The sequence below is a fragment of the Mytilus trossulus genome, chromosome 9, assembly GCF_036588685.1.
Source record: "Mytilus trossulus isolate FHL-02 chromosome 9, PNRI_Mtr1.1.1.hap1, whole genome shotgun sequence".
NCBI classification, from domain to species: Eukaryota; Metazoa; Mollusca; class Bivalvia; order Mytilida; family Mytilidae; genus Mytilus; species Mytilus trossulus.
The window spans coordinates 65,852,138-65,924,226 of record NC_086381.1 but is presented as its reverse complement, the minus strand read 5'-3'; the positions used below and the strand labels follow the sequence as shown (position 1 = coordinate 65,924,226).

Below are 72,089 nucleotides of genomic sequence, written 5' to 3'. Positions count from 1 at the left end.
GCGCAGCAACATAAGAACCAGTTGTCGGATTCATCTAAAAATTCCAGGGCAGATTTGCTCTAAATGTTTTGGTTTCAAGGTTATAAGCCAAAATCTACATTTTACCCCTATGCTCTATTTTAATCCATGGCGACCATCTTGGTTGGTTGGCAGGGTAACCGGACACATTTTTAAAACAAGTTACATCAATGATGAGTGTGGCCAAAATTGGTTAAATTTGCCCAATTAGTTTCAGAGGAGAAGATTTTTATTAAAGTTAACGAAGGTCGACGGACGACGAACGCCAAGTGATGAGAAAAGCTCACTTGGCCCTTTTGACTTCAATCTAATGATGTTCTTCGTGTCCACTCCACAATGCTGTTTTATCTAATTAACATGCCTTGTTCACTTATTAATAAACGAGTTGGGTTTTATTATTATGTCACAGTTGTATGCATAAAAAACATTGATTTGTTTTCCTTCTGATTGTCTAAACATTCATGAATGATTGAAAGTATGAAGATGTGACAATTTTGTATTAAAAAGAAAGGAGAACATTAAAAAAATGTTTTATCTGTTTGGCTATATATACGATGCATAAATAGGTATCAAATATCTGATTCAAAAGGGGACGTTTAATCCACAGTCCTTTGAAAAGTAAGTGCCGAGCTCTATGCATGTTTGGTATCCCTTGCAACAATTCGTTGAATAGAATGTTGGTGACCTGTTCTTAGGCAAAATATGTCCTCATCCAACATACGCTAATTTTATAGTGTCATTGATGATGATACAAAAAAAATGTCAAAATCCCATTGCTCCCGTAATAGTGGTCAACTCGGGTCAACTATACAGAATGGCAACAATACTACCAAGTATTAGATTTTTAAGTCCAACAGTCTAAGATGATTTATTCGCACAGTGTGTTATGCCACAATTCTCCCACAATGGTTACAGTTCTACAACTACCGCAAAAATAGTCGACCCAAAAGCGACAACGTATGGTCAACTAATTATGATGGCAGATAACCCTATCAATATGAAAACTTTCTCTAATTTTGGACTATATTGTTTGTCCATTTTCAAATCCGGAAAACCGATTCAAGAATCGAAGAAAACAAAAAATCCGAAAAGAAATAGAGCAGCATTTGTGTAACAAAAAAACTCCTGTGAAAAAGTCGGAAGATTGTAAACATGCAAGAGCGTAATTTTTTAACTGATATAAGTAAAGGTAATATGATAAAGCTCCAGGTATGTTACTGCTGATAATTGTTGATACAATGTTGAACCTAAATCCTTTATCGAGAGTATCGTATTAGACCTAAAACATAAATGAAAATAATAGCTTTCAATATGTCGGATTGTTGTATTTAACCGTATGGCAAACCATAAACCTTCGTTTTCCCTCAATGGGAACATTTAAAATATTACAAAATCATGTCCGTATTTATGTTGTTGAGTATATTGAAAATGAAACCGGTACCATGATCATTGATGATATCAGACGATAAAAAATACTAGTGAGTCTTACGGCAGGAAAAATCTGCAGAATCATTTCTACCTTTTCCCTTCCTTCCTTTAACACACTAATGGAAATTAGATCATTTCTCCCAGTGCTTTTTTAGAGTAAGTTGCAGACAATCAGCCAGGAAGAGACCATAGCAAGATAGATAGGAAGTACTGTAGTCTCAACATACGTTGCTTCATTAGGGAATTATTAAATATTACTCCATACAAAGAGGTACACATTCAATTGTCTGCCATAATAGAAAGGGGGATACACACTTACGAACAAAACGATATTAAAAAAAACAAAACTGAAGCATTGCAGCATTTCAATATGGCAATGATTTTGCAAGGGGGAGCGAGACAAACAAACAAATTCATTGCAATAGCCTGATGATGGAAAATAACCCAAAATACTCAGACTTGCAATGCTGTCATTGGACAATTGATTACAAAAGCAAACTGAAATCTTTGGTTTGATTGTAAAAAGGTGATTGTAGCTAAAAAATGGTCAAACATTTTTGTACAACGCCTGAATATGATTGCATAATTTGAAGCAAACTAAATTAACATTGACCCTCTTTCCATCCAATGCATCAACTTCGTGAAATGTTTTTCTTCTTTTTTTTCAAAATACTAGTAAAAATTCATTCATCAGTTGTAATCGGTATACCTTGCAGTTTCATACCTGATTCGAAATGCTTTCATTCTGATGTAATCAGAGACGATTAAAAGAATTATTTCCAAATGATGACGTTATCATATGTCATTGTATTTTTTATAAAGTTGAGTGAAGGTCGAAAAGAACATTCTAGAAATGTCGAATGTTCACTAGATAATGCTTTTTTAATCGTATTCATAATACCATTTACCTCTATTTGTAGATCACGCAGGTATATTACAACACGTTGCGTAATATTAAATCAATGTATAAATAGTAAGATCACACACGAGGTAAAACAAATTTAGAATAAGGAGAGTTTGCATAATCATCCGTTTGTTGTTGAATTATCAATACAATTTCGATAGTTTTTGTTGTTGTTTTTTGTATGGGTAGGGGGGTGTTAGTATAAGCACTGACACTGACAGATCAAAATGAATAAAACATGTATTGTATTCTTCTTTGATAGAAAAAAATGCATATTTATAAATATTGTATGAGATGAAGAAATACAAAATAAAGAATTATAATTTTTTTTACAATAAATCCATCATGACGTTAAACAAATATGATCGGAAACAACCAACGCTAACTAATGGGGTTTCATTTTTTCTCGACTGGGTATACGATTATACAAAATGTAGTTCCATTTTAGCTGGTGGTGAATGAATACCTCCATTTGTAGCAGTAGGTGTAAACTAGTGCGATGGAATGTATTTTTATATATAACGCTCTGATAATCGTTACCACCAAACTACTTACGGTTATCAAATATATAGAATTATATAGAAGTGTACATCATTCGTATTATTCATTTTGTAAACATCATCAAACATTCTGTTCAATGACATCAGCACTCATTAGTTATTGTGTTTGCCTCAAATTAGAGAGTAACTTGATTTGATCAGCGGATGGGTCAAACCGAACTTGATTCAGGCTCATTTGTTAACTGCTGTTTGTCATTAATTTGGTCGGTTTTCGTTTGGGATTTTTTTTTGCCATGGAATTTTTGTAAAATATTGATAGGAACATGATATAAGTATATCGGGGAAAACTTCCATTTATTATGATACGATAAAAGAATTTGCAATCCTAGTGAGCCATACAGGTAAAATTTACAGAGCCTCGGGTTGGTGTATACTATCAAAAATCGATTTCTTTAACCTGTCTAGCCATTTGTTATTTTTCGGGATAACAGAAATAGGGCGTCATATTTCCTTCAAATGACGAAATGTTGAACTTGATAAATTGGATGACATTTACTATGTTCTGTTGTTATGGAATTTTTGTAAAATATTGATAGGAACATGATATAAGTATATCGGGGAAAACTTCCATTTATTATGATACGATAAAAGAATTTGCAATCCTAGTGAGCCATACAGGTAAAATTTACAGAGCCTCGGGTTGGTGTATACTATCAAAAATCGATTTCTTTAACCTGTCTAGCCATTTATTATTTTTCGCGATAACAGAAATAGGGCGTCATATTTCCTTCAAATGAAGAAATGTTGAACTTGATAAATTGGATGACATTTACTATGTTCTGTTGTTATGTTTGACTTCATTTAAGGTATGTATAAATGATCACTGAGTAAAGTATTCAATAAAATGTACAGGGTATACTGGTATACAACATATCAAAATACACGAATCGTTGAACAGTTAGTTCATATTCGTCAGAACTATATAACGTATACTAATGGTTAGGTTTAAATTCACCTAAGAATATACTTGATGCATGTGTGTTTCTGAAAAGTGTGTAGGTCTGTTCACACATATATAATTTAGTAATACATATTTTCTGTTATTTTTTTATTTTATTTAAAGATTCATTTTAGCTCACTAGATCCAAACGGTCAGTCAGCTTTTCAAATCATTTGCCGTTCGTGGTCGTTGTCCGTTAACAGAATCAGCGTTGGGATATCTAGTTTATAAAGTAGACTCTCTAAGAAATGTATGGCTCTTTACTGATAAAATTAACAACGTCAATCGCCTTATTATCTCGATAAATATAATATAAAAAAATATTGCAAAATATTAAGTATGATTTTAAAACTTTATTAAAAAAAATGTATGTATTATAGTTTGACAACATAGCCTTTTTATCCTTAAAGTTTGGTTAATGAATGATAATAATATGTTGGTAAAAGACTAACGTTTACTTTGAAGTTATTGTGTATGTCCCTTTGTCGTTTATTTTGGTTTGAACATAATTTGACATTGTTTTCAACACACTCCCAATGAACAGCAATACCAAATATGTTTAACATTTATTATAAATGTTATAGTTGATTTCAAAAGAGGGACGAAAGATACCAAAGGAACAGTCAATCTAATAAATCTAAAACAAACTGACAACGCCATCATGGCTAAAAATGAAAAAGACAAACAGAAAAACAATAGTACACATGACACAACATCGAAAACTAAAGAATAAACAACACGAACCCAACCAAAAACTAGGGGTGATCTCAGGTGCTCCGGAAGGGTAAGCAGATCCTGCTTCACATGTGGCACCCGTCGTGTTGCTTATGTGATTACAAATCCGGTAAATATTCTCATTCGGTAGGTCACATTCATGAAAGGGGATTGTAGTTACGACGTAAGCAACATATCCGATATCATTTGTGAAACGGTTCTTCCATAACGGTCAACAAACTCGTGATGGCGTCCGTAAACTTTACGAAGGGATGATTTCAACTTCCCCATTTGAAACTCTTGGTCTAATAGCTTCCTTGTGAGCAGCAACCCTCTATCAAGAAAATCATGATAGGAAATGCAAGCACGGGTATATCGTATCATTTGGGAGATATATACCCCGTATGCAGGTGCTGCTGGAATGTTGCTTCTTAGAAATGGAATGTTCACAATTGGAAAGCTGAAATCATCTCTTCTGTCGTAAAGTTTTGTTTTCAACCGACCCTCATGTGTATCATTAAATGATGAATAGAGTTTATCTGTATTTTCCACCCACCAACTCGATTTGCATGAGGTATCATGTTCCATAGAATGGCAATAAATATAAAAGTGAATGTCACAGCAGCCGTAATACGAAAAAGACTAAAGGGTTTTATTCTAGTAATAGTTGATATCCTACATTGAACATGGGTAACAGCCGGCGAATATAGATCAGGTGTTTTTTTTTAAAGTTAAATGTATCAAAGATCAATGTGCGTCACTCTTTGATGAAAGATGTTCGTTGTTGTTCTGTGGTTTTATGTTGTGTAGACTATTATATTATTTCTTTGTACGATTCTCTGTGATGAGTGTTTTTGCGTGTGTCTGTGATGCAATTTTGTCACGTAGTGTTGTCATTTAAGTTATAAAACTAGATTCAATCAACCATTTGTTCTTTAAATGCACTATACCAATTCAAGAATATGGCAGTTGTTTATATCAAATAGTTCGTTTCTATGTATGTTGGCTTTTATTTTTGTCGCACTTCAGTGGTCCTGTTGTTCTTTTGTTTTCCTCTTAAAGTTGTTGTGTTTCTCTCAGTTTTAGTTTACAACACGAATTTGTTATCTCTGAATCGATAAATTACTTTTAAACCGTAGTATACTACTGTTACTTTTCATTATCGTAGCAAAGCAGCTGTTAACTACATCATTTGTGTGTGTATTTTTTAATATTTAGTTTTCGGATTATATCTTTTGATCATCCATTATTCAAGATGTAAAGCTTAAAGTGAAACGAATCATTGTTGATAGAATTCTGTGTCATAGTATATATGAGCTATTAATATTTAAAAAAAAGTGTGGTGTTGCATTGTATTCTTTGTCTTATGGTTTATATTTAGCCCTTTCTTGCTGTGAATAATGAATATAATATCAGGACATGTCTTATTGCACCAGATCCGTTTTCTGACAGTTGAAGTTCGATTTCGAAATATATGATACAACAAAAAACAAACGTAATACAAATGCAAACGTTAAAGAGCTGGTCAAACTATCTGGACAAAAGTAATACAAATTAGCGTTCAGAGCTCTGCAAGAGAAAAACGTATTCCGATCTTTACAAGGAATTTTTCAAAAATATATGTTGTGTGTAATGTCATTCAAGTCGTCAAGATGATTAAGGTTAAATAAAAAAATATTTGCATTGGTAAAAACAAATCTAACAGTACACGCTTTCACAAAATGAGTTATGAAAGTTTATATTTTTATTATAAAATGAAACGCTTTCGTCGAGGAAACGTGTCCTATCTATTTATTTTCTTTGATTTTTGAGCTGATATTTAAAACGTATATATATATATATATATATGAATTTGACTTTAATCGGTTGAGTACTTAATGTAGTTCTAACTATAGATAAATCTATTTTAATATAAAATGAAATTCAAAACAGTGTGGTTGTGACTATTGATTGACAAATTAAATTCATCCATTGACTGGGACAATTTACGTGAACGTTTGTCTGTAACGACCACATTTCACGACGTTTACCTACGATAGATATTTAAACTGTGGGGTCACCAAAGGTTTTTAAACGCCTTTAATTATAAAATAATTCGAAAAATTAATCAGGAATAATCTTTATGTTTTGATTTTATATAAATGATATAAATCAAAACATCTTGTTTGTTTTTTTATTAATTTTTCGAATTACTTTATTTAGGTGTTGAGAACTTTTGGTGACCCCATAGTTTAAAAGTCTTTTAAAAGTGCATAGTGAGCAGTTGTCGTTACATACAAACGTTCACCTAAATTGTCCTAGTCAATGGATGAATTTAATGTGTCAATCAATGGCCACATCCACACTGTTTTGAATTTCATTCTAATGTTTTTTTCAGGGCATGACGACTTCTTTTGAAAATTGTGGCATTTGTACATTACGACACATATCTAAGCTGTCCGTGGTTTGGTGCTCAGACTGTGATGAAGGTTTATGCCAAGATTGCAGAGAACACCATAGTCTCCTTAAGGCAACACGAAACCACAACATTATTTCAATTGTTGACTACCAAAAATTACCATCCTTTATTGCAAACATCAAATTGCACTGTAGCGAACACGATGAGAAATATTTGTTGTTTTGCAAAAAGCATAACCAACTTTTATGCGGAAAATGTGTCATTTCACTAATCCACAAGGAATGCAAAGAGATATTTTCCGTTGAAGATGTGGTTCAAAATGCGAAGACATCTGTTGCCTTTACAGAGATCGAATCTTTACTCCAGGAACTGCAAGAGAACGTCGGTCTTATTCTCCAAGACAGACAAAAGAATTTATCTTCAATATCAACATCAAAAGAGAAAATCGAATCCGAAATATTAGCACTTCGAAAGCATATAGATTATCACCTTGATAAAATGCAAGACCATGTTTTAGCCGAACTAAACACAACTGTGGAAAATTCAACCAAACAAACGCATAGCTTCATTGAGACTCTGAATAAAAACCAAAATAAAATTAACGAGTGCATAAATGACGTAGAAACTATAAAGAAACACGCAACGGGTATTCAAACATTTTTAGGAATTTCTCATTTAGAAAAAATAATTAGTAAAACAGAAAACGAACTACAAACTTTGATTAAAGGTGATAGTTGTGTTCACACCGTAGTTTCTTGTCAATTAAACACTTCATTACAAACTATCAGTAAAGAAATAAATGCGTTCGGAAAAATTATAGTAGAGATTCGACCATGTGAACTGCCATTACAAAAAAAGAAAGAGGGACAAGCGCAATCAATGAAAATAAACGTCGAGCCTGAAATTCATGTTGAGAATACATCACTGGAATTGATAACGAAAATAAATACAACAGCTTTTAATGTGTCAGGCTGTTGCTTATTTCCTAGTGGGAATTTCGTAGTATCAAACTTTGATCCTTCTTACTTGTTATTTTTAACACCCAAAGGAAACATTGATAAAAAAATCACCAATATTATGCCAAATATATATGATGTTGCATGCATTGACGATGAAAGTGTTGCCATCATATCATATACTGAGAGGAACATTAAATTACTTAGTGTAAAATCGGGGAAGGTATTCAGAAGCATTGAAACTAGTTTTTCGTCGCGTAGCTTAACTTATTCAGGAGGCAAATTTATAGTTTGTCCTGATAAAGGCCAAATACAGGAAGTCAGTTTAGTGGATGATAGGATAAATATAATTGGCAATAATCTGGTCTCAACTTGTGTGGCTTCATCAGGCAATAATCTATTCTCTAAAAAGAGAGCTACGAATACGATAGTCTGCCATAATAAAATTGGAGATATTTTATGGACCTTTTTAAACGAAACCGTTCTGACGGGACCTAGTGGCATAACTGCAGATGAACATGGGAATATTTTTGTCGTCGGGGGCAAATCAAAGAACGTAGTTGCGATAACTTCGGATGGTTTAACGCACAAAATACTTCTGTCAGAAAAAGACTTGTGTAATTCACCAAGGGCAGTCTGCTATAACAGTATATTAAAATATTTGCTTGTTGCTAACGAAACTGACGGCCATGCATTTTTGTATAGGGTAAATTACGAATAACTATATTTTATGTTTTTATATAATGTAAAGCAAAACTAATTAAAACGATACGAATAATATAATATTTTCGTGGTTATAAATTTGCACAAATTCGTTCTTTATTTTTATTTTGACAATGGAATGCAGTGTATTTTGAGATACACATATGTTTATAAACTGCAGCTGCAAACATGTGCAAATGAACCAAAGAAAATGTGTGGTTCCTTTTCTATGTCACTAATTGTACATGTCTTTTTACATCTTAGAACCATAGTAAGCGATTGCTAAACAATGACGATTAACTGCTATATAGTGTGTTTAATTATTATGTATTTACTTCTATATTTACATCATATGTTTTTTTTTTAACTGAACCACTCGATTAAGTTAGGTCAAAACTAATCTCACTATCTTGGTAGTTAGAAATATACATTTGAAGCACACACAAATGATAAAAAGAATAAACAGTTAGTCTAAGATATTACTATATATTCAAAAGGTAAAAATTATCTCGAGCTTATAACACAACATGACGCTCCACTTCGCGTTAAAGTATAAAATAAAACAAGAATGTGTCCATATAACACGGATATCCCACTCGCTGTTGTGGTAAAAATTCTGATTTTAACGATCATATCAAATGGAACATGTGTACTAAGTTTCAAGTTTATTGGACTTCAACTTCATAAAACAACTACCTTGACCAAATACTTTAACCTAAAGCTGGACAGACGGATTGACGAACGGACGCACAACCAGAAAACGTAATGCACATAAATGAGGCATAACAAATTTGTTCAATTTAGTGGTCATCCTGTTTGATGTTGGCCTCAAGGTCGTGTTTTATATATGCTTTTATTTATTTTTGAGACATATGACCTTTTTATGAAGGGTTGGTTGTGAAGAGGTCGAAGTAGTGTAACAATTTATAATAACAAGCCAGTCAACACTTCGAATCCCGCACGTGGCATGTGTGTCGACTCAACTTATAAAAACTGACCTCCAAAAAATAGGTTATACTTCTGAAAGTAGCACAAAACACTACTCAATAAAATGAGTTGATTTTTTGCTGTTGCAGTGTTCCATTGTGTGTAATATATTTGGTAATTTCTTTATATCCTTTGTATAGTTTGCCGATGTTACAATCCTTTATATTTCTGAAGATATTTATATTTGACCGTGACGCAACTTGTGGCTCTGGTTCAACATGTTCGAATTTTACAGAGATGTGTTTTAAATTGCTGGTAATTCCATCAAACAATATTGTGGTTTTATCTCGGAAGAGTTTTTAAGCTTTTTTTTCTATAATCATTATACGTCCTTTGTTGTTACATACGAATTGATTTAGTTCAATATCCTTTCTTTGTCAGGTTGACTTATTTGTAAATTTTGTTTGGGTGATATTTTTTTTAAATGTTCTATCTATTTATTATAGTTTAAGAAATAAATTCTTTAGACACTTAGTTCATCTTGGAGGGCAGGCGGGGTCATCGGACACATTTTTAAAAAATCTAAATACCTAAATTATGTGGCCAAAGTAGTTTCATAGAAGATTCGTAAAAGTTAACAGAGGACGACGGACACAAAGTGATGAGAACGGACCCACTTGGCCTTTCGGTCTGGTGAGCTTAAATACACATAGCGAAGAATACCCACGTACTAATACTGAATAATGGCACACATTGTCAGAGCAAGAGATAATGGAGAGTATACTGAAGAACACATTTCAATTATATTCGCCTGCACGAAAAAGGGACATTTTAAAAACCGTTTAGAAGTAGTTATCATAGGTACCAGGCTTATAATTTGATACACTATATAATACTCATCAGTGACGCAGTAGACAGACAAACAAGCATAAAGTTGAACAAAATTGGGTACCGTTAATTCCCAAAATTAGTGCCAAATAATACGGCCAAAGTAATCTATGCTGTTGACAATGCGCATATTGCGGGGGAGGGGGACAACCACAAAACACAGAGGGATGTGTCCATAGTACACGGAAACCCCACTCTCACTATCATTTTATAATTTTAGTGAACCATTAAATTGGAATCGAAATCAAATTTGGCATTCATTTTAGAAGATTATATCATAGGGAACATGCAAACTAATTTTTAAATTGATTGGACTTCAACTTCATCACAAGTACACAAGTATTCCACATGCCAAACTAAAAGACAAATTGACAGAGTTGGTATTACTTTGCTTCATAAAAAAGAATGGCAAACGTAGATACAAGTATCTTGTCTTATGGAGGGATATCATACTTTGTAAAGAATCACTCTGATTCAAACAAAAAATTCTCTGAAACCGATATTATCAAGAAGCTTGATTTCTTGATTGACAAACATATTTGTTACGTTCGGCGGACGTATTTTTCAACAGACTGTCGGCATCCCAATGGGAACAAACTGTGCCCCTTTACTTGCCGACTTCTTTCTTTATTATTATGAGGCTGACTTCATGCAGGAACTTCTTAGGAAGAAAGATAAGAAGTTAGCAATATCCTTAAACTCTTCTTTCCGCTATATAGATGACGTTCTTTCACTAAACAATTCAACATTTGGCGACTATGTGGAACGCATCTATCCCATCGAATTGGAGATGAAGGATACTACAGATACAGTTAAGTCGGCTTCATATCTTGACTTACATCTAGAAATTGACAATGAGGGTCGGTTGAAAACAAAACTTTACGACAAAAGAGATGATTTCAGCTTTCCAATTGTGAACTTACATTCTCATTAGCAACATTCCAGCAGCACCTGCATACGGGGTATATATCTCTCAATTGTTACGATATTCCCGTGCTTGCATTTCCTATCATGATTTTCTTGATACAGGGTTACTGCTCACAAGGAAGCTATTAAACCAAGAGTTCCAAATGGTGAAGTTGAAATCATCCCTTCGTGAATTTTACGGACGCCATCAAGAGTTGGTTGACCGTTTCACAATTGATATTGGATATGTTCCTTACGTCGTAACTACAATCCCCTTCCCTTTCATGAATGTGACCTACCGAATTAGACTATTTACCGGATTTGTAATCACACAAGAAACACGACGGGTGCCACATGTGGAGCAGGATCTGCTTACCCTTCAGGAGCACCTGAGATCACCCCTAGTTTTTGGTGGGGTTCGTGTTGTTTATTCTTTAGTTTTCTATGTTGTATCATGTGTACTATTGTTTTTCTGTTTGTCTTTTTCATTTTTAGCCATGGCGTTGTCAGTTTGTTTTAGATTTATGAGTTTGACTGTCCCTTTGGTATCTTTCGTCTATCTTTCATCAAACTTCCAGTACCAAAAACTTAAAACCTGAACCAGTACAATCGGACGCACGGACCAGGAAACATTATGCCCCTTCTACTATTTACTATGTGGAGCATAAAAAGTACTGTAGATGCAATGTCAGATATCATAACGTGTAACAGAGAACGTTAATTTGGAACGGCGATCCAATTATTAGGCAGCATAATTACGAGATATTTTGATGATGAGTTTCCAAATTGAATTTGGTTAAATTTATAACAATAAGATGTGGCATGAATGCTACTGAGACATCTTGCCACAAGAGAACAAATGACATAAAAGTATCACCAAACGGCCTTTAACCATGAGTAAAACCATAACGAAATAGTCAGCAATAAAAGTCCCCCAAATAATGAATGGAAAACAATTCAAACAGGAAAATCAACAGTTTCATTTATGTACAAAATAATGAACGAAAAACAATTCTGATATATATCACAAACCACAAACCACTGAATTATAGTCTGCTGACTAAGGACAGCACGTATTCACTATTGGCTAGTAAAATACTTATACTGTGAATTCATTATTATTCGTTGGATACCAATTTTCGTGGGTACAGGTGAACGACGAATTTTAATGTTCAACAAATTACAAATTTATAATAGGCTTTGTTTTCAGAAGTTGACAAACCACGAAATCAAATATCCACGAATATACAAGTTTTCCTCAATCCACGAAAATAAATGAATCCACAGTACTCCAGTAGTTTCACAGCTTGTGTTGGTTTTTTCTTTTTCTTTCAAGTGTTAGCAGACTACAGAGGGCAAGTGATGAGAAACGTTTACTTTGTCCTTTCAGTTAATATTATAGTAATTACTGTAGCTATGGGTGGCAACACAAGTAGCAATCCTGTCTCTACGCTCGACTAAAGGATCACCGGTCCAACTTGTAAAAATGCCATTGGTCTATAAAATTCATCTCTACAAGCCGATAGAATCAAATAAAATTTGTAAAATTTTCGTCAAATACAGCTTCAGGCACTTAGATTTAAAAGTAAACTTATTCACTTCAGTTCAAAGTCCCACAACGCAACTGTCTTTTCAGGTCTGTCATATGTTTCATTGCCTCTAACAAATCAGTCATTACTTTTTCGTGTGCTTTCTTAAATATTTCTTGTCATTTATGGAAACACTTTATTTAGTCTCTTTTCAGGACGTTTCGTCCCCGAGGGTATCACCAGCCCAGTAGTCAGCACTTCGGTGTTGACATGAATATCAATTATATGGTCATTTTTATAAATTTTCTGTTTACAAAACTTTGATTTTTTCGAAAAACTAAGGATTTTCTTACCCCAGGAGTAAATTACCTTAGCCGTATTTGGCACAACTTTTTGGAATTTTGGGTCCTCAATGCTCTTCAACTGTATTTGTTTGGCTTTTTAACTATTTTGATCTGAGCGTCACTGATGAGTCTTATGTAGACGAAACGCGCGTCTGGCGTATAAAATTATAATCCTGGTACTTTTGATAACTATTTACACCACTGGGTCGATGTCACTGCTGTTGGACGTTTCGTCCCCGAGGGTATCACCAGCCCAGTAGTCAGCACTTCGGTGTTGACATGAATATCAATTATATGGTCATTTTTATAAATTTTCTGTTTACAAAACTTTGAATTTTTCGAAAAACTAAGGATTTTCTTACCCCAGGAGTAGATTACCTTAGCCGTATTTGGCACAACTTTTTGGAATTTTGGGTCCTCAATGCTCTTCAACTTTGTATTTGTTTGGCTTTTCAACTATTTTGATCTGAGCGTCACTGATGAGTCTTATGTAGACGAAACGCGCGTCTGGCGTATAAAATTATAATCCTGGTACTTTTGATAACTATTTACACCACTGGGTCGATGTCACTGCTGTTGGACGTTTCGTCCCCGAGGGTATCACCAGCCCAGTAGTCAGCACTTCGGTGTTGACATGAATATCAATTATATGGTCATTTTTATAAATTTTCTGTTTACAAAACTTTGAATTTTTCGAAAAACTAAGGATTTTCTTACCCCAGGAGTAGATTACCTTAGCCGTATTTGGCACAACTTTTTGAAATTTTGGGTCCTCAATGCTCTTCAACTTTGTATTTGTTTGGCTTTTTAACTATTTTGATCTGAGCGTCACTAATGAGTCTTATGTAGACGAAACGCGCGTCTGGCGTATAAAATTATAATCCTGGTACTTTTGATAACTATTTATACCACTGGGTCGATGTCACTGCTGTTGGACGTTTCGTCCCCGAGGGTATCACCAGCCCAGTAGTCAGCACTTCGGTGTTGACATGAATATCAATTATATGGTCATTTTTATAAATTTTCTGTTTACAAAACTTTGAATTTTTCGAAAAACTAAGGATTTTCTTACCCCAGGAGTAGATTACCTTAGCCGTATTTGGCACAACTTTTTGGAATTTTGGGTCCTCAATGCTCTTTAACTTTGTATTTGTTTGGCTTTTTAACTATTTTGATCTGAGCGTCACTAATGAGTCTTATGTAGACGAAACGCGCGTCTGGCGTATAAAATTATAATCCTGGTACTTTTGATAACTATTTACACCACTGGGTCGATGCCACTGCTGGTGGACGTTTCGTCCCCGAGGGTATCACCAGCCCAGTAGTCAGCACTTCGGTGTTGACATGAATATCAATTATATGGTCATTTTTATAAATTTTCTGTTTACAAAACTTTGAATTTTTCGAAAAACTAAGGATTTTCTTACCCCAGGAGTAGATTACCTTAGCCGTATTTGGCACAACTTTTTGGAATTTTGGGTCCTCAATGCTCTTCAACTTTGTATTTGTTTGGCTTTTTAACAATTTTGATCTGAGCGTCACTGATGAGTCTTATGTAGACGAAACGCGCGTCTGGCGTATAAAATTATAATCCTGGTACTTTTGATAACTATTCACTTTATTATAGTTTGTTTCTGTGTCCTTTCATTTTTGTGTTGTTCTTTTTCTCTTATATTCGATGTGTTTCCCTCAGTTTTAGTTTGTAACCCAGATTTGTTTTTTTCTCAATCGATTTATGAATTTTGAACAGCAGTATACTTGTCTTGCCTTTATTTAGACCCTAATCAACATATAGCTCGACTTTTATTTTATAGACATCTATGATGTTGAAAACAATATAACCTCTAAATGTCTTGATTGTGTGGTTTGGGTTGTCGTGTGTTTGTCATTATTAAGACTTATATTGTAATAGAATATGAATGGTCAATAAATCTGGTGGAACATACATTTTGTACAGTTGACGGTCTTGCTACATTTTTGGCTGTATATTTTATTCTAATAGCTTCATCTTTTGTGAAAATGTATGTTTTTTAATGGAAACCCAAAACATTCATGAACTACTTAGTGAGAACTGATTCATCTTGGTTTAATTCATTTATGTACAAAATTATAGTGATATTCAATGGAATAATTAGACAGACACGTGAACAGGACACACATAATGTCTATCCACATATTGTGAGACAACAATTAAACAAGTGATGCAAGGCAACAAATGAAAACAAAAGAGAATTGAGGCATGACCTTCACTTTAAATGACAGACAAGCATTCAAACAAACCATAAAATAGGTCAAGCTGTAAGACGTTCATCTTAAAACAGTTATGGCACCCATGTTTAGAAGAGTAATGTTCATACATGCAATTGAACTACAATCTGAATCATAACTTCATCCCAGATCTGAAGCCTCAGCAGATGGTAAAGACCTAAGCCAAGAAGATATCATACCCTTTATACCTTTTCCATAAAAAATAAGTCGTTGTTTTACTACATTTATTTCTGATGGATGTTAAAAAAAATAAAATATCTTTCCTTGATGGGGTAAAATGCTGAAAAGAAAATTTGTTTTAAATATTCTTCAGAATTCATAATCAATGTAGCAATTCATTTTATATCCAATCGTTTAATTAAAATCCACTTCTTTTCCTGTGTAAAACTTATCCAGAATAAAGTTGTAACTCCTAACAGAATATCTTCTTCTTTTCCATTTGTAGATTTTCATCTGTTCTGTTTTCCACTGTGTCTTTGAATAGATGATCTATGATGAGTTGATGAGTTGATTCACATGATGCGATGAAGTGATGTATTCTATGATGTCTTTTAGTTCAAATGTCACATGTCTAAACAATTAGCTATATACATCAATGAAAACATCTAGAGGTCTGAGAATTTTTTTTATAAACACTTTCACGAAGCAGAATAAATTACCATACATAATCTGATAATTAAGGATGAACCTTGTACATGTCTTTTTACCTACAAATAGAGTACAGGAGCCATTTTTAAAATCCATAAATATATATACTGTAATAAATTATACTTTACCTTCCTTCTGAAAAAAATCATTTTAGCTAAAACACATTTATGTACAATATAATATTCTATATGTTAACAAAGAATAGTAATATACAACACAAACTAAACTTATAGTTATAAACATCATTATTTAATCTGGCTGCAGTTGATCACATATTATTTTGTTGGGAATTTCTTTAACTCATTTCCCTTAATCTTAGTATCAATGATAGTACATCTGGCCTTGTGCTCATTTTTGGAGTACAAATAGTGTACTAAGACTGGGAACTTAACCAATTAGAATGCTGGATTTGGTGCTCCATTACAAAATTTGTACTATGAGAACGAAGTTAACTTTGATGATCATAGGCAAGTCAAGTGGAAAAATGTCATTTACAGTTGCATTTTTTTTATTTGTATTTTAATTAAAAGGGTTGTGGGTGTAATTTCTGACAAGGACACTAAATTTAGACAAATTTACAACAGAAAAAACATCAAAACTCTGACAGTAGTGTTTAGTGTCAATAATAATTACTTACATGATTTTATAATTGTTATCATTGTATAACAACATTTAAAAAAAAGAGGGAGATAACAGCGAAAAGGGGACAATAAAAACCCTTTATAACAGACAACACCATGACCAACAAGAAAATCAATGAAAAGAAAATTACCAATACACTGAAACTTAATATTGAAAACCACAAACCTCACTAAAATAGGATGACATAATGATTGAATCATAATGCAGCCTGTTTAAATAATGATGTAATACAATCAAATATAACATTAAGACATATAAACATATGATAAAACTAAGAGATTTCCAAAAACAATGGCATGGTTATATATTCCGGGGATTTTTTTCTTTTTCTTCTTTGACTATATAAAATTGGTTAAAGTCAAATAAATTATTAAAAAATAAATGGAATTTGTCAACATGCCAATATTTCTGAAAGATTATTCATCCTTAAAATATCAGGCTAGTTTAGTATAATCATTTATAACTTGCACAACTATATTTATACATAGTACAAGGATGGTTTCTTATTTAATAAAAGACTTACTCTTTTTGACAATTTCTGATTGAATAGTCAATTTACCAATAGAAATACTTTTAAACATACTGTAAACCAAATTATTTTCATGGATACTTTATTTCACGTTTTACCCTTTCTTGACCACTTCGAGGCTATTTAATTTCGCAATTCTCTGATATACTTGATGAAGTTTATTAAGCAAAGATATAAGATTGACATATTCGCGATGATTAATATTCACGTTATTTTTTTACTCACGAAAGTCGTGAAAATAAATCGCTCGCGAAAATAAGTTGGTTTACAGTAATGAGCATTTCATTGAATCCTTTTTCACACTTTAGTAAATAGTTAATTCATTATTACATTTTTAGGGTGTAAATAAGGCAAAGTATATCCAGATAAACCAAATTGCCATAATAAATAAATTGTCTTCTATGTTGTTCAGATTAAGTTAACATTTAGTTGGTTTTTTTTTTATTTTAAACAATGCAACACTGATCTGCTAGGTGGTGAATACTTTAAACCACAATTAATTCTAAACACATAGCTAAACAGAAACATAACTTCAGTAAATTAATTATATAGTCAAACGGTTTAATCATAAATGTCACAAGAAAACATTGCAATAACGATATCCCAATTATATAGCACCAAGCAACTATTGATAAATCACACTATGTTATGGACATAAATACTCAATATCATTCATCAGGGTTTTTTCAGAATTATATTAAGATTTTCTAACCTTAAGAATGTATGATTGAAAACACTACATATATCAAAGACATCCATTTAAACAAAGAAGCCATTAATTGATCTCTTATTATTGAACACACTTTTTGGGAAATTGAATTCTTCAAGCATTTAAGCTGGAAATGGTAATTAAAGGTAACATTAGTAAACAAAATCATAAACATAACCATTTTTTCTGCACCAAATACACATTAAGACAACCCATGTCTCTTCTGTGATGTCCAAGGCCAAAAATTTGGAAATCCCTAACAATTTTAAGGGTAACCCCTAAATATCCTTTACATAAAGGAAAAGCCTGTAATGCCAAGGCTTACACAAAGAGCCATTATATAATGATTATTATAATAATGTTTTATAAATTATGTCTTACTATCTATTTACATGGTAGGAAATGCATGCAGAGCAGGAGACATTTACCTTGGGGAGGCACCAAATGCACAATTTTTGAGATTTTAACATCTTTAAACTACTGTTGCCTATTTTAACTACAACAATAAAGTTAAATATTTCTAGTCAACTTTTTCTTTTTTAAAATAGAACATTTTCTTTTTTGTCTGGTGGTAAAGATTTACATTCTTCCTAGGTTACGAGTGTAATTTCCTCACATGTCAGCATGATTTTCAAATACTTTAAACAATAAAATACACGATAAATAACATAAACTAACAAAGTAAGGAATATTAGATTCAAATAAGCATCTCTGAGATCAAATTATTGATAAGAACGGCACAAAAATAAAACAGTACAATAATTTGTAGATCTTTCAGGAATTAACAAAAGAAATAAAGAATATAAATTCTTGCACATTGTGGACAAATTCATCCACCATTTGTATCCATAAGGTATTTCAAGCGATAACATAGAAAAACAAGTTAAATTGTCAATTAAGGCGCCTAGAATTCAACAGCATAAAAACAAAAGAAAAAAATCTCAACAAGTAAAGATTACAAGGAACCTAAGCATACCAGAATTCTTAATATATAAATATCAGCCTGTACTGACAGTCTTTCATTTGATTACACAACACTTTTGTAATAAGATTATATGTGTCTTTATTAATTAAACTCAAATAAACTCTTGATTTTCAATGTTGATGCTGTATTTACAATTTCAAAAAATAAATTTGGTTTTGTGAGATTTTTACATATCGAGGGGCTGGGCTGTGGATTGAGAATTTTATTTACTTTAATTAACTATCATAATTGTTATAAAAAAAAACACCACATAAAATCAAAAAGCTTACCAATTACCTATGTAGTGTTTTTCTTCTTGATATATCACACAATCTCTATAGATACCCATCCCAAACATTATTTTTATGTTACCAGCTTATCTTATCAACTAAAATTCACACAACATGCATAGATACACACAAATCAATTACACTGGAATCTTTCACATTTATCTCAGATCATACATAAAACATTTCTTAGTTGTACAACTATCAAACATTCTAACAGTGAAAAAATATTTCAACAAATACTGCAATAAAAACACTTAAAACTCTTACAAGAATGATTCCCTTCAAAACACTAGACATTCTTAAGTATAATTTATAATGCAGCAAGGATTATTATTTTTACAAACATCAATTTATACAGTTATGGCTCGTAAGTCTCACACAAGTTCTTCTATAATAAACCAGATTTAATCAGGGACTTCACAAAATTTGAACACTTTAGCAAATAAACTGGAATGTATTCAAATGCAAATGAGGTTTTTTGACATGAATTTATTCTTTTTTGGGGAAAGATATGAAGATTAAAATCACATATCAGATATGTCATTCAGTAATTTTACTATGTGTACACTTTTTCAATATAGGAAGTTATGTTTTCCTCAGTTTTAGTTTTTTTACCCTAATTTGTATCTTCATTGAGGAGATTTGAACACTCGTAACCTACTATTGAAAAATTTTACTGTAGAGGGATTCAAACTATATTCTGAAAATCATCATTTGTACAAAGGCTATTCTTTTTAATTAAATTTTACTATACAGTACCTTTTACGCGTCTGGCGTATATACTAAATTTAGTCCTGGTATCTATGATGAGTTTATTTACCTTTAACATAGGTTTGATCTTAAATGGCAATTTATTTCTCATAGAGTTTTATCTACACATAAGCTGCAATGTTTAATGCAAAATAAATATAAATGCTTTCACTTTCTGTCCAATGCTCACTGAATAAGTTTACTTTCTCATCCCACTTATAAAGAAACAGATGCATGATCTTTCTTTCTTCTCTACTCTCATTTCACATATCATAAAGATGAAATTAAGTCCTCAATGAACACCATTATAAGATAAATGTACACTCCATATGACGATAATATTATTAAATGGTTAACTATGGGTTATTCATAATATAAACACATATTCCAGTAATGCATACAAAGCTTTATCAAATTTACATCATGGGGGAGTTTAATATGAGATGGCTAAAATTGTTTTTGTTTAAATACAAATATACAAATAACAAGTTGTGTTCTGGGGAAAATGAAAAATTCAAAGAAAAATAAAGCATGCATAATATATAAGAGGCTAAATCTACCAGATGTTTTCTATGAAATACAAGCTCTCTACTATTAGCAATCACTTTTTCTCAATATAGAATCACACTTTTCGGCAATCAATCCTCTACATGCTCTATGAATAAATGTATATATTTTTATTCTACACTTGGTATTTCAAAATGTCAAATCAGGTTAAAGTTAAGTGCCATCAAATGCAATGCCAAATTAAATTTATTGTTCTGTCCTGAATATTTAATATCAATAATAATGTTTTCTCTAACTCTTTCTAAAAATACCATTCATTCTCTCTCCTATAATAACCTGTACTCACACATTTTTCCCCATAAATATTTTGCACACTTTACTATGACAATCAACATAAAGATTTCAGTGGCATCTAAATTTTAGATTGCCCATGAAAATGAATAATATAAAAATATTTAAGACTATGGTTTTCAGAAATAAATCTTGAAATCAAATTCGGGAAATATTTTACAAAGGAAAAGCTTTGCAATAGAACTACTGTTCTAGGACAATGCAATCTTCATCAACATTCCTGATAATATTCTAATACTGTTGATACTGTTTAATGATATGATGAAACCTTTTAAATGGGCATGAATATCTTATTCTTTAAATATCATGGGGTTTTTTAAAGACTAGATTCTTAAATATTGCATGTTCACTTATGATTACTTTCTACAATTAATAATATAAACTAAACAAAATAAAAAATAAATAATTCAAATCATAGGTTGCAGAATACTGTGGGCAGCTGATATGAGTGAAATCATGGATGACATCATATCAGTATTGAAAAGAGATTCACATTAACTTTGAAAATGTGTTCCTCTGATTATATGAATTGTATAAGTCTGTGTGATTTTATATGAAATAAGTCCCAATCAACATAGTTTTACCAACATGTCAAACATTTTTAACAACCTTGATGAAATAACAGAATTGTTCACAACCTAGAGGTTACTAATTTACCATGTAGCTTATTTTTTTAATTTTTCAAACAAGCAGTAACACAAAAAATGTCTAATTGAACTAAAAACAACACCACATTGGAAACTTTTACAGAAGTAACTGTAAATCTTGCATGTGTAAGAATTTCATATTATAGGCATATCAATAAGTTATTTCCATGTATTTCTTACAAGTTCTTCATGCATCATACATTGAACTATTCTGCTAAAACTAATGTTTCAGGATCACAGTATTCCCTTACAATTTTATTGCCCTCAAAACATGAATATCTAAAACATGCATTCCGTTTCTGACCCTGAAACACATTTTACAAGATGTTACTTTAGAAACTACACGTATGGAGTATTTCAACTTTTATGTTATACAACATTTCAATATATCAATTGTTACATAAACATGTCTTTTTAAGGAACATCATGGATTCTCTATTATGATTAAACAATCATAGTGAAGGTATAGCATTTTTCAAAGTACTAGTATAAATAAATCAGTTTTGGTACTACTTACCGTCATAAACAAACAATTTTTTAACAAGTGATGTCAATAGTATTTGACTGTCACCTTGTACTGAGAAGCTATCACACTTTTAAGATTTTAAAGACTTCACATAATTATGAAATGTGCCCATTAATTAAAGCACAAGCATGCATATATTTCAACAATATGGGAATTATCTTATAATTATGTTATTTTTTAATACACAAACTAAAGGTCTTGTTAATACAATTATACCAATACAATTATAGGTATGCATTTCAAATTTAGAATCGGTAATATCTTTTATTCTAGCATAACATTTTCTTTGAATATGAAATATGTCATGAAGTCCAACATTTTCATAAGACACATATTGCAAACTTACAAGTTATTGTTGAACTTTTAGAAAACACTGTATTGACTAAATTCTACATGTACTGTTCTTCAAAACAATATAAATAAATTTAGTAAGAGAGTTTGTAATTTTTCAGAAACTCACATAAAATGCATGCATGCATTTAGTTCTGAATTTACAATAATAAGCAACCATATTATACAGAACTCTTTTTTTTCTCATTTTTCAGAAAATTCTGTTCTTTGACGGTTTTGAACAGCAGTATACTACTGTTGCCTTTATTTGTACTGAATTATGCAATTTAGAAATTAATCAAACACCTATACAGATATTAAGAATAGGTACGCCAAAATTATAATCTGGGTTTACATCTTAATACATCAGTTCATTCTGAATGTAATTTTGATGTAATACCCAAGTTTACAAATATTTCTGTAACAGAATGGTACTTAACAGTACATCGAACGATAATAAAGAATGTTGAAAAATTAGCAGCCTGTCCTTTCCCCATGCATAATCATAAATTTTCAATGGTAAACATGAAAGCTCTAGTTGAAGTAGGTTTTAAGCCATATAAATGCAAGTGACATAAAAGTGGCACATTCTAAATGAAGTAATCATATGGTGTGATTCTTGCTTAAAACGTACCACATCACTTGCTTCATAATTGCATAAGTTCAATTCTTATATTCCAAATGAAGTATTAATTGAACACCTGTCATTCAATTATAGTTATACAAAATACAGACATATTTAGGACTGTTCCAAAACTGACTGCAGTAGGGGGATGGAAGGCTCTAAAATTAAGAAATTTTTTTATTCAAATTTTGTAAGAACTATAAGTATGTTGGGGTCTTTCTTCCATGCCCCATGTGTATTTATTCCAGAACAGTCCTTAACTAACTGTAATAAAATATGGTCAAATGTAAGCCACACTATCTTTTGCGTTTTCAATGCAAAGACACAACTATAAATGATAACAAGTAAAGTTTCTCTACTGATACAATTCCAAGAGCTATTCCAGAATAAGGGTTATCTAATGTTATCTTCAGCAAGGAAGAGGTTGAAGGGTTAGTAAGAGATTACCACTGTTAGTGGTGTATTTCACATTTAAAATAGGACTAAAACAATAAGGATGTTTCTGGAATAGTCTTTTCCAACATACTTAAAATAATTATTGAATAAAATTATTCAAGGACATATACCAATAAGTTTCTCACATTAAATTTTGGTTTTTGTACTGTTCCATAAAGAAACCCTTTAGTGATTAGGCATATTAATGTGTTTACAACACTTTATTTTTATCATGAAAATCAGTAAACAAAATTATGTAAAGAGAAAAATTCAACATGATTCTAGGCTCATCATTAAAGGATTTTATGGAACAGCCATATAACATTATTCTTATGAGACACCACAGCTCGTATGGATTTTGTAACTTCACCCAGTCCATCGCAGGCAAACAAATCAATTTAGTACTTAATTTTGTAAAAATATTGAATGCTAAGTTGATGATTTTTTTCCATTGTATTTGAAGGCGTGTCTTGCACTGGAAGAAAAATGGTATATCCACTCTGAACAGTGGCAGTCAACTTCCTATCAAGTTTGCCTACTATATGCCCATATCAACTGTGGATGGGTGGAAGTAACATAAACCACAAGAGCTGTGATGCAGTAACAACATAAATCAGCAACATCATTTTCTCCTTAATTTTCATCATTTCTTTTTAAACCAATAAATTATAATTTTTAGTAAATTTGAATTAACACTTTTTTGTTTTTCAACCAAACATATCATTGAAGGAAATGACATTTCAACAGTACAATCAATTCCAAATTATTCACACACTCTGGAAGAAATTGTATTACAGCTGAACTACGTAATATTGTATTTATGCTTATAATTTAATTTTTTGTGTCTGTCAGGTGAACAATGAATTCTTTATTAGCTATTGTAAATATCAAATGGTTATCTTTTTGCTACCTAATATAATGTCCCAAAATATAATTTGATCTTACAATCAACACCATTCTTTAAATTTACTAAATGTTCCATAAAATATGTGATCCTTTTTTAAGACTTGGAAACTTCTGCAACCCATATATACATTGATATAAGAGATTTGAACATCTGTATTATAAAACTACTGCCATCCCTTTATGAGATTTAAACATCTGTATTATAAAACTACTGCCATCCCTATATGAGATTTAAACATCTGTATTATAAAACTACTGCCATCCCTATATGAGATTTAAACATCTGTATTATAAAACTACTGCTATCCCTATATGAGATTTAAACATCTGTATTATAAAACTACTGCCATCCCTATATGAGATTTGAACATCTGTATTATAAAACTACTGCTATCCCTTTATGAGATTTAAACATCTGTATTATAAAACTACTGCCATCCCTATATGAGATTTAAACATCTGTATTATAAAACTACTGCCATCCCTATGTGAGATTTAAACATCTGTATTATAAAACTACTGCCATCCCTATGTGAGATTTAAACATCTGTATTATAAAACTACTGCCATCCCTATGTGAGATTTGAACATCTGTATTATAAAACTACTGCCATCCCTTTATGAGATTTAAACATCTGTATTATAAAACTACTGCCATCCCTATGTGAGATTTAAACATCTGTATTATAAAACTACTGCCATCCCTATGTGAGATTTGAACATCTGTATTATAAAACTACTGCCATCCCTTTATGAGATTTAAACATCTGTATTATAAAACTACTGCCATCCCTATATGAGATTTAAACATCTGTATTATAAAACTACTGCCATCCCTTTAAGAGATTTGAACATCTGTATTATAAAACTACTGCCATCCCTATGTGAGATTTAAACATCTGTATTATAAAACTACTGCCATCCCTATGTGAGATTTGAACATCTGTATTATAAAACTACTGCTATCCCTATATGAGATTTAAACATCTGTATTATAAAACTACTGCCATCCCTATATGAGATTTAAACATCTGTATTATAAAACTACTGCTATCCCTATATGAGATTTAAACATCTGTATTATAAAACTACTGCCATCCCTTTATGAGATTTGAACATCTGTATTATAAAACTACTGCTATCCCTATATGAGATTTAAACATCTGTATTATAAAACTACTGCCATCCCTTTAAGAGATTTGAACATCTGTATTATAAAACTACTGCCATCCCTATGTGAGATTTAAACATCTGTATTATAAAACTACTGCCATCCCTATATGAGATTTGAACATCTGTATTATAAAACTACTGCCATCCCTATGTGAGATTTAAACATCTGTATTATAAAACTACTGCCATCCCTATGTGAGATTTAAACATCTGTATTATAAAACTACTGCCATCCCTATGTGAGATTTGAACATCTGTATTATAAAACTACTGCCATCCCTATGTGAGATTTAAACATCTGTATTATAAAACTACTGCCATCCCTATGTGAGATTTAAACATCAGAAAACTACTGTTGACTAAATTCATCACTTGATCAGCCAATATCATCAATTGTTTTTCTTCCAATAGGAAATACATAAAGCTAATATTGAAGCCATGGTTCATCTGACAGATAACACACATAATTATAGAAATTTCCAGTAACAATAGGCATGATCTTCACTTACCAATCAGCATCAATCATTTTTTAATACCTGAATAGAATAGGATCTTTGACTTACTTATTGCAAATCAATAAAGGTTCCAAAAATAAGTCCCCAACATTCTAACAAATTGCATTTATATGACTTGTGTGGAAAATTAGCAGTGTCTATGATTAGCTCAGAGAATCTCATAATAATTGGGATGAAAAGTATGGGAGGTTCACAGTAGCAATTAATGGTTGTTTTGTTTATTTATGATGGTTGTTTAGAAAAAGAACATACAAATGTGCATGTAGTAACACGAATAACAAATCCCAAAATCATTCATGATAAGAAATAAAATGAATGTGCTAAAATACATCTGACATGTGAATCTCTGTGAAGTTTCACAATATTTCTCAAGCTCTTCAAGAGCAATTAGGAAAATAATAAACATATCAAATATACCAGAACAGTGGGACAGAAGGAAGGACTGACACACCCATAACTAACTAACCCAAACTACAAAATAGTAATATTCTGATAGAACATGGAATTCTACTACCACATATTGAACCTGAACATAATTTTTAGATTTCTATTTCGAAAACATGTTCACATAATTTATCTTTGATTTATAGACTTTCAAATTCAATATGTTACATATTATAAATCGAAACTGAAAACCATTCCAAAAAAATTAATTGTGATCATGAAGGTGGATTTATTTTTGTTTCCTAAAATTGAGTTACTTGAGAAACATTTTGATTTGCCTTCTATATCATCAATTTTTTCCTGGAATGGCATTATATTTTAATGTGAGAAACTCATTATTTTCCTTATCTTAATATATCTACAGCTCTTTCATAATATTTTATAAAAGCTGTACTTTTATGTTTCTGATATCTTGCTATGAAATAGAAAAAATCGAAGTACATGTAATACAGGAAAAAATATGGAATGAACTTTCTTTTGTTTTACACCCTTTTCATTTTATAATCTTTTCAGAAAAAGCTGTAGATACTTCTTAAATAACCTGGAAAAAATATGAATATTAAAGACAATTTAACAAGTACAACAAATAAACAGTTTCAAAAACTTAAACAAATGTAAATATTTCTAAAAAAAATATGTAAATATTAAAAAAATATGTTATAAAAAATACTTTATGTAAAAGACTTGTAAAATTTGTCCAAAAAAATAAATATTGCACCAATTACAAAAGAGGCTGAAAGACTCTGGCAAAATTACACATGTTTGTGAAAAGGGCAACTGCTTAATGGAATATGGAATAAACAAAATAAAATTGAGAAAGGAAATGGTGAATATGTCAAAGCGACAACCACCCGACCATAGAGTAAACAACAGCCGAAGGCAACCAATGGGTCTTCAATGTAGCGAGAATTCCCGCACCCGTAGGTTTTTTTTTAACAAAAACATAGAAAAATATATTCTCTACTAATTTTTCACTTTAAAAAAGATACCATTTATTTTTCAGAGATCTTAGTAAATTTCTATCTTAATCATTGATTTTTTTTATTATCTTTGTAGCTGATATGACTAGTAATTATTCAAAATATTCTGTGACTAAAAAATTTATGAAAATTCAATTTCAAGTTTTAATTTGCAGTTGCCCAATAAAAATTCCTTCAAAATATTTTTAGAAAGACAATTCGTTACAATACTGAATTTTCAAAATATATTAACAAATTTGTTTCCTAAATAACAAAAAAAAATCTTCAATTCCAGAGAATTTTTCCTATAACTGTCTGCAAACACAATCTTTTTGAATATTTTGTGCAGAGAGAAAAATTCTTCGATGATATTTTCAAATTCAGGAAATCTGTAAAAGAAATATATATGCATATTTAAGCAACGTCAAGCTTTGAAATTCTTGCTTATGAGTTTCATATAAATTATGCACATATATTAAAAATTAAACAACAGAGCATTATATATATCTAAGTTACTTACCTGTAATCAAATTACTGGATTAGACTGTGCTTCATTTCTTGCTCGTTTGCTAGATTTTAAATGATTCATGTATGACGAGTTTGTGTGTATGCGCGTGGTTATGCGATTGGAATTATCCCCATAAAACTTATGAATTACAAAAGTACTGAAATTATTTTAGAGCTATTCCATTAAAATTAATGTGGTTGAAAAAGAAAGGTTTTGTTTTCACATGGTCGTATATTATTTAAGGCAAATGTTTATTTGAGTTGTGCCAAATCACTCAAATAGGTGGTTTGTGGGCAAGATTATAGAAAACCTTTCGTACCCTCCCATATCAATTAAATGGAATAGCCCATACCCTATTCATTACAAGCTTCTTTCCCAGAAGCAATCATTACCTAAATTAGTGTCGTCTGCTGGTGTATTCTCTTTCCCTTTCCCTGTCACGATCTCGGTCTCTATCAGATCTGTGCGAGGACCGTGACGATGATTCCTCTGCATAGTGACGATCTCCCCTTTCTCTACTCCTCTCCCTGTATTCTGCTCGTTCCCGACTTCTTGATCTGTGACTTCGACTTCTTCTTTCCTTTTCTCTCTCACGTTCCCTAGATCTTGATCTCCTTGCACTGCTCCTATTAAATTAAACCATTATAAATTACATGAATACACCTAAATTTGCATTAATAACATTTAATTGGAAATCTGTGCCTATGAACCTAAGGTTTTGTGCCTCTTGAACTTTTGACATCACAAAACAATATCTTTTTCATTGTGGCTTCAGATATTTTCTTTTATGACGTCAAAACTTAACAGGAACTTTTATGATGAACAGTAATGGAAGACAACTTGCTAAAAGGTGCATGTATAATGATTATGGATACAGGAACTGCAATATCAATCAAGAGTGCCTTTTTTATGTTAAGTACAACTGAATTTTTTTATATGAAGTGTCTTGTAGAGAGCTAATGAGAATTTTATATTACTTACTTTGATCCATATGACTTCTCTTCTATACCATGAAGTGTGTCTTGTAGAGAGCTGATGAGAATTTTACATCTATCGTCACTTGCAATCTTTGACTGTTTGATCAGGGAGATAGCTGTCACTAATGTCTCTATTGCACTGGCAAATTCTCCTGAAATAATTCAACAAATTTTAAGAAAAAATGGGTCATTCTTTGTTTTAAACATAAAAACAGATACAATCCCTTAGAAAATAAGAAAATGTTTTACAAAATTTAAGGGCAGGTTTGAGTGAGCTTCTTTCAAAGAGTTTGTGGGAAAAGCAAAATCCTACTGTACCATGTAAGATGTTGTTAGGTTATTTCTGTTATCGAGTTGCTGTCCCGTTGATGTATAAACAACATCCAAGTTATTTACATTGATTTTTTTATGCTGGTATCTTGAACATTTAGAAGGCCAATCCCTGCTTTACCAAGTTTGTTTACTTGACCAACTTAATACACAGAAGAACTTTACCTGCAGTTGCGTCTTGTACAGCTCTAGATATAGCACTACTTGATACAGTCTTATTTCTCTGGAAAATCTCTTCAAATTCTTGTTCACTGAGGGCTGGTGATTCTGGTCTGTTAAAAAAATAAATGTTAATAAATTATTAATGCTTTGTATAAAACACTCAAACTGTTTCTTTTAATTTTAGTGACTTGCTTAGCAATGATACAAAGTGAAGCCAAAATTTATGTTTATCAATAGGGAGCCTTATTCCTTATTTCTAAAATTCACATTTTTCTTAGAACAAACATATGTTCTTCCGATTTTTTTCTTGGTGATATAATTACGTTTTAATCTAGCACTACAATATTTTCATAATTCCTCATTATAACATAACAATGGGTTTATAGTTTGCTTTTTTGGTTGTGTTTTTAAGTTCTCCAGTTCAGACATATCTTATCTGAGGATCTTGATGGGGTCTAAGATTCTATTGGGTTTTTTTTATATGGTCCATTTTTCTCTCTTTGTACTTAAGCACTTCATTCTTTGATTTGAAATTGTGTTTGCCCTTTCATCCCTACTCCCTCATTATCTACTATACACTGATATTGGTAAAATAATGAATGACTGTAAACCAGGACATTTACAGTTGAATTAAGGAGGTAGACCTTGGTTAAGGGAAATAAGTCTTAAAATCATCAGTATGTTTGTGTCAACCATTTTCATAAATATATTCTAAGCTTCAAGGTTACGTAGATTATTTCCAATCTGTTTCATGTAAATGCTTAAAATACATTGATGAAACTAGACTTTTACAAGCGTATATCTGACTTAAAAGAGTTATCTCCCTGAACCAAGGTCTACCCCCTTAAACAGTGAAAACACACAGATGTATATCCCTTTCATACAATACCTATGAAATGTATAGTACACAGAGATTTTTCACAATTAATTACAAGTCTTCACTGAAAATTCACCAAACTTGATTGAATAACCAAGTATGAACTGTATTCCTATTACCTTTCAGGAGGGGGTCTAGAGTAGTGATCTGGAGGTCTGTAAGGGTCTGTAGGGTATGACACGGGTGGTGGCCTTCCATATGGGTCTCCTCCAGGATGTAAAGGCTGTAAAGAAATTTATAAACATAAACCTCATAGCTTAAGTATCAGATTAACAATGCAAAACATATTTAACAACACAAAATTTGATTGGTTTATTGAGAGAAAAGCAATGGATATCTGATCAAATTACTATAAAATTAACTACAAATATGGATAATAAAACTCAACTTTGTGCAAATCTAGTGTTCTTTTCATGTCTTCATTGTCTAATTTTTGGTACTTTGGAAATTTATAATTAACAGGTGAACTCTAACTGATTATTGTAGTATTTTTTCATATGAAACAGTATAAAGCATTAGAGCTAAAAGTTTCAGACACCATTTGCCAACTCTTCCTGTATATATTCATGGGAAGAAATCAAGCAGTGTTAGCTTTTCTTATCATTAAAAAGACAAATAATTTATAATAAATGAAAAATAATACAGCTAAAATTTTAGATTTAATATTTATACTTTTAAACCATGTTCACATTTTTTATGCAAATTCCAAAATATATATCCATCGCTTGTAAACTGATAGCATTGGCCTACATATCATACAAAAGTATACTTACTGCCACAGCAGGGGGTGGCCCTCCATGGGGTGGAGGAAAGAAAGCTGGATTAACATGTGGTGCAGGAGCTGTCGGGTGGCCAGGTGGTGGCAACGATATTGGTGGATTCACTGGTGGCATACCTATAATCAAAATCGTTAATGCATAAATCATAAAATCATTAACATTACAACATTATGGATCACACTACTTCAAAAGCATAAGGAGTTACTTCTGCTTTTGGAACAGGTAGAGAAAAGAAGTGAGACTTAAAGGGCAAAGTTTGTTCTCTTGTAGCATCTTTGTTAGGCTGTGAATAATAAACAATTGATATTTGACAATAAAAGTTAAATCCATTAGGTACTTACATGAACATACAGTGGCTTAATTGTTCGTTCATAAATATGCAATTTCAAGCTTTTCTCAATTTCAATGAAAAGTTACAATGTCTATCATTTAAAGATCTAAAGATCTATTGTTAACTATGAACATACCTGGATGTGGCATTCTTGCTCCAGGTGGTGGCACTGGTTGAGGACCTGGGGGTGGTGGCCCATTGGGAGGATACCCTACTAAAACATAAACAAATAGAATATTAAAGTCATTTCTCTTACACATGGAATTTTGCTTATTTTAAACATGAACTGTGTATAAACATAAACACACATACATAGAAAAGGCTTATTTTCATTAAAACTACCAATTTAACATGTTTGAGAAATTACCCTTAACAAGCAATTTGTACTCAATTGTAAAGGCATAATCTATATGTTTTGTATTATAAATGGTCTCTGTCTTTCATCATTTGAGAAGCATAGATAAAGTTTCTATTTCATATTTCTTGCAAATCCAAGAAAATATGTATACAAGATGCATGAACTCAAGGCAATAGCTTTGGTCTAACACATCTCCAATACTTTAACTGAACAATTACTTTTACCCAACATGCAACAACAGGCCAGAACTAAAAACATTATTGCTTCTCACTTAAATGTCCTTCCATATGGCTTTATTTGTGTATGTCAGGTCAATAGGAATAAAAAACTAGAGGCTCTAAAGAGCCTGTGTCGCTCACCTTGGTCTATGTGAATATTAAACAAAGGAAGCAGATGGATTCATGACAATATTCGGTTTTGGTGATGGTGATATGTTTGTACATCTTACTTTATTGAACATTCTTGCTGCTTACAATTATCTCTATCTATAATGAACTTGGCCCAGTAGTTTCAATGGAAAATGTTACAGGTAGTAAAAATTTTCAAATTTTATGAAAATTGTTAAGTAGCTGTCTGCCTAAGAATCATGCAAACAGTGGCATACTGATGATCTCAGATTTTGATAAAAATTTGCATAACACTTCATATTGATGGTCTAAGTTAGCATTCAAAATAAAACTTTCGTCAGTCTTTCGTTGCTAGGCAAAATGAAGCCATTTAGTTTCCATAGCAACTTGGTTTGAAATTTTGGGCAAAATCAGAAAAATCACTAATTTTTAAGTTAGATTAGAAAAAAAAATTCATGCTTTAGGTAAAAATGTAATTTATTACATGAAAGATACATATAAGCATAATACATTAGGCATATATCATAGACAGATATTCTCAAAAAAAAATTTGACTGCTAGCCAAGCATTACATAGTTTTGATTCTTAGAATTTATTGACAATTTTGAAATTTTACAACATATTCATTGGTGTTTTTCTCAAGTTATCTGAAAGATCATTTAATATCATGCATATGTCAACAACTATTGGTACTTTGACTTCATAAAACAAAATTCAAATGAGTCGGAAACATACAGGGTTGCCGTTGCTAGGCAACAATAAAATGGTCCATTTTTCAAGTTATTGGAAACAGAACCATACAAAACATACATTTATTACATACTTAAATTTTAAATATGTCTTAATATCTTATCAATTCACATTTCCATATTCACTATGTAATGTTTAAAGAGTAAATGAACTATTTAAAATTTCCTCAGTCACCATAGTAACCAAATTTTCCATAGCAACATAACAAAAAAATGGGATTTTTTTTCATCATTTTTCTAGCCCAAAAAACAACAATTTTAATATTTTTTGGCACATGATTTTACTTATCAAGTCTTTTGACAATCTGTTTTTCATCTGCATTGTATTAACTTATTGTTTGCAATATCAGATGACCCCTATTTATTTGGAACAATTTCCACAATTTATCAACATTTTAATTTTTTGTGTTTAACTTTTCCTTTCTGAAACCCCTATTCTTCCATTCATTTTTTTTAAAAATAGAATATAAAAAGTGTCCAGACTGAAAACTCAATAGTTATATGACAAAGACATTGACTTTTCATTTATAAGGCAATATTAGCAAGAATTCTCTTTAAAAAAAGGGGGGTTATTTTGCCAATAATTTTGATTTGTTTAGATTTTGATATTCTTTCATAATATACTTGTAGTCTCTTAAAGTTAGAATCAAATCATGGGCAGTAGTAACTTTCTACAAAGCCTAGAAAAATGCATACTAATTATATGTATAGTTAAATCTTTTTTTTTTTTATTTACTTGGAGCCAAAACAAATTTCAGTTTTAACTTTGCAAATTTTGCCATCTGTACATAAAAATATCAATGACAAAAATATTTTCAGTACTTTATTTACTTATACATACATGCAGTCACAATAACTTTAATTCTCTATAAACAAGAACTGAATTTACAAGGACATTGTATAGACTGTGAAAGTAATCACTAGCTCTGACCACACTTGTTGTCACTATCTTTACTGTAATTTTGCACATTTTATCCTTATATGTCTAAATTAATTTAATATTAGTTTTCCGGTTTTTCTGCATGTGCATAATAAAGGATTGTAAATGAGAATAATATTACTAACCCTATATATATATATATATATAGGGTTAGTAATATATATATATATATATATAGAATAACCATACCGTGTCTAAAAATATAAAATTTATTGGTACAAGGATTAGAAACAGGAAGAAATCAAGGCTTTCCTGAGCATTTCTATCCTGTTTCGAGCTGAGTAAAAATACAATTTATATCGTAAGACAATGTATGGTTATTCTCTATATACTGCAACTCTTAAATTTCTTACAAAAGAAATATTTTGGGTAAAAACCAATATTTTGAATTTGAAGCGGATGACGTCAAGATTCCGTGAACCTGTATTACTTAATGACTTCATCAATAAAACTCTATGGAAACACATTGTCAGCGTCACAAAGAAGGTGATATACCTTCAGTGACGGTATATCACACAAAAATATACTGCCAATGCATTTTGACTGCTCAAATAAAAGGCTTGCAGTATAAATAAATATATGGTTTACAATGACAAAATTTGTTGTCAACTTATTGTATTCAAAAATGAATTTAGCTATATCATTTTATAATTATGTTCTTATAAAATCAATGTGTTAAAAACAATGGTTAATCTAAAAAAAGAAGTGTGTTCAGTATAAATGACACAACTAACACAAATTACACAGTACTATTAAAAAAATCATTGTTAGATTAAAGCTGTTATTTCTTCTATGGCTTCAAACCTCTCGATAAGAGCTACCGCACTGTCAATATCCTCTGAAGACTTTGATGGCATTTTTTTCTCTGCAGTTAACCGTGAAAAGTAAGATGTGATTTGACTAGCATTTAAGTATTCACTGTTGCAAAACTTTTTGGTACCATTCTCTAGTGCAACTCTCATATTTCTTGCTACAGTGCCAGCATTCATCTTGTTCCCACTCTTTTCACCATCTTCAAATATTGACTTTAGATATAATTTAACTTTGTCTGAAAATCTCACATGCTTCCTTTCTTTTTTTAAGGCCCAACCTTGTTGTTCTTTGGCTATATCTTGTGAGATATTTGGTTGAGAAGCATCAGTTCGATTAAAATTCAATATTTCAGACAAGTTTATACAAGCATCATACCATCTGAGCTTAATCTTGTCATAAGTTGACATTTGTTGTAGATCATAGTTGTGATCACCAATCAGACAATGCATATGCATATCCATAAATGAGGTAAAGGTCTGAACACAACCTTCTTGACAACTGAAACCATCACCTGCAGAACTCTGCTTTATGGATCCTTCCACCTTCATTGGAGGTTTAAAATCAGCTATCACTTTCAATGACCTGAAAAAAGTTTATAAAATTCAAATTCATCTTTTTATAAAAATAAATCATGATTATACATGTATGTATTTTAATAAAACATGATTGTGTGAACAGAAACATGACCAATATGGTCTCAAGTCATTAATTGCTATTTATCATATTGGTGTTTGTTTTAACAGTTGTTATTATATGAAACTTCACATATATATAATGTCAAACTATCTAAACAGAATGATTTTTGTCAATAGTTTAAGGTTGTACTGTGACATGTAACTGCTTACATCAACACCATTATCATCATTTGGTAGATTGTGGATAGTGGTCCATGAATTGATTTTGTGTCATGAATTTTAATACCCAAATCCATTCTTTTGAATTACTAATTCACTTAAAATGGGGACCCATTGTTTTCATGCTATAAAACACCATAGACAAATAATCTATTATCCAAATCAATGTCAGGATAGGCATATTTGCTAGGCAGCTGAAACAACATATACCATGCAAAATATTATTATGTTTAGTAAATTGTACCAACCTTTCATCTTGACTATTCATTTGTCCCTGAACAGATATATTTCTCCCTTGGCCAATACCATATGCTTTCCACATAGTTATTTGCATATTTTCCTGAAACTCTATATTGGATATTTTGGAGATTCCTTTAATCAGACCAGTTGCTCTATGATCATCCAAAGTATTTGTGATTTCCACATGAGCTGCTTGGCATCCAGAAACTCCCCCATAGTCATCTATTGCAGACTTCATATCTGAAGCACAAACTACATTTTTTCCATTTGAAACGCACTGTCTGATTTTCCCTCGCATGTGAGCAATTTTGGCATCACAGTATGACTTTCCGCTTTGGGCTTCGCTGAAGTCATATCTTTTTATATAAACTCCTACATAAAAAAAAAACTATTTAGAAAACTATACATCAAAAGATTACTTCAATTGTTTCTTAACAATCTGCTATCAGACGGTTACCTTATGCATATAAAAATCAAGCTCTGTATGTCAGACCAGTACGAAGTAACGGTCAATGTTCCAATCTTATCATCATGCTCTAGTCCTTAATATTTAGTTTTTATTATCATGTTCTACCCCTATCCATCCATAAATTGTTTGTGTGCAATAAAGTATTTTTAGATAAGAAAATCAAGTAAGAAAATCAGGTAACATTTGATACATACTTATCAATGGTAAATTCTTAACCTACATACAACATACCTGTCCTTTCACTAATAAAAGGAATGGAGAACCAAAGGTTACCACAATGGTAACAGCCAGCATTGTCACTGCGTAAGAAGACAGTTTTGATATTTGGCAACTGGCTCTTGATGGTCTGCAAAGTATGCTCCAAAAGTGCAGACACAGTATACCAGTCCTGTTTGGTTGCTTCTACACAATGTGCAAAAGTTCTGTGCTGAAATAGAAAAGACATTTTTAAAAGATGTTTGCTAGTCATGTTTTGTAATTTTTGTCAGACTTTAGGAATCCTCAGGTTTTATCCATTTGACTGTCATAAATATTTTTGAATGCTTACCCCTAATTTATCATAAATCTTTTACTTGTTCAATTATAAGCCATTTTTATAACCTTACAAAATCTTTTCAATAGTTATTTAGAAATGAAACTGGTAAAAAAATCGAGAAATAACATTTTTCCTGCCATATATCTTTGGTAAATATCTCATTGACCTATGATTTTTTTTATCTTTTGCATCCAGATATCTTTTGACAGAAGCATTGAGTACAGTGTTTGACCTATTTTATAGATACATATCTTAAAACAAATTGTGTACAATTTGCATTACCCCTTCTTTGTAATGAAACTTTTTGAGAATCTCAATCATATTATGCCAGTGTGCACCTCCTATTTTGTACTTGATCAAATTGATTTTTGGGGTTCCCAATACCAAAACATGAAATTTGCAAGGATCAGGGGTATAATTGTGTGAGCTCTGATCACAGTAGTTTTTATTTACTTTTATTTCATTTATTTAAAAAAAAAAAAAGTTTTTCTTTTGTGTAGGGTGCTGGTGGGGGAGTGGGTTGGTAGATATACCCCAAAACACTTTTTTTTATAAAAAAAAAAAATAATACAAACCTTCAACTCTTCATTCTCTGACTTATAAATACAAACAGAGACATGCCAGTTGACACCTTTCTGTCCAAACCAGTCACTTTGTTTTTCCCTAAAAGACATGGGTAAGAATTTCATGGCCCAGTCCATGACAATGACTGCTTGTTCTGGTGAAAGGCTCTTCAAAAGATCACTGCGGCCTTTGTCTTGGTTGATGGTTCTTACAATGTGTCTTTTCCAATCTGTTATTCTTTCACAGGCTGATTCAATGTCACCATATATGTCAGATAGTAAATCTGGTGGAAGTTCATCTGCAATAGTTAAAAAACATTTCAGTCTAGTTTACTTTCTTATTACAATAATTTTATTAAAATCTATATAAACTGACACTGTTGTTGATGCACTGAGTTACAGATTAATTACTGATGACAAACCACCACTTCAAAACTGTCAAATTGGTGTCGAAACTATAATTTGGCATTACAATTAGAAAGATCATATCATAGTGAACATGTGTACTAAGTTTAAAGTTGTTTGGACTAAAACTTAATCAAAAACTACCTTGACCAAAAACTTTAACCCGACACAGGTCTCTCATTATCTATGTTTAGTGGACCGTGAAATTGGTGTCAAATCTATAATTTGGCATTACAATTAGAAAGATCATATCATAGGGAACAAGTGCACTGAGTTTCAATTTAATTGGACTTCAACTTCATCAAAACTAACTTGACTAAAAACTTTAACCTGACAGTGGACAGACAGACAAACGAACAGACCCACAGACCAGTAAACCTAATGCCCCTCTACAATCGTAGGTGGGGCATACAAATAATATTTTTGACATTGTAATTCAGTATTTGTTTTACTAACAGTGTATCATACCTCCTAAATTACGGATCTGGGTTTTGACCTCCAGAACAGTGTTGGTAAATAAATCACACCGGTCACAGCTTGTGTCATGAATGTGATCACTGCACAGCTGCTGATGTTTCTGATCCATAGGATCAGAAAGGGCAAAACTAATGCAGTGATCAGCACATCTATCCTTTTGCTTAATGTGAGCCTTGAAATCTGTTTTCAAGTAAAGCTTTGCTGCTAACAGGTTTTCTCTGCATTCCTTAACTTGTATTAGCTTGTCATTATCTGACACATATCTTTCAATGCTTGACAGAGTTGATAATAGAGTCTCAAATCCCAAAGCACCATCTGCTGCAACATTATCCAGTCCTTTTAGATTAGTTCTTTTTGATGCAGGACATGCAGCCAAAATTTTGAAAAGAGTGGCTCTGGACAAAGGTGAGAAATCTGTTTCTTGGCAGAATGATTGGTAAATTGTCACTAGTGTTGAGTGACATGCTGTCCTTACAACCTGTGGGATGGTGATGACTTCTCCATTTCGTAAATGCATCTGCTTAGTGCCAACTGAAGTTACCTGAAAAATAAATACATTACAGACAAATACTTAGGACACATGTTTCATAATCTATCACATTCTGAAATACTGATTATGCAAATTATTTCAGGTATTCACTTATCAATATTATCATTTTAAAATTTTGAAGTTTAGCAGATCATGACCATTCAAAAAAAACAAATGGTTTCAAAGTTAGTTAGTAAAATAAATAAAATTTTACAAATTGATTAGATGGGCTTCCATGGAAGAAGTATGTCCTTAAGAAACAGCAAGTTTAAGCAGGAGTTCGATGAGCAGCCGCAAAAAAATCACTTCTCACAGTATAGCACATAAGATAAAGCTTCTGACACCTACATGACCTAGTTGAGAAAATTTTGTGAAGACCACACATACATGTACTACGAAGCAGATGCAAGACGACAGAAGGTGATCTTTCCACATGCTCACAGGCAACATAATGAAAATATATTTACCTGATGAAATGAAGGATTCAGGAAGAAATCTAGTGCATGATCAAGCTTATCTTTATTCATTTTTTGGCGAACACATTTTTCTTTAATTGGAGGTGGAACACCTGAAATATATCAAATAGATGTTATGCTCACAAATGATACAACAAATATACATTTTAGTAAAAAGTAAGTTCAAGAGCCATGTATGTATAATCAATTACTCAGTAGAACTTGCTTTTAAGAACAAAATTAACCAAATCTAAGGATGCTAATGAAAAGCTATGAATGTAAAAATAAATCTGAAATCAAGCAAACAGGACTCTTTAAAATACAAGCTTTGATTGTGTCTGGCCAAGAGAAAAGTACCACTTACATTTTTTTTATGCAAAGACTGACAGTGTCCTTTCATAATCACTGCAAATGACATTGATACATGTACTTTTAAAATATTATAAATAAATGGTTTCAGTATTTACAAAAAAATCCTCAATTTGTCATTTTTGTAACTTTGGTATTTCAAAGAGTGGGTGTAATATCCTAAAAGATACATACAGAACTGATTATGAAGAGTGTAATACCTTTTCCACAAGTCTTTGCATGTATTCTGGCTTGGTCAATCTCATATATGCTAATGCCAGGAAATATGTCTCTCAGCTGCTGCTTTGTGTAATTTAATGAGATCATTGACAGAAACTGCTTTTTGGTACACTTGTCAGTTGATTCTTTGAAGAGTTGAACAACCAGCTCATCTACTTTAGGTGATGGTGTTGAACACTGAAATAACATTTCAAAAATTAACATTTAAGTTATATTTTTAAATTATAATCTCAAATAAGGGTATCTGCCTCAGTGATGTAATGGTTAGCGTAATCGGCTTGAGTGCGGTAGGTTGTGAGTTCGACTCTCAGCCTGGTAAAACCAAAGACTTGAAATTGGTATTTGCTGCTTCTCTGCTAAGCAATCAGCATTTTGAAATACCCAGTAGAAATGTGAAAATTCTATAACTCCTAAAACAGTTGTCAAATCAAAATGTGTATATAAATAGGTCAAACACATGTGATAGCAAATAATTGCCAGAAGTTTCAAATGGTTTCAGAGCAGATGTTTTATAATGACCTTTGGGAAGACATTTAAATCAAAATTGTTTGCTAAGACTAATTTATTTCATCATTGACAAATAATGTTAGGGGGTTAGATTCTATATTCTATGACTTGTGACTGTTTACTCAAATTGCAAATACTTTTTACATAGGCCAAGTATAAAATATATTACATTAATCTCAAAAATAGTTTGTTTCAAGGGCAGTATATTTACCATGTCCATATCTATGAGTTGCCAAACTTTTTTTGCTTGAAATGGTGCAAGACAGTCAAGAGCTTCATGAACCGTAGCAGATGCTTTTCTCTTCAGGCTGCGCACTGTTCTTGGTTTGAGTTCGTTAACATCCTTCCTTATTTGGTATGTAATTGGACTGATTTTTCCCCCACCAATAATGTTCAGTGCACTGTTTATTTCCTCTAATGTGTTTCTTTGTATGTCATTTTCTGCACTCCATGATGATATCTGAGATGATGGCAGAGAAACCTTTAAAAAATAGGAATTGCAATAGATTTCATTTTTTTAAATACATATAACTCAGATTGCTTTTTTTTAAATCATCTGTCTTGAATCATTGGCAATGGCATGGAACGCCAAAGATTTTTTTCTGTTGGGGTGGTTAAAATTTTTTTGTGAAATTATAGATTGTTGGGGTCGTCATAACTCATTTTCTGTTTGAGGGATATAAATAAAATGAAACGAGAGTGGATTGTATCTGACATTCCAAGAGTTGCATAGAACTGTGAGTTAACTCACTAAAGGATACCCCCACTTCCAATAAACTAAATTAGTTCAATTATCTCCCTTAAAATATTATGGACCAGGATTTTTGTCTTTCATGCACATTCTCAGATTATGTACTGCAAGTGTGTCAAGTTTCATCAATATCCATCAAGGCTTTAAGAAGAAGTTGCGCTTACAAGACCTGTTACCACATATTGCAATATCAAACTAAGTAAGTTCAATTATCTCCCTTTAAATATTTTGAACCAGGTTTTTTTCTTCTTCATGTATATCCTCAGGTTTTGACTGCAACTGTGTAAAAATTCATTAGTATGTGTCAATTTGTTTGGGAGGAGTTGCACTTACAAGATATATGTATGAGCCTGTCCCAAGTCAGAAGCCTGTAATTCAGTGGTTGTCGTTTGTTTATGCGTTAAATATTTGTTATTAATTTGTTAATTTTTTTATATAAATAAGGACGTTAGTGTCCTCGTTTGAATTGTTTTAAATTGTCATTTAGGAGTCTGTTATAGCTGACTATGCGGTATGGGCATTGCTCATACCTGAAGTCCCTATGGTGACCTATAGTTGTTAATTTCTGTGTCATGTTGGTCTCTTATGGAGAGTTGTCTCATTGGCAATCATACCACATCTTCTTTTTTATATAGACTGACAGGGTGATTCCTATATACCCCCAAAACTTTGATTGTGGGTCCATATTGACTGTGTGTTTACTACATTTTTTTATCTAGATTCTTGGTAGGGCATATATATTTTCCTTCTTTTTTTTAAAGATGGGGGGTATAAACAACTTACTGAAATTGAGTTAGTAAAGCTGAACTATCAAGGTATAAAAAGGCTTAAAATACTTCATACAAGGAAATGTTTATGAGGATATATCAATATATGTTATAACTTATATGTGGCTGTTTTAATTTTTTTTTTCTCTGTGTATGCACTGATTTTGTATAATGAATCTATATATATATCCTTTTTTTCTATTGTGTAATTCTTTAAAAAAAATACCGTATAATTTTCTGAATCAGACTGTGAAATCCATATAGATGCTTCATCTTCACTTATCTGAAAAGAGGAATTTATTTCAGGTTCTAATTACAAACATACATGTGTGCAATGCATGCAAGAAGAATACAAGATATGTTTTAATTATATCTTGCTCATCCTCATTCCAAAAAAGGAACAGGGTAAACAGGAATTTGTTTAGTGATGAATCTGAAAACATAGCACCTGGTATAGATAGCTCTAATATATATATGAACATGGATACCAAATTTGAAAAAAACAGGATCTAAAAAAAATGTGACAAAATTTCATGGGACAGACTGACGGTCTCATTTTCAGGTATACAGATCGTTTGACTATCATAAGACTCAACTATGCTCAGTTTGAAGAAATTTGGGTAAATTGTTCTCTAGTTACAGTGCAAAATGTTTACAATGGACAGACGGAAGGACGGACGGCTGACACTTGAATACCATAATTCCTCCTGTCAAAATTGAAATTGATGGACGTATAAAAACACAAGTTCATTTATTGACACAAATAAGTTTTATTATTTATAAGAATTGAACCAGTATAAATGGAGTGGTATTATAAAAGCAATATAACCGGTAGTTAAATTCTATGACATTGAACTTTTATAGTTAATTTATTTTTAAAAAGCAGTTAATTTTTTCTTATTTATGAATATGTGTTAATGTTCATACCATGTCATTTTCTTCCTTAGCTGTCATATCTTCTGACTGCATGCCCTTATATCTTGTCTGGTTCTGTTCAACTACTGAAAACTAATAAAAACAAAGAAGTTTGAACAGTAAAGTGCAGAGTAATTAAAAACAGAATTACTGAGATGATGAATAGAAAAGATAATATGAATTGGATCACCATTTCATCATATTATTTATCTTTTTGCAAATACATTTGTGTAATTTTTTTTTCATCCAGTACATCCTAAATAAAAACCATGTTTATACCCATTTTTTAAATTTAAATCATAATTGGTATGAATTCTGTATGTAAAAAACTATGTAAATCTTTTAACTGACAGTCGTCCTGTGAAGATCTTTGATCACTGGCTATGGGATTTGTGCTTTTATTCCATGTTGAAGACTCTGTAGTAATGTAAAGTTATGTCTGAGCTTGAGAGCTGTCTCAATGGCAATCATAACACATTTTATTTATAATTGAATGGAAGTGATTATGATATTTTTTAAGAGGTTTTCCTGTTAAATCATCAATAATACTAAATGGCACATTACAAATATATAGCAAAAACATCACACAAAAATCCATACCTTATGCTCTAAATAATGACCATCAGAATCCATATCACAAGGATAAATGTCCATCTAAAAGATAAATGAATAAAATATATATATGTATCCTAAAATTGAAACTAAAGTTTAGTTTGGTATACAGAATACAAGTAGTTTTAAAAGTGATTGCTTGACCACCAAAATGGGATTTTTACCTCTCAAAATATAAATTGGGGGATGTTTTACAAAAAGAAGATGATTGAGTCTCCAGTGAAATTTTGTTCAAACCATTTTTCAGTTGTGTATTTTGTATTTCAGTGTGTCTAGACATCTCCAAAAAATGTGCTGTCTTGGTGGTCAATTTCTTTTGCATAGATCATGTTAAATTATTGCTGTTTACTGAGAAAGGTTAAATTATGCTTTTAAAAATGCTATATTATTGAAAAGTGAATCTTCTTCTTTCTTAATTTACATTGCGTCTTGGATAGAGCCATGTCTTATTGGCACCCATACCACATTTAAGAGATAACTGTATTATATTTGAAACTTTGCGGACGTCAATCTGTAGTTTTACTGACACAAATTGAGTTAACCTGTCATCCAATCAAAATCATTGATACACATGTACAATAATTGCAATAGAAATACTTTTTTATAAACTAAATAAATATCCATACCTGATCATTTATTTTTATTTCTCCTGAATTCTCATCACCAGGAATAATGTCCATCTAAAATAAAGATAAATATATACATGTTGTACTCAAAAATCATTTAGGAAAATAATAAATAACAAACTGGTAGTGTGTTTACTTTTAAAAATATACCTGTGATGTGAATCAAGGCTCCATATTGAAGGCTGTACTGTAACCTATAATTGCTTATATTTACTAATTTAGGTCTTGTATGGAGAGTTGTCTCATTGACAATTATACCACATCTGTTTTTGTTTATATAAAACATGTAAGGATTATCATTATGCATATCTAACAATTGAAAAAAAAAATATAATTACAACAACAAAAAATAGATAGTTCTGAATTATCAATTTAGGAAATGAATGTAGCATGAAATATTTCTCTGTCAGGTTTGGATTGGTATGCTTAATGCATAATTATACATGTACATATTATAAATATTGACTATTTTTTTATGTTCCTCCTAAGTCATACATTGTCAGTATCCACATTCCATAAGTTTGTAAGGAGACACTGACTGTTTGACTATATATAAATAATATAAAAACTATCCTGTATTACATTTATTATAAAGGAAGCCTTTAATCATACATGTTATTTTGTATACAGTTGAGTGACATGTGATAAAAAATTACTTGAAGTAAGTTTATTCTTACCATGTCAGGAAATAATTCTAGGATGTTACATGTTTTTGTTTTGCAGACTTTACAGATAGCTGAAATAAAATATAACAATATAAATAAAAATATAACACATTTATTTTCAATTGAATCCTTATTAACTTTTAGGAATATACATTGTATGAAACACCCACAAGGATATCAATGAATAGTTTGTCCAACCTTTTTAACCAAAATGAGTAAGAAACTATAGGAATAGAGACAACTAAATGAATGGCCATTAAAAAAATGAAAATCAACAGCAACCAAAGACACCAGCTGAATTACAGCAATTTACAGGGTCCTGATTTTTGCTACAGTAAAAGAATGACAAAATCAGCATGTTTTGTTTTTGTTTGGATTGTTTTACACAAATCTTGCATTGACCCTTTAAACAATTAAAGCTTTCTATGTGAAGTAAGCAAATGTTCTTTGTTGAATGCCATATAAGTTAATTACCTATACTTGCAAACATTATTTTTTTTTATTGAGAGTTAATTGTCCCATCATTAGTTAATTGGCAATCATTCCACATCTTCTTATTTTCAAATGTATTATGTATACTAAACATGCTGAAAAGCTAATAACATTCATGACATTCATGGCATATTTTTTTTCTAAAAGATCAAACTCGATTAGATATAACGGTTGAATAACCTGCTAAACATTGTAGCTACAAAATGTAGATCATTTTGAGTAAGCTACCCATTCATAGACTATACATGTACCAACAAGTGAGCAAGTAAATAGTAGGACATTTTTTAATGTAAATGTTCTGAGTTTTCATGTAAATGCACAAAGTACTATATATGGTTTCTATATTGTGTTATATCTCTTCTTCCATTTACTTTGAATATGGCAATTTAATTTCCAGCAATTAGAACATAATTGTGGAAATTATAAGATCTTGGGATACACTGTCAATAAAATTGGCTTACAAACTGATTTTTTTTTTGCAGGAATTAATTTTATCTATTTTCTCCAAGTGTGATATTCTTTATATCCTGGTTTTTGTGACCCAGTTGCTAATCCTGTTTTCTTTACCAAAACTCTTGTCCTGCTTATTTTTAATTTCATCCTACCCCCCCCCCCCCCCCTTTTTTTACAAATCAAATGGTAACTCCATTATTTGGGCATCAATGACAAAAAAGATACAACCATTTATGAGAATATAATTATTTCAAAACTCTGAAATAACCTACCTGATCCTATTGGCAAGAATGTTCCTCCCTGTGAAATCAGAGCATAGCTGGTCCTGTATGATATCGGTCTATCCCCTTTACTCTTTCCAGTATGGCCAGGAAATACACATGATGTTTTCCTCTTCCAATTCAACCCCAAAGATGACCGATGATAAGGGCAAACAGTGAAATGTGGCATTAAACGAAATATACCAACACGTAAACATATAAGAAGACCTTCTGTCAAAATGTTCTCATCGTATGAAATGTTCAATGAACGTAAGTGATTTGATACTGACTTCTTACATTCTTTCAAATAAATTAACTTTGAAGCATTTTCTGAGGTTGAAACATGTGAACATGGAGTCTTAGAAAAGTGAGAAAGGCTGCATAAATGTGTAGTCTGCTCTGAGATGTCTACTTCCTCAGCCATATTGTTACTATACAACTGTAGGGTAATTGTATTTCTATACTGGAGAGTCACGAAAGGGGAGATAATTTGAAGCTTCCATTAGCAACCAATACACTGATTACAATACAAATTTCTTTAAATTTTAGCAAATTAATTTATTTATTTCCAAATCATTTTCTTTTCAAAATTGGATAGTAAAACAATTATCTTTCAGATTTTATAAAGATTTTTAATGAATGTAACCGATAAAAGATTTTATTTCAATTTAAAAATGTAAAATTTATAAAGGAAACAACAGTGCATTTCTTCAAAATCCATGAACTGAATGATCTGATAAAAACCAAATCGACCCATATCAGTAGGAATTAATTAGTTTAATGATATTATTACATCTTTTTCTTGATATTACAGCCAATTTCAGTGAAATATGTAATAATGGGTCTGCCACTAATTTTTGATTTTGCATGATTCTTAGGCAGACAGCTACTTAAAAATTGACTATAAAGGACAATAACTCCTTAGGGGGTCAAATTGACCATTTCGGTCATGTTGACTTATTTGTAAATCTTACTTTGCTGACTGAACATTATTGCTGTTTACAGTTTATCTCTATCTATAATAATATTCAAGATAATAACCAAAAACAGCAAAAATTCCTTAAAATTACCAATTCAGGGGCACCAACCCAACAATCAGGTTGTCTGATTCATCTGATAATTTCAGGGCAGATAGATCTTGACCTGATAAACAATTTTATCCTATGTCAGATTTGCTCTAAATGCTTTGGTTTTTGAGTTATAAGCCAAAAACTGCATTTTACCCCTATGTTCTATTTTTAGCTGTGGCGGCCATCTTGATTTGATGGCCGGGTCATCGGACACATTTTTTAAACTAGATACCCCTAAGATGATTGTGGCCAAGTTTGGAATAATTTAGCCCAGTAGTTTCAGAGGAGAAGATTTTTGTAAATGATAACCAAGATTTACGAAAAATGGTTAAAAATTGACATTAAGGGCAATAATACCTAAAGGGGTCAACTAACCATTTTGGTCACATAGACTTATTTGTAAATCTTACTTTGCTGAACATTATTGCTGTTTACAGTTTATCTATAATAATATTCAAGATAATAACCAAAAACAGCAAAATTTCCTTAAAATTACCAATTCAGGGGCAGCAACCCAACAACGGGTTGTCCGATTCAACTGAAAATTTAAGGGCAGATAGATCTTCACCTGATGAACAATTTTACCCAGTCAGATTTGCTCTAAATGCTTGGTTTTTTGAGTTATAAGCCAAAAACTGCATTTTACCCCTATGTTCTATTTTTAGCTGTGGCGGCCATCTTTATTTGTTGGTCAGGTCACCAGACACATTTTTTAAACTAAATACCCCAAAGATGATTGTGGCTAAGTTTGGAATAATTTGGCCGAGTAGTTTCAGAGGAGAAGATTTTTGTAAAAGATAACTAAGATTTACGAAAAATAGTTTAAATTGACTATAAAGGGCAATAACTCCTAAAGGGGTCAACTGACCATTTCGGTCACGTTGACTTATTTGTAAATCTTACTTTGCTGAACATTATTGCTGTTTACAGTTTATCTCTATCTATAATAATATTCAAGATAATAACCAAAAACGGCAAAATTTCCTTAAAATTACCAATTCAGGGGCAGCAACCCAACAACGGGTTGTGTGATTCATCTGAAAATTTCAGGGCAGATAGATCTTGACCTGATAAACAATTTTACCCATGTCAGATTTGCTCTAAATGCTTTCATTTTTGAGATATAAGCCAAAAACTGCATTTTACCCCTATGTTCTATTTTTAGCCATGGCGGCCATCTTGGTTGGTTGGCCGGGTCACGCCACACATTTTTTAAACTAGATACCCCAATGATGATTGTGGCTAAGTTTGGTCTAATTTGGCCCAGTAGTTTCAGAGGAGAAGATTTTTGTAAAAGTTAACAACGACGACGGACGACAGACGACGGACGACGACGGACGACGGACGCAAAGTGATGGGAAAAGCTCACTTGGCCCTTTGGGCCAGGTGAGCTAAACTAGAGGCTCCAAAGAGCCTGTGTCGCTCACCTTGGTCTATGTGAATATTAAACAAAGGAAGCAGATGGATTCATGACAAAATTGTGTTTTGGTGATGGTGATGTGTTTGTAAATCTTACTTTACTAAACAGTCTTGCTGCTTACATTTATCTCTATCTATAATGAACTTGTCCCAGTAGTTTCAGTGGAAAATGTTAATAAAAATTTACAAATTTTATGAAAATTGTTAAAAATTGACTTTAAAGGACAATAACTCCTTAGGGAGTCAATTGACCATTTCCGTCATGTTCACTTATTTGTAAATCTTACTTTGCTGAACATAATTGCTGTTTACAGTTTATCTCTATCTATAATAAAATTTAAGATAATAACCAAAAACAGCAAAATTTCCTTAAAATTACCGATTCAGGGGCAGCAACCCAACAATGGGTTGTCAGATTCATCTGAAAATTGTAGGGCAGATAGATCTTAATTTGATAAATAATTTAACCTCATGTCGGATTTGCTCTAAATGCTTTGGTTTTTGAGTTATAAGCCAAAAACTGCATTTTACCCCTATGTTCTATTTTTAGCTGTGGCGGCCATCTTGATTTGATAGTCGGGTCACCAGACACATTTTTAAAACTAGATACCCCAAAGATGATTGTTGCCAAGTCTGGATTAATTTGGCCCAGTAGTTTCAGAGGAGAAGATTTTTGTAAAAGATAACTAAGATTTACGAAAAATGGTTAAAAATTGACTATAAAGGGCAATAACTCCTAAACGGGTCAACTGACCATTTCGGTCATGATGACTTATTTGTAAATCTAACTTTGCTGAACATTATTGCTGTTTACAGTTTATCTCTATCTATAATAATATTCAAGATTATAACCAAAAACTGCAAAATATCCACAAAATTACCAATACAGGGGCAGCAACCCAACAACGGGCTGACCGATTCATCTGAAAATTTCAGGGCAGATAGATCTTGACCTGCTAAACATTTTTACCCCATGTCAGATTTCCTCTAAATGCTTTGGTTTTTGAGTTATAAGCCAAAAACTGCATTTTACCCCTATGTTCTATTTTTAGCCGTGGCGGCCATCTTGGTTGGTTGACCGGGTCACGCCACACATTTTTTAAACTAGATACCCCAATGATGATTGTGGCCAAGTTTGGTTCAATTTGGCCCAGTAGTTTCAGAGAAGAAGATTTTTGTAAAAGTTAACAACGACGACGGACGACAGACGACGGACGACAGACGACGGACGACGACGGACGACGGACGCAAAGTGATGGGAAAAGCTCACTTGGCCCTTCGGGCCAGGTGAGCTAAAAAGTGGTGTCTGACAAGTCTGAAGAATTTTTCGGTTAAAATGGTTTTTAAGAAAGAATATTTCTGAAAAATGTTTTAGTATCTTTTAAATCCCAATTACTCAATTAAGTAATAATGCTTGATCAATTAAGGCTTAACTGAAAGAATGCTTGTCCATGGCTGCAGGATTTTTACATTATTAAGTGCTTTTCAGTTGTTTAGTTTTAAGAGCAAAGTTCTTCCATCACTGATTTTATTGTATACTTAGCCAATTATAAAAAAATCAGAGGGTTAAAATCTAATAAAAAAAAAGTCTGGTTTGGGCAAGTATAGAAGCAATAAGTTTTTTAATTCTGGCCTCACCAAACAGGACTACAACCATGAGGTATTTCAGACTGTGATTATCAGGATATAATGACACACTTACCTCCTTGTTGAGGAGGTTGTTCAAAGAAACCTTTCAAATGATAAGTATTGAGAATAAATGAGGGCTATTCATTTCTAAACTCTACTTTTTTCATTTTTAGTTAGTTTTTTTTCAGCTTAGTCATAAGAAACCTCAAATTAAAAAAAAAAATATGCACATGTTTTTTATAACTAAATGGATAGTTTTCACAATACAACTTATGTACATATACTTTTTTCTGAGGAAAATTCTTTAATTTGTCCACATTTAGAAGAAGTTTACTTATTTCTCATTGCTTGCTTCCAGGAAGCAATTCGCCGACATATTTTCCGTATGCATAGTGACCTTAGCGTAACCCTCCTCATAAAAATCCATTGATCTCAATATGCATATAAGGTGACAATCCGTAAACTTTGGCTTTTATACACGGCATTTAATGAGCAAACATATTTTTAAAATCATAACAGACAGAGAGAAAAAAAATTGACAATTATACGATATATTTGCGTTAAAAATTAAAAAAACGTGCACAGAGGACTAAGTTTATGATATATACATGCATTGGTTCAAGAATTGGATAAACATTATTTTTCACCAATAACTTGTTTCATTTGACTTTAAGGTTTGCATGAAGGATGTTCCAGAACTTAAAGTGTGGAAGGATCTTTGTTTAGACCCAACCCATTGAATAAATACAATAGCTCTTTTTTCTCTGTGAAGTTTATTCACTGGGACCTTCAAATTTTGTCAAAGAGAAAACCGTTTTTATCAAATCCTACGGTTGATTTCTGACAAAAGTTTCAACATTCAACTATTGATATTAGTTTACTTAGTGTGTTAGAAAAATTAAAACTGAAAAATGACGATGTTTGAATTAAGGCCTTCTTAAATGCATTCTGTAGCTAAACAAAAACACAAAATATGGAAATTGATTAAAAGGCTAAAATTCCTAGAAACTAACATGTATAATCATTTAAACCAAAAATCAAGTATACACGAAATTACAACATAACTCAATCCACAAAAGCAAATCAATCCAGTTACATAAATCAATTAGTTAATCTAACCTGGTGGTCTTTCCCACTCTGGACGAGGAGGTGGTCCACGTGGATCTTGTGGTGGTGGACCTCTGAATGGAGGTGGAGGACCTCCTCTCATCATCTAATAATAAATGAGGGCAATACAAACAATAAATTTTTCTTTGAAATAATTAACAATGTTTTTACAACTTAAATTTAGATATGTAGTGTAAATAGTGATATTAATTTGCTATAATTATAAACACTTTAAGTTTGTTTTTAAGCTAAGGCCATGGAAAATTAATTGTTGGTTTCCCCCAACATGGGAAAATTTTAAAGACCCAGCAGGCAGGCTTTTTTTTTTGTAACCATGCATAATTTTATATCTATATGTTTTGTTTCTATAGTGGAACTATAAATTTGCATATTTTCAACACATTAAGTTGTCTCTGCCAAAAAAAAAAATATATATTTTTTTTGCATTAAAATTTAATGACCCGGCGGTTTAAAAATGCCCCGGTCGGCTTAGGGGAAACCATCAATTATTTTTCCATGGCCTAAACAAATTTCACAATAAAGAGACATATGGTTAATGATTAAGTAGCAAATTAAATGTTTAGGTTTCTTTTTTATCTACATTACATGATAGTACTTGATAACTTTTATTTGACTGGGTTTTGTTTATAAGAACATTGAACCAATCTGTAGATTTCTGCTTGTAATATTACTCAAGACTGCTTATAATCATCCTTAGTATTTATCTTTCATTGAGGTCAATGTCCTTGTGGGAATGACCATTGTGCCATTTCCTGAGCAACATTTACAGCAGTTTAATCCATACCAACTCCAGTTAACTCAATGGTGTACTACTTAATTAATTATTGAATAAAATTTCAACACGAGTATTAACTTACATGCCCTCCTGGTGGTGGACCTCCAAATCTCATGTGTGGTCCTGGAGGTGGTCCAGACATTGGAGGGGGACCAGATGTTGGAGGGAATCCTCTAGGTGGTGGTCCTCCTTAAAAAGGAAAAGTTAAGTTTAAAATATAGCATCAAAATCATGTCCTATGCAAAATAAACAAGTTTCTGATTCTTCACTTTTGTCATAATAAAGACATCAATGTTTCGTAAAAGCCTGACATCTGAAAAGATAATTTGAATGTTAAAAATATTGCAAATAACTCAAAAATATCAAAAAAATGATGCAAAATAGAAAATAAAATGTTTTTTATGATCTCCAAATAAGTTCACTAGAAATAAAAATGTTGATGAAAATCTTCTGTCAGAATTATTTATGCACAAACCATTTTCATCATATTTTCTTTCTTACCTGGGAATCCTGGAGGGGGTCCACCATGTGGAGGTGGGCCTGGTGGGGGACCGTCTCCTGGTCCTGGGGGTCTGTTCTGTCTTGGCATAAATCCTGGCTTTCCAGGTGGTGGTCTCTGCTGTTGAGGTCTTGGTCCTGGGGGACCTAGAAAAGTGTTTGAACAAAATGTACAAGCTCCTTAGAACTAGAGGCTAAATGAAGTGTTCTGCTTATCTAGTATCTGTACACAATATAAATGATGGATCTTGTAAGAGCATGGTGCTTTAGCAACTGAAAGGGCATTAAAAATGCAAAAAATAATCCTTTTATCTATATCAAAAGATGTGTCCCATACCCATTCTGACATATTATGTCTAAGTCTTCTAACTACAAACATTAATATATGAAAGTTAAAAAGTTATGACAAAAGCTAACCTGGCACTTATGTTCTGTATGAAATAAAAAAATTCTTTCTAAACATAATGAGTCATAATTCAAGATCCCTTTCATGGTAAATTAAGTTCTTTTTTTTATTATTATTAATGTCAGTATTTGATCAAAAACAAACTAGATGAAAACGCGGGTATTTATTTTTAATAGCTTAAGATATAATATATATATAAAAAGGTCCACTCACTGTAATTACCATTTTGAGGAGGTCCACCATCTTTCTTTGACTGGGCTTCAAATTGACTAAGGGCCTGTTTGTTAGCGTTTGTTACCTGTGGAACTTGGCCATGGATTTCTTTTTTTGGTAGTTTGTCAAATATCAACCTGGAAGAGTTGTCTGATCCAACTACCACTACTGCAAACCTAAAAATGACAAAGAAAATAGCATTTGTTATTTAAGCAGCTCTTTCCATAAATAAATTTGAGGTGATTAAATTCTAAATCACTCTGAGTGAGGTTAATCACTTTGGAACAGGGTAAATGCTAGTGATTTAGAGTGACACTGTTATATAATGCCTTAGATATTTCAGAGTGAACCACTCTCAGTGAACACTGTGTTTTGATGTGTTTGAGATTTCTTTTGATTTGCCATTTGATTACGGACTTCCCATGTTGTATTTTTCTCAGAGTTCAGTATAATTGTGATTTTATTTGTTACAACATTCACTGTGAAAATCTAAAAGTTTTTCAAATTGCAATTTGGTGAGGAAATTATTCACATAGAATATATCTGCAACTAACCAAATTTATTGTGATGCTTTTAGTTTTGCCCGACAGGAGGGGCCACGTTTTGCGTGGAAGAACATCATCAAAATCACGTTGGTATGTTTCTGATTTTTTAATGACCAATTGAATACCAGCATACTAAATTTGTCATTTTTGTCATGCTTTCAGAGGGGTTTAGGTCTTAAAGATTATTTTTATCATAAGTATAAAGGTTTGATTCAATGTTGAAAAGATTTGTCACCTCTTTAAAACCAGAAAACATAAGAAAAAGTTGTGCTAAGTCTTTTAACATTTTCCCCCCAAATGATGGTATTGTTTTAGTTGCATGTCGCTATGTAAATAAGACAGAGTTCAAACATTAATTTAAACATTAGTTTGTACATGTATGTGCCTGTCCCAAGTCAGGAGCCTGTAATTCAGTGGTTGTCTTTTGTTTATGAGTTACATTCATTATTTTTATATAAATCAGGCTGTTGGTTTTCTCATTGGATTGTTTTACATTGTCATTTTGTAGCTGACTATGTGATATAGGCTTTGCTCATTGTTGAAAGCTGTACAGTGACCTATAGTTGTTAATTTTTGTGTCATTTTGGTCTCTTGTAGACAGTTGTCTCATTGGCAATCATACCACATCTTCTTTTTTATATGTCAAGATCTGTAGTCATGGAAACTGTAAACCTACCCTTTAGACTGTCCATTTGCTCTATTTTCATAAAATTTAATCTCCACTAAATCTGTGACTCCTACTGAAGCTATGGCATCTGTTAAATCTTGATCTGTCGTCCACTGAAATACAAAAATACAGATGCTCAATTATATGATGTTGACTGGGACAGGGACTTCCTATTTAAATTCCCACAGAACCTGCAATACTTATGGACAACGTTCTTGACCTTAAAAAGGTCATTTTTTAAGGTAGTTTCTATATTTATTTTAAATCCAAAACTGCTAGTAAAGGTGTTTAATGTCCATATAAAAAATGGATTTTTTTTCAAAGATTTGTGTATTTTTTTGTTTATTTGTCCATACAAGTTTGTTGAAATGGGGATAAATTACTTTTCACAAAGTGAACCATAAAGAATAATTAATAGACAACTTTCGAGTTTGATGCATTCCCATCAAAAACGCTGGTTTTATTGAACGTCATTTGTGCGTTTAGGGGCGTCGTCACTTCCGTTCCAATGCTGAGAGAGTGTTTAGAAAACTATAGTTCTATATTTCACGAATTATTCTGCAAATTGAATTCTCAAAAATGATAATCACCACTGCTGTCATTAGGGAATTGCCAGTAAGTATCTACAGAGCAACCATTATTTCTAGTTTATCCTGCACAATGACGATCACTAAGACGCTTGATGAACGTGAATAGTGCAGGGATACAGGCGACCCCCTCTATCTGGTAAATGACGTCATTAAGGCACGTATAATTGACGAGTTTTTGCCGGTGACGGATGAACTCGAAAGTGGTCTATTCTGTCATCATAGTGTAATTTGTTGATTTATAGCCCTGTTACTGTGTAAAAGTGTCCAATGCACAAATATAGCATTGTCTACATATTCTCTAGCATGTGCTACTGTGTTATCTTGTACGAGCATTCAGGACATAGGTGTGAGCAATTGTTATGAATTGAAAGCCCCACTACGACTTGCAAATGTATATACAAATTTTGAGTCATAAATTAATACACAATATTGCTTTTTATCTTTTGAAATACCATTTTTTGTTAACATTTTTTAATGCATTTAAAAAATAAATTCTTACCCATGTGAGGTTTCCTACATATAAACTTATCCTCCTACCACTATACCCTGCTGGTACAGATATAGACAAAGCTTTTGTTTCTTCTATCGTCTGAAAAATAACAACAATATTTAACAAAAGATATCAGTTTCGGGCCAAAAACAGCAGCTTACATGAAAAAAATCTTTTCCTTTTAAATGCTTTTTTATCGCTTCAACTTTTTTTTCTGGTCTAAAACATATGCTTTTTCTGTTCTTAAACAAATAACTTATGGTGTTATTAATTAATTAAATCCCCTTGTGATTCCTGTAATAGTTGTATAAAAAAATATATGATGTCTTCTCATACCACAACAGATTGTCAACACAAATTGTACACAAGTCATTAAAATAGATTAACAATTACCTCAGTAGACTCTGCAGATGAGGATGCTGTTATAACGTCATTATACAAATCATCATCTTGTGTAAACTCCTCATTCTGAAAGATAAATTATTCAATTACCATTCATATAATTATATATTGTATGTCATGCATGTAGTTTTAGTGTTTGTTCAGTTCATTTTTCATTCTCAGTGCACTTATTTGCAAACTGTTTTTATAACAGGACAAGTGTTGTTATAGTAAATGAATGAAAAGAGATGCTCCAATACTTCTTACAAAAATTTGAACAAAAAATGTATTAATGTGCCGTGAGGTGCATCCTTGCACCTGAGACTTTTGGCTTCCCTTTAGTTGTTTGATAAAACCAATATCATGTGAACAAATTCAAGACATACTTTGCTAATTGTTGAAGACAGTACTTTAACCTATAATGGTTTACTTTTTAAATAATTAATATTTGAATAGAGAGTTGTCTCATTGGCACTCACACCACACCTTTCTATATCTATATAGTTATTAATTTCTGTGTCGTGTGGTCTCTAGTGGAGAGTTGTCTCATTGACAATCGTACCACATCTTCTTCTATCATGTCTATACATATTAATCATGACATTTTTTATAAGATTGGTTTCACTGTAAAGATTTTAAGTCAAGACTTTTGTGCGTCCAGATTAGGAAACACCTGTTTTGACATTTCTTCAAACGTCTGGTCTTTAAAATAGCTGATTTAAATAAAGGTAAGAATTTATGCTATGCAATATAGTTCAGTTTGAACCAAACAGACTGCCAAAGATGCTAATAGCGGATTTATTTCAATTTGATAAAAGATTGACATAAAATGAAAACAATTTTATCTAATGATTTAATTCTTTTTAGATCTCGTCTAAATATGGTTAATCAAGAGAATGCAATTATAATTCTATGGTTGAATTTTACTCTTTCAATCTATTCTGTCCAAAGTTCAGCAGACTAAATCAATAACAAGATGTATTGTAATTGTTAATTGTTTCTTATTTTATCATTTCTTTTAAATATTTCTGGAAATATTTTGCATCAATAAGCACAAAAAAAAAATTCTAAGCAGCTGTAACCAGAGAGCACGTATCTACTCTACAAATTCATATTGTCACCACCGGGATTCGAACCCCGGTCGTCTGGGTGACAGTCAGTGTGTTAACCCACTGAGCCAAAGAATTGATTCCCTAGCTCAGTTGATTAAGACAGGCTATATATGTTCTACCTGTACTAAGGTGAAACAAACCACAGCAATGAAGATTTCATGCCAACATTGGGTCTCCAAGTTCCACCCCAATAACTCTCTCTCAAAGTCCAGACAAAAATATGACATCATTGGAATGTGTCACCAGAAAATATATAAAGGCCTTGCAAGACACTTTAGACGATATAATTATTAGGACTAGCCTAGGTTTAATAGAATAAAAGGTATAAAATTATACACCTATTCAGTGGGTCTCATTGGGGTCTAAGCGTGACGCGGGATTGCTGTTTATTTGTAAGCGTGACATGTGAAAGTCAAATTATTGTGTCATGAAAACGGGAAATGAGGTCTTGCAGGACCCAGGAAATGAAAAAAAAATGAGAATTGCTTACGTAAATAGTGTAAGCGGGATACTGAATTCTGACAAAACAGTAAGCTGGATCCGGGATTGGAACCCCCAATGAGACCCCCAATTCATGGTTGTTCCGGGCCAGTTTATCATAGTCAGTGCATAAGTATAATTTTATAAACATCAGTTCTTTAATACTTTAAACACCATCATGTATTCATAGATACTACACTTTTAATACACAAGCAAATGAAGCATGCACAAAAAGAATGAAAAAGTTAAAAAAAATCATGTTTATGATGTTACACGTATGGTCTTTGGTATTCAAGTAGAAGGAAATTAATTGTCATTATTAAGTTTGCTATTTCAGACATACTATTTTCGACTAGCATAACTTATAAAGAAAATTTATTGAAAAAAGTGAGGAAATATCCTGTTCAACGAAAAATAAATCAAGATGGCGGAAGCATTTGTTTTGTCCGCCAAATGACCAAATTCGATTTAGATTTGAGAAGATGTATTATAGACTTGTAGGTAAAGTTGATTGTTTCATGTTAAAGTAATAAACTGCATTGATTTAAAGTGAGAACCTGTTCAAATCCTTCTTCTAAATTGTCATAAAGATCGATGTCCACGCCATCCGCCATTTTTTTCTTGAATAATAAGGTAAATGCTAAATCGGTGTCGGAATGACTACAATTTTACGTTTTCCTCCACCGTATAGTTTATCTGAGGTCAAATGTGAGGGTAGTGCTCAATGCCTCTTTACTGTCAGGGTTCAAACGGTAATTTTACGACTACCGTTAGAGTAAAATTGGATAAAATATAACCGTGATTCGTCAGAGAAAAAAAATCAATACTCTTCAGTCAAATTCGTACCGTTTTTGGCCATTTCAACTTTGTTGATCCGAGAGTCACTGACGGTCTTTTTCAGACAAAACTTGCACCTGCAGATTTTTTACAAATAAAGAAAACTTCTATCAAAATTTATTGAACCGGCTTTCTAAAATTTGGACCAAAACTTTTACTATATCCATAGCAAAATAATTTCAATACTTTTTTAATTTGCACTGCCGTATTTAAATGATGAAGGACTCCAATTTTTAATTAAAGGTGCACTAGCTTCTTTCTTTCTTTTCTTCGTATAAGCTTCCTATTATAAGGAACACCCCTTAACGGGTAATATTAAAATATCAAAATATTTAAAAGGGGGGAAGAAACAAGGATAAAATATATTACATTAAGGTAAAATCCAGAGGTGGTGCACTATACATAGACAGTGAATTGCAGAAAAAACAGAATCATATCATATAAAATTATTTACATTAAAAAGATAAACCGATCTACAGAGGTCATTTAACTCAAATAATTAGTCAATCATTTTACCAACAAATAGGTTCTTAGAGTTTTATAACAACACTGAATATTTGTTATAAAATATAGTGAAATAACTATATATACTATAACATTAGTTTATAAAATTTAGTCTTCTATTTGAATTTTCCATTGTCTATATTTCAGTATCTGTATCTTAATGATAACTGTCATTCGTCTAGCTTTTTCAGTAGAGATATCCTCTTGTAATGAAGCTTGAAACAGAAGTGTCTTGAAAGCGATTCCAGTTTCAGAATTAACTCTTCTTTGAATCCAAGTTGTTTCGTATATTTTGTACAATCCAATACAAGTTGTGTAACTGCTAGTTTATTGTTAAATAGCAGCTCCCAAGTTCCAGGAGGAGAGTTTTCATTCACAAGTTGTTTAATGGGAGTGAAGTATTCTTTTCTCTCATTGCATAGAACTGGACACTGTGTAAGAATATGCAGTATATCCTCTATTTCCCTGTGGCATAGCAGGCAGATGGGGTCAATTGTATATTGGCTGAACTTGTGCTTGTCGGCTTGTACCATGTAAGTCCCTGTGAGCATCCTTACTTTAGTTGAGGCTTTTCGAATTTCTATCAGATTCTGCTCTACTGAGTCCCATACAGGATGAGTTGAGTCTGCATTGCCAAAGTTGAGGTTTAGAAATTTTAGAGAGGACATTTGTTGAGCTTCCTCTTTGAGTTTGAGGGTCCATAGGGATGTGATTTCTGTTTTTACTAGTTTCTTCCAGGATAGTTTTGATGGAATTGAGATGTTTTTGTCAAAGATATCTGGTAGATTATATTTTGCTAATAATAATGCAGTTTGGAAGAAGAAGCTGTTGTTGTTGTCAAAATTCACTGCAATTTGTCTGTTGATGATTTCTTTTATTTTATTGTTGGAGCAGGTTGTAAGAGAATGTAAGAATGTCAATTTTCTCTTGTGAATTTCTGCTTCTACAGGGAGAACTCCGAGAAGTAAGTATACCGCAGGTTTTGCTGTTCTTGTGGCAAGAGTTTGTATTGCACGCAGAGTACCAATATGGAACCTCTCCAAAATCTGAATCTGGGTCTTTGTTAAAGAAAGGATTTCAAGACCATATAGAAGTCTTGGTAGCACATATGTCCTATATATTGTGTAGGAGATTTTAGGGCTTAATCCATTTGTACCATGCAGTCCTGAATTCATAAGGGCATATTTTGTTCTTCGTGCAGATTTTATACGGTCTTCTATATATACTTCATTTTCTTTTTTGCTTGATCTTTTTAGGCCTAAATGAGTAGTTTCGTTTGAGAGTTCAATTGTGTTATCTGATAATTTCCAGGTGTTTGTTCTGTGATTCTTTGCAGATCCGTAGCAGATAACTTTCGATTTTGTTGGGTGGATATTGTAATGATGTTGATTTGCATATCTTCCAATGGTGTTTAGCATTATTTGTAGTTCTGCTGGATCAGAGCTTATCAGGGCGATGTCATCGGCACAGGTAGGCGCTCCACAGTAAATGTCTCCCAGACTGAATCCTGTTGCATTTTTCTCTAATTCTACAAGGAGATCCTCTACAAATATTTTATACAGATGAGTTGATAGTATACCTCCCTGTCTAACTCCTTGGAGTATATTAAAGCTGTCACTAAGTTCTCCTTGCCATTTGACTTTGGAAGTAAGGCCAGAATATAGGTCTTTGATGACAAACCATAGATCTGGGTGTATATTCCTATCTAGCGTTTTGTCATGGAGTATCAGATGCTGGACTACATCAAAGGCAGATTGGACATCAACAGTAGCCAGATAAAGAGCGTTGTTTTTCCGTTCACATTTGCATTCTGATATAATGAGACTAGCTATAAGTGGACATAACCCTTCTGTAAATCCATATTGTAGATCAGTGTTAGGAGTAATACTGAGTTTGCCAAGTATACAGAGTTCATGGAGTTTTGATATCACAGGGGTTACCGTGATTCCTCTATAGCTGGAGACTAGGCATTGATTTTTTTCCTTTTTAAGTACAGGAGTTAGAATTCCAGACTTGAATTCAATTGGGACAGTTCTGTGAATGAGTATATCATTAAATATCTTTGTAAGCGTTGGTGTGACTGTTTCTTTAGCAAGTTTTAGATGTTCTGCACATAGTCCGTACTCATCAGGTGATTTGCCACTGTTTAAATTGTCAATAGCTTTGGAGACGTCATCTTCTTTGTATGGTTCTATTGTTGTTTGTTGGTTATATAGAACTTCTTCTACGAGATGCTGCCTTATTTGGCATAGTTCCAGATATGAGTTATCAAATTTTGATTCTTTTGGTATACTAAGATCTTCATAGTACTTTGCGAATGCCTTTCTCTGTATAGCAGGATTAAATTCTAGTTCGCCCTCTATATCTATACCTGTTGAATTTGTTCTAGGTTTAGATCTATTCCTGTTTATTAATTTGTAAAATAAGTCTGTGGATGGATTATCCATAATTTGCTGATATAAATTCAGTCTATCTTCAGCATGTTCCTTTCTTTGCTGACTGCGGAGATTTTTCTTTTCTGCTTTTAGTTGTATCCTAACTGGGTGGTCTGCTTTTTTGCCTTCGGATTTCCATTTTGAGTATAGTTGTTTGCAGTTTTTTAGATGTTTTTTGACTCTAGGTGATGCCTTCCATTTTGGACCTTTCAACTTGATGGGTTTGGTTGGTACTGCTTTGTTTGAGGCTGCAAGTAAGGCTTTTGTGATATTTTGGATACCGTTAGATGGTTTTTGAGTCAATTGCAGCTTTGAGATTTCAGTCTGAATAGATTCTGTATAGAGAGGGAGATCGGTCTGGTCCCATTGAAGTTTATGAACTGTTTGGATTTCTTTATTGGCTTTGGTTACATCAGTTGGAATGGTAATGTTAGTTGTTACTGATACTGGCACATGAGCTGAGACATTTGAGGGTGAAATGTTCCATATTGTATAGTTTTTAAACAGATTTTCTTTAGAAGAGAAGATATAATCTATTTGGGAACTTGATTGTCCTGAATGGTGAAAGAAAGTTTGCTTGTCAGATTTATCTTTATCAGCAGTAAGGTTAAGTTCTTGAATGAATTCCTTTAATAATTGATCATGCTTATTATTTCTGGTTTGTAGAATTGTCCCATTCAGATCCCCGCAGAGTATAATAGCGTGAGTATTCAGATATTTTGTTGCTATGTTATGGATGAGGTCGAGACATTCTCCATATTCGTAAGACGAGTCTTTGTCCATAGTTGGCATATAGACGTTTATAAGACATACGTCAATGTCTGATGAAATCAGAATAGCTATCACCCTCTCATTTCCATCAGGAAGTTTTTGAATTTGGCTGTTCCATTGTTTTGGCCATAAGATAGATACTCCTGCACGCCCTCTAGGAAGTTTAAAGCCTGATAACGGTTCGTTTGTGTCATGGCATCTAGTATGATTATCGTGGTCAGGGAGGATTGAGTGTAACATATTTGCTTGGCAATCCCAGAGAAAATGTTCTTGCAGGCATACAATGTGCGAATCTTGAGATAGGAGCTGGAGAAAAGATGTATTTGATCTCACTCCCTCTATATTACAGGTTGTTATTCTGATATTCTCTCTGTTAGAAGTAGTTCCTCCTGAAGAAGCTGATCCGGTGGCTGTTCGTTGAGGCTCATCTTCTGAAAAAGGTGGTTCTTTTCCTCTGCTGTGATGTTATCATCTTTGGGCGGGTTAGATAAGTGTCCCCGTTGTTGACGTTTGTCAGATACCACTGTCCTGTGAATAGACCCTTTGTTGTTCCGAGCCGTTGTACCATTTGTGCGATGAACTGGCTTCTCTGAGGTAGAGGAAGACATATCATGATGAATCTGATCGTTTACGATTGGATGAGAGGAGTGTATAATCTGTGGTGCAACACTGTCTTGGTCCGATGATATGTCTCCAGGTAGTTGGGAGCATTGTCCTGCGAGATGTTGGTTCAATGGATCATAATTGAGTACATTATGGATCTTACTTGGGACAACTTTTTGATGTTGTTGAGCAGATGCAGTAGCTGTAGTCATAATGTTAGGATGAGGATTTCGTTGCTGTTGTGGGTCTGCATGTGGAGGATGGTTGCTCCTTAATACAGGATTGCCCGTATTGATTGTTCTATTCTGGACAGATTGACTATGGAGGTAAAAGGCGTTAGGATGACTTCTGTGACCTTGAGTTATATCTGGAATTGTTCGAGCCTGAGTAGGTACTCCTGTAAACAGTTGAGGTGGTTGTCCATGATGAGGTATGTATGGTTGATTGAAGTGATTGTGAGGATATGGTACAGAGGTATGGTGATGCTGGTTATGGACCGGATAAGATGAATATGGTTGATTGTGCTGAATGTTGATAGGATGAGGTACATAATGTTGATGCATTTGATTTTGTCCATTGAATGGTATATATGGATTTTGAGCATAATAAGGTGGAGATGGATAGGAAGAAGGATTCTGATGTAGAGGTCTGACCTGTAAAGAGAGCTGATTGATAAGTGAAGAGTTGATAATCATGTTTTGTACCATTTGACTTTCCAATAGCTTAAGTCTAGTTTCTAGGAGGTCTTCCCTGTGATTGCATTGGACAGTTCTTTTGGGGCAGCATGTTTCTTGTTGAGGTAGTTGTTCTCTGAGTTGAGTTCTAGGTGGTACATTAAGATCTCCGTCTCTATTTTGTGTATTTACTTCCGTTCTGCCATAGTCCTTGAAAGTTTGCAGTACATTCCGGAGTTGTTTAACCTCATTTTCCAAATTTATAATTCTTGTTTTCTGAATGGTATTAATATGTTGTTCAGAGTCAAATGGTTTAGCTTTTGGTTGCCTCTTGTGTTCTTGTTTCCCTTTCGTTCGAGTGGTTGGATCAAGGGACCTTTGTTTAGGTGCATCTGCCATAGGAGTAATATCAGACACAACTGTAGCTTGTATATGTTTTGATTGATCAATTACTTTTGGTATGCTTGGGGAGTTTATGATGTTGATCCCATTTTGAGCTTGTTGGTTTTCTAAATCATAGAAAATTTGCTTTGGAGTTGTATGATCTTCGTTCTCCTCCTCAGTGTGTTGATCTGTGTAAGAACGAGGTAGCTCAAGGTCAGCTGTTGTTATTCCTTCATTATTATTGTCATTTCTTTCATCTAGGATATTGGCTTGTTCTGAATACAATAAGTCGTCATTGCACTGCTGGCAGTGATAATCAGAACCCTCATAAAGTTTCAAATCGTCTTCTTTGATGTTTGAGCATATGTAATGGTACCAGTTGTCACAGGAATCACAGGCTATGCCTTCGTTTTCTACTGGATCCTCACATTTAGGACATAGAATTTGACGGGTTTTCTCCTCAGTCTGAGTACTAGATGTTTCAGTGGCATCCATGATTGCGGGTATTGAGGTGGTTTTTCCTTTACTCTCCATATTACTTCTTACTTTTGTTGGTTGCAATGACACTAATTGTGAGTTGTTCTTTCCATCCTGAAGAATGACTGTTGAAGAACAATCCTTTAAATTTGTGAGTTGTGACTGGATAGTGTTGTTACAGATGTTTAGTTCCTTAAATTTACTTTTGATTTCAGAGCAAAGACTGTCAAAGATCTCATTGATAAAGATATCAACTCTGTTTCCATTAACTGTCATTTTGTTTGTAGTGTGGAAAAGGTTGATAGTAAATTTGAGCAGGTTTCCTGGTTGGTTATTGTTCTTTCTGTTATAAACTTTGTAACAGGAGTCAATCTGGAGATTAGAAAGTTCCACTCCGTGTTGCTCGAGTACAGTATAGTTGGTAGATATATCCCTTGATTGTAGTAACGTTAGTAATCTAGATTTTGCAAGTTCATATGCTGCTGTACTAAATTCTACTACAAAGTTTTTACCAGCTTTCATCTCAAAGGTTAGATGTTGGTAGTTGCATTTCGCAGTTTTGGTCTCCATAGCCTTCTCTCGATTGATAGCATAATTTCTGTTACTCTTTGTTGTCTGGTTGACTTGCTGTAAATTGCCCGTTGATAGAGCCCTTTTGTATGTTCTTGTCTCCATTGATCTATCCATGATGTTTATCTGATTCCGTACTGAATTTACTGACTGTTAGAATAAAACCTTGATTGAAGGGTTATCCAAAGAAAAAATAAAAAATCACTAGTGTCTCACCTGGCACCACCACAATTCACCCTGCTATTAGTAACAATCTGTGTTAAGTGTTTGGTATAGCGCGGAAAAACCACACTGACCAATGAGGGTATACTCTAAAGCGGAAAACTGGCAGTATAGTATAGCGCGGAAAAACCACACTGACTAAGGCTGCGAGTAGACTGAAGCCCAACTGAACCAGTATAGCGCGGAAAAACCACACTGACCAGTCAGAGGGGTGGAGGAGTAACTGGTAATAACCTGGTGAATTATGTTTGTGCCAGATAGATGACCAGAGCTGATGATTTGATATTAATATATGTAGCTGTACTACTGGATATCAGTACGCAATAATATAATTAGAAATAAAAAGACAAAGTACGGAGACGGTTAAGATACAGAGTGAGTTTTATGTAAATCTCCTTGTAGATATTTAAGCTATGGTAATTAAATGTAGGACAGATTACAGGTCTAGAATTAAATGACTCTGTCAAAAAAGTTACAATGTACTTCTTTTAAAATTGTTATCTACTTACTAAAAATGTCTTTTAACTGAGGAAAGACTTTTAAAATAAAAATGAAAGCTTTCTCTAGTTTTAAAAATTGGATCTGATTAAAATTAATAGTGAATATAAATACAATGCACCAAATTAAAAGACAAGCAATATCAGAATTTAAGGACAAACAGTATCAAAATACAAGTACTTTAAGAAGGTTACAATGTACTTCTTTTATATTTATTATGTACTTAAAACCAAATAAAAAAACAAGTAAATGAGAGCAGTCTCTAGATCTAAAATTTGGGTATATCTAAAAATAACAGTGGAGACAAAATACAATGCAGCAAATTAAAAGACAACCAAGATGACAGTTAAAATGACAAACAATATGGGAATACAAAGAAAATAAAAGGAATTTTTTTTTTTAAGAATACAAATATAAAATTGGTATAATCTTACACTGAGGTTATAACACAGACACTGCAGATGTATCGTAGTCAAATATTGTGATTAAAATCTAAAATAATACTAAATGTCAGATTACAACATGTGATATATTGCAACAAGAACCTATTGATTAAGATCTAAAAATGAGAAAAAGTCGACTATAACCTGTATATGTATTGATTTATATCTCTCTACAACTGTATTGAGTTATCTTTTATTTAGTCCAACAGTCACGGAAGATTTGCACTACAAGCTTCTTTAACCAGACTTTGGCCAGAACTGGGTCAGGGTGTATTCCGTCTGGATAAAGAGCGACGTTGAAGTATTTTCGTTGTTTCTTTCCCTTGTGGTTTGCTGTTTTACAGTTTGAGGTTCTATACAAGTCGTAGGAGAAATCCGGGGAGTGTGTGCCAAGAGAGGAATTGATGTTTTTGACTTCTTTGTTTAATAAAATAACTTGCTGTTCGAGTAGATGATCTTGTTCCAGAAATGTTGAAGGGTTTTTGTGATTTTGTTTTGAATTCCAGTTGACAATCGAATAAAATGGCGTTTCCAGAAAGGTGAGTTTACAATTTGGGTATTTAGCAAATAATTGAATTATCTCTTTGTATGTTGTCGTGACTTGGTCTACTGTTTCTTGAGATTTTGTAGATGAAAGGCAGATGTATCTCGTACTGCGATCAAATGACGTAAGATTGCAAGTGCCGACCCAAATGTACAGCCAAATATCTCCAATGAGTTGAATTTCTGTTTCCAGATTTGTTTTTAACCAATCAATAGCCTCATGTACTTTCCTACCTCTCTTGCACCACCAGATGATGTTACTCTGGTCTTTGTGAATGAACTGTTGTTGAAGTCTGACGCCTTTACTATCTGCTAGTATAACAGGTCTAAGAGTCCTTTTTCCTGTAGGTCCCTCAATATGCTTATTTCCAAACTTGGTTAATTTTATCAACGACATAAACCCAACAATAGTTTTAATACAGATAATACACACAGAGAGGAAAAAGATTTCAAATGTTTCAAAAAATGTACAGATTTATGCCTCACTTAAAATGCACAGAATAATATATACCTATAGTCGGTGTAGCGCGGAAAAACCACACTGACCAACTGAATTAAACAATGACTGGAGAGAAAAAAAAAATAAATAAATAAATAAAAAAAAAAAAAATTACAAGATGGTAATTATATTAAATAACTTTAACAAGTTGACAAGAATGAGAGGCTACACACCTGTACTAATTTTTGTACTAATAGACAACTACACCCTAGTTAAAATGAGAATACAGTTTCTCTTTATTCAATTCAAAGTACAATGGCAGTATAAATAACAGATGAGAGTGTTAAGTGTCAAGTTAAAATGCCGGTATTATCCGAGAGTGACACCACCACTGGATTTTTTTTTTTTATAACCTTCAATAAATTTAACAAATTTACCAGTAAAAATGTAAACTCCTGTCTTAACCAATTTAGTTAGTGAAAAAGACAAAAGAAAGCAAACAAAAAAAAAACAAAAAAAGAGAAACAAAGACAAGATGTCTTCCCCTTATCAAACAAAGATGGCTACTTGCCGGGAAAATGTGAGACTAACTATCTGGATCTGACAGATTTCTCGGGTTTATCAGGGATTTAAAATTGTGTATGATACAAAGGGACTAAATGTGAACGTGTAGGGATGATTGTGCTATACAAAGGTTTCGAAAACCAAGTGAAATGCAGGAATGTTGAAAACTTTTCAGCTGAGCTCGAACAATGCGTCCTTCTTCTCGGCCTCACTAGCTATGAGGTGTATAAAAAAATCTAAAGTTTGATTTTTTTTTGTTCAATCAATAATGAAAATGAAATAGTGAAACAACAATTCGCTTTTTGCAGCCAAAAAGGTTCAATATTGTCTTATTGTCATATTACGCTAACTTAAGAAACATTGATAATTAAGTTATTTCACTTGCAAGTGAATGAGTCGACCTCTTTAAATCCGTATTCATGTGAACTTCAATTTAACCCCTAGATAGATTGACAACGCATGTATTGTACTTATACTGGTTATTTAAAGGAAATAAATGTCAACAATGAAAGTGAAACAACGGTAAATCATTTGATCACTAATTCGATGCACATAAAATCATTCTTATACGGTTAAAAGCAATGAGTAACATCTATTTTTAATCTATAAAATGAAATCAAACAGACCTATAAAAATCCAATTGCACGTGTTGGTTTAATCCATTCATATCTTTATTTATGTTTACATCGCTTATATGGTCATCTGAGGTCAAATCGATAGTTAATATTATAAGATGGCGCCTGGACTAAAAAGTAAAAACACAAAAATACCGAACTCCGAGGAAAATTCATAAAGGAAAATCAAAAATCAAAAGGCAAATTGTTTCGTTTTAAACCTATCTATTATTTCAATCTAAGCTTTAGACAAGTCTTCACGCTAAATTACATGCAAAAAGAAAATCTATTAAACATGTTAAAGGGGCACACGAAACGAACCTATATGTTATCTACCCAAGGCTCTGTAAACTGTTTATTTTAGACATTTGATAGTTTGGATAAATGTTTTACATTGTTATAAATCAAATATGAGAATTTGAGTCCAATCGGTGAACACGAATTTGACAGCTAGTGCCCCTTTAACATGTTTAATAGATTTTCTTTTTGCATGTAATTTAGCGTGAAGACTTGTCTAAAGCTTAGATTGAAATAATAGATAGGTTTAAAACGAAACAATTTGAGTTTTTAGTTTTATAATATTGCCTTTCTTGAGGTTAAATATTCAAATTTCAAAAAAAATTCTGAACAAATTATTTTCTTTAAGTTTTGCATTATTCATCACTATGACCTAGTGGGCATCACCGGGCTGAAGTACGTTCACTATTCACTATTCAAAATTCATGGATAGCGAACTGTGTTTTTTTGCACTATTCACTATTCAAGTTTGTGAAATTGAATAAATTTAGTATCAACTTGTATATTTTAAAAATGAGAAGAAGAAAAAACGATATGGTATGCTTGCCAATGAGACAACTCTTGACACAGATATTTAAAACAGCTACTCACCGTACGGCCTTCGACAATGCGCAAGTCCATACAGCACAGTCAACTATGAAAGGCCCCGAAATGACAATGAAAAACAATTCAAACGAGAAAACTAACGGCATTATTATTTTATCAAAAGAATGAACAAGTATGTAATACATCAAGAAACGACATTCACTTGGGACAAGCACATACACACGGAATGTGGCGGAGTAAAACATGTTAGCAGATCCCAACCCTAACCTAACCTAGGATAGTGGTATAACAGTACCCCATAAAAACCAACTATAATAAAAGTACTGAATTACTGATCTCTTGTCACACTTGTGTGTAACCTTTTCTTTTGGCAGATTTAAAACAAGAAATTTATACAGTCTAAAGGTTTAAGTTGGGTACATATCAATACTACTACAGTGTCAAACCTTCATTGCATTTAATGAAACTTTGGCAGTTCATTTAATTTCACGTTCAATATATATGGGAACAGTATAATATATATGTTCCTGGATATATTGATCATGATGTTCTTTCCATTATCAATCCAAATTTTTCTTATTGTGTTCCATTAATATATCCCTCAGAACTAAAAATTAAAGAAACTGTAGACTTCTTTTACTTTTCTACATTGGCTAGAGGTATATGGGGGAGGGTTGAGATCTCACAAACATGTTTAACCCCGCCGCATTTTTGCGCCTGTCCCAAGTCAGGAGCCTTTGGCCTTTGTTAGTCTTGTATCATTTTATCTTTAGTTTCTTGTTTACAATTTGTAAATTAGTATGACGTTCATTATCACTGAACTAGTATATATTTGTTTAGGGGCCAGCTGAAGGACGTCTCCGGGTGCGGGAATTCTCGCTATATTGAAGACCTCTTGGTGACCTTCTGCCTGATGTTTTTCTATGGTCGGGTTGTTGTCTCTTTGACACATTCCCCCATTTCCATTCTCAATTTTATTCCTCCGCTTCATTAAGACTTAAACCTCGAATTTGACATACACGGTCATCTCACTCAGTATTAGAATCTATTACAAACGAGACAATTAAAATTTTGAAATTATCAATTTCCCCCACTTTACTGAGTAGCAATATACCAAACTCATCTGCACATATGGGATAAAAAAAAAAATCCCAACTTATTCAGTATTTAATTGAAGAGCTTGCAGCCCCTACTCAGACTTTGTAAAACATCATCATTGGCGGATCCAGGGGGAGTGTTGGCCGATCAATGCGGCATTTGAATGGGAACATATTGGTCAAAGGTCTAATTTGGCATTAAAATCAAAAAGATCATATCATCACCCTGTATAACCCCGATACAGATGAAACCGGACGTTGACGCGTTCGAATCGAACACACCGTGTACAACTGAGTTTCGACAGTAAGGAATTCAAACTTTTAAAGACAATCCAATATCTATTCTTCGAATATTTTGCTCCAATATATTCTTTGCCATAATACTCATTAGTTACTAAAAGGTTTTTCAAAAATGTGACACATTTATATAAAAACATCAAAAAACGCACGACGATATCAATGTTAAAACGTGTTTGGTATTTTTAAACATTCAAAACTTAATGTTTCTCGTACCTCATAGTCTTTAAAACATACATTTTTGAAAACTTCGTAGTATAAATTAACAAACTTATGAAGATCGTGTGTTTATGTTGTATCTAGAAACAAAAAAATACACGTTTTAACGTGTCTTTATTTTCAGGTTGTGTACGCTTCGTTGTCATTACACCTTTTTATACTGTACGCTTCGTTGACACAATATTGCGTTTGTCAATGAATTTTGCATGTATTAAATTATGCTTTGATATGATTATAACCAATATGCATGTTTGAAAATAATAATTTACCACACTAACATGCAGACGGCAACCCATAATGTCCGTTGTATTGTCGAAAAACTCTTGGAGGAAATTTTTACATGTCAAAAATCCTCATGTATACGAAAGTGTGAATTGGTAGGAAAATACAATAAATCGACAGATGCAAGCCAACTATGACTAAGCATACAGATACACACGTCCGATTTCTAATTTGATAGCATTTTTGAAAGTGTTAACCATACGACAGTCAATGTACGGTTAGGTGGTGGGTTGGTGCCCTCTAAATAAAGGCAACAGTAGTATACCGCTGTTAAAAACTCATATATCCATTGACAAAAAAACAAAATCGGGGTAACAAACTAAAACAGAGGGAAACGCATTAAATATAAGAGGAGAACAACGACATAACACTAAAATATAACACAAATAGACAAAATCCCACGAGAATAACAAATATAACATAGATATAACATCAAAACCAAATACATGAATTTGAGATAGACAAGTACCGTGACACGTCTTATCGCAATGTGAATTTACACTCAAAAATAAGAGAAAACAAACGACACAACGTTATAATGTAATACACACAGAAACGAACTATAATATAACAATGGCATATTCCTGACTTGGGTACAGGGCATTTTTAAAGCAAAAAATGGTGCATGTTTAATCCCGCCATATTCTGTATGTGCCTGTCCAAAGCCAGGAGCGTGTAATTCAGTAGTTATATATTTTTTGTTTGTTCACCATTTTGTGCATACATTTGTCATTTCGGTGTGTTTTATAGTGGTGCGGGGTTTGTTTATTGTTCAGGGCCGTACGGTGACCTATAGTTCTTCATTTTTGTTTCGTTTGGTCTCTTGCGAAGAGCTGTTTCAATACCACATATTCTTTTTGATATAGGAAGCCATCAAAAACAATCAATGGATTAAAGGTTAAGCTTTTTGGCCTGAATCTCAGAGGCGGGTCCTAGGGGGTCATAGATTACCATAGAGTGACATTAAGGCTAAATAATATGTGTTAACAATGAACATGTAACTGATAGTAATACAGTTACTTTAATGTGAAGATATAAAGATGAAGAGACAATTCTTAATATTAACTGGTTTGCATTTTTCAATTATGTTTTTGTGTTTGTTTAATTTTTAAGGTATACAGATTATGCTTAAATTCCTCGAACATTAAGGTCTTTCTACTTTGATGCAAAAACCTAAACGATTGGTCAGGTCTTTCTGGTTATTATAAGCACCATCTGCTTACCCTTCCGGAGCACCTGAAAGCACCCCTAGTTTTTGGTGGGGTTCGTGTTGTTTATTCTTTAGTTTTCTATGTTGTGTCATGTGTACTATTGTTTTTCTGTTTGTCTTTTTCATTTTTAGCCATGGCGTTGTCAGTTTGTTTTAGATTTATGAGTTTGACTGTCCCTTTGGTATCTTTCGTCCCTCTTTTAAAGTCTATTCCCACCCATATGCATTTCATTCAAATTTTGATTTATTTTGCCGAAGACCACAGGGAGAATATTTATATTTCCCAGTTACCCTTGGTGTCATGGTTAAATTATGGGTAGAGCATAGCATCAATCATCAACCTAACCGTAGACATTTGCTGTGTTTCTTCTTTCATGTTGGTACTGAACAATGT

The 72,089-nt window shown here is 32.6% G+C and overlaps 3 protein-coding genes across 8 annotated transcripts; 1 reads left to right on the top strand and 2 right to left on the bottom strand.

The window, feature by feature from the left end:
• Positions 1-3,591: 3,591 nt before the first annotated feature.
• LOC134684142 (uncharacterized) lies at positions 3,592-8,662 on the top strand. Its single transcript, XM_063543425.1, has 2 exons — positions 3,592-3,716; positions 6,942-8,662. Exon 2 carries the CDS (start codon positions 6,945-6,947, stop codon positions 8,637-8,639), a length of 1,695 nt encoding a protein of 564 aa, XP_063399495.1. The 5' UTR covers positions 3,592-3,716; positions 6,942-6,944; the 3' UTR covers positions 8,640-8,662.
• Positions 8,663-15,692: 7,030 nt separating this feature from the next.
• LOC134683266 (cleavage and polyadenylation specificity factor subunit 6-like) lies at positions 15,693-57,848 on the bottom strand. 6 transcript variants are annotated; one of them, XM_063542450.1, is made up of 16 exons: positions 57,727-57,848; positions 55,590-55,664; positions 55,206-55,295; positions 54,126-54,229; positions 52,905-53,080; positions 52,289-52,432; positions 51,870-51,976; positions 51,004-51,097; positions 49,958-49,987; positions 31,533-31,610; positions 31,060-31,181; positions 30,406-30,509; positions 29,413-29,519; positions 28,922-29,069; positions 28,333-28,566; positions 15,693-16,189 (listed from the first exon to the last, which is right to left on the bottom strand). In XM_063542450.1, exons 1-15 carry the CDS (start codon positions 57,781-57,783, stop codon positions 28,338-28,340), a joined length of 1,665 nt encoding a protein of 554 aa, XP_063398520.1. In that variant the 5' UTR covers positions 57,784-57,848; the 3' UTR covers positions 15,693-16,189; positions 28,333-28,337. The 6 variants fall into 6 exon arrangements, with proteins under 6 accessions (XP_063398520.1, XP_063398522.1, XP_063398523.1 ...); XM_063542452.1 differs by having other exon boundaries at positions 31,533-31,607; XM_063542453.1 differs by having other exon boundaries at positions 52,914-53,080.
• LOC134683265 (uncharacterized) lies at positions 33,961-43,961 on the bottom strand. The gene is made up of 12 exons (XM_063542448.1): positions 43,897-43,961; positions 43,259-43,312; positions 42,671-42,751; positions 41,970-42,026; positions 40,437-40,706; positions 39,700-39,895; positions 39,143-39,243; positions 38,138-38,687; positions 37,277-37,563; positions 36,398-36,593; positions 35,706-36,069; positions 33,961-35,185 (listed from the first exon to the last, which is right to left on the bottom strand). Exons 1-12 carry the CDS (start codon positions 43,948-43,950, stop codon positions 34,558-34,560), a joined length of 2,838 nt encoding a protein of 945 aa, XP_063398518.1. The 5' UTR covers positions 43,951-43,961; the 3' UTR covers positions 33,961-34,557.
• Positions 57,849-72,089: the final 14,241 nt, after the last annotated feature.

Bases quoted from the DNA above. Each gene is read 5' to 3' on its own strand.
- LOC134684142 (XM_063543425.1), top strand. From the start codon at position 6,945: ATGACGACTTCTTTTGAAAATTGTGGCATTTGTACATTACGACACATA.
- LOC134683265 (XM_063542448.1), bottom strand. From the start codon at position 43,950: ATGGACATTATTCCTGGTGATGAGAATTCAGGAGAAATAAAAATAAAT. The intron at 42,027-42,670 runs GTATGAACATTA...TCCTCTTTTCAG, and splicing joins CTAAGGAAGAAAATGACATG to ATAAGTGAAGATGAAGCATC. The intron at 39,896-40,436 runs GTAAATATACTG...ATGTTATTTCAG, and splicing joins AACTCATAGATATGGACATG to TGTTCAACACCATCACCTAA.
- LOC134683266 (XM_063542450.1), bottom strand. From the start codon at position 57,783: ATGGCGGATGGCGTGGACATCGATCTTTATGACAATTTAGAAGAAGGA. The intron at 55,296-55,589 runs GTAATTGTTAAT...GTTATTTTTCAG, and splicing joins CATCTGCAGAGTCTACTGAG to ACGATAGAAGAAACAAAAGC. The intron at 53,081-54,125 runs GTAGGTTTACAG...TGTCATTTTTAG, and splicing joins GCAAATGGACAGTCTAAAGG to GTTTGCAGTAGTGGTAGTTG.